At 34.4% G+C, this 72,089-nt stretch overlaps 3 protein-coding genes and 1 long non-coding RNA gene across 9 annotated transcripts in view; 3 read left to right on the top strand and 1 right to left on the bottom strand.

Annotated features, from left to right (window-relative positions):
* The window catches only part of LOC128867014 (photoreceptor-specific nuclear receptor), a 36,442-nt gene extending 14,862 nt beyond the window's left edge, over positions 1-21,580 (top strand). The window contains exons 3-11 of the mRNA XM_054108106.1: positions 1,461-1,564; positions 8,356-8,470; positions 8,609-8,664; positions 8,729-8,965; positions 12,964-13,041; positions 15,985-16,190; positions 18,400-18,561; positions 20,030-20,194; positions 21,295-21,580. Coding sequence (XP_053964081.1) covers positions 1,461-1,564; positions 8,356-8,470; positions 8,609-8,664; positions 8,729-8,965; positions 12,964-13,041; positions 15,985-16,190; positions 18,400-18,561; positions 20,030-20,194; positions 21,295-21,477 — 1,306 coding nt within the window. The 3' untranslated portion in view covers positions 21,478-21,580. The remainder of the gene's footprint in view (positions 1-1,460; positions 1,565-8,355; positions 8,471-8,608; positions 8,665-8,728; positions 8,966-12,963; positions 13,042-15,984; positions 16,191-18,399; positions 18,562-20,029; positions 20,195-21,294) is intronic.
* A 15,736-nt stretch (positions 21,581-37,316) lies between these two features.
* On the top strand, positions 37,317-58,957 carry LOC128866938 (netrin receptor unc-5). 6 transcript variants are annotated; one of them, XM_054107994.1, is made up of 13 exons: positions 37,317-37,508; positions 37,672-37,935; positions 42,046-42,698; positions 42,765-42,981; positions 48,489-48,697; positions 48,776-48,854; positions 48,934-49,104; positions 49,166-49,219; positions 50,752-51,006; positions 51,075-51,203; positions 51,255-51,423; positions 51,483-51,556; positions 55,032-58,957. In XM_054107994.1, the coding sequence occupies exons 3-13, from the start codon at positions 42,114-42,116 to the stop codon at positions 56,366-56,368; spliced, it is 3,279 nt and encodes a 1,092-aa protein (XP_053963969.1). In that variant the 5' UTR covers positions 37,317-37,508; positions 37,672-37,935; positions 42,046-42,113; the 3' UTR covers positions 56,369-58,957. The 6 variants fall into 6 exon arrangements, with proteins under 6 accessions (XP_053963969.1, XP_053963967.1, XP_053963971.1 ...); XM_054107992.1 differs by having other exon boundaries at positions 37,317-37,601; XM_054107996.1 differs by lacking the exon at positions 37,672-37,935.
* An 830-nt stretch (positions 58,958-59,787) lies between these two features.
* On the top strand, positions 59,788-62,226 carry LOC128866937 (E3 SUMO-protein ligase ZBED1-like). The gene is made up of 4 exons (XM_054107991.1): positions 59,788-59,900; positions 59,994-60,056; positions 60,251-61,848; positions 61,903-62,226. The coding sequence occupies exons 1-4, from the start codon at positions 59,840-59,842 to the stop codon at positions 62,089-62,091; spliced, it is 1,911 nt and encodes a 636-aa protein (XP_053963966.1). The 5' UTR covers positions 59,788-59,839; the 3' UTR covers positions 62,092-62,226.
* Positions 62,227-63,366: 1,140 nt separating this feature from the next.
* LOC128866936 (uncharacterized) lies at positions 63,367-65,217 on the bottom strand. The gene is made up of 3 exons (XR_008454972.1): positions 64,952-65,217; positions 64,592-64,892; positions 63,367-63,983 (listed from the first exon to the last, which is right to left on the bottom strand). It is a non-coding gene; the product is annotated as an uncharacterized LOC128866936 (long non-coding RNA).
* Between the last annotated feature and the right edge of the window lie 6,872 nt (positions 65,218-72,089).

Raw genomic sequence — 72,089 nt, 5'->3', positions numbered from 1 at the left:
TATTTTCGTTTCATCACTGAATAAAATATAACGCCACTGATTTTGAGTCAAGGATATGTGCTCTGGAACAAACTCCATTCGGCGTTGTCATTGGGATGATGTTACCAATGTCTCTTTCCGTTGAGCGTGAAGACTTCCTTCTGAAAATCGCAGCGCTGTTCTTTTGGCTATTGGCTTTTCCAAGTGAACAAAAATTTCTAGATGAATGTCAGCAGCACTCTTCTTGGATAATATGGCTAGTAGTCTTTCGCGCTTTATTTTTTCTGGGAACGTTTTTTGCTGTTTTATGGTATACTTAAAAAATTATTTCAAACCTTGAAAAACCATCGTTTTTGAAACGTTTAGTTGGGTTGAAATAGTGCTGTATGATAATCCGGTGTTTTGCAACTCTATGATTGCTTTTCAAACCTGGGGTGCAATTTTCCCCTTTCGAAATTATTGAATTGCGTCTTTATGGTGTTCTACTAATAGACCTATAGTTTTATGCCTTCGAAAGGCAGACGGTTTTTAATGAAGAGTTTTTTCATGACAGAAATACATTCGGAGGTTTGCCATTGCCATGGAAAGTTAAAAGAAAATTATTTACTTGCACTTTGATATTAATAGATAAACCAATTAAACCAACTTGTATATGTCTCAGTTAGTATGCAAATTTTGATGAGTAAGCAACTTCCTTGCTATACTTTGTGAAATCTGCTCCATATCTCATAAGAAATCCTTGGATTTACGGGCTTATATTCTGAAAAATCAGCGAATTCAAAATAAAATGTTTTACAGTATCAGTGTCGTTATTTAATACGAGCAGTTCGAGCACATAAGTAAAAAAAAACTATAAGTGTTCCTATAAGGACGATTAGAGATGGTACTTGTTTGAGAGGCCCATATATGCAATTACATGTGTACGAGAATAGAATATGATGTCATTCCAGTTACATTTTTTAATGATTCTGCTGCCTTCGAGCATTGGCCTGGCCTATGCGAACCCATCGATGGATACATTCAACCTCTGCGATAGAGGTGGCTTCAATCGTTCATATTAAAGTTTTATCATTTCCTCAATCGTGTAATTTGTCATAACGACCCCATGACCTTCACAGCCTGTCAATATCAGCAATTGTGAACGTTATACCTATATGTATATGTATGAAGTATGTTTATATAATATACTGAATTGTGATACATATTTTTTTGGGATCTAAGTAATTAATTGCAGTTTACAAAAATCAGTTTCCTTTTATACCACAAACAATTTTTTTTAATTTAACATTTTTTGTTTTTAAATGTTAAAATTTTTAATTTTTTTTTTAAATTGTTAAAATTTTAAAATTTTTTTAAAAATTGTTAGTTTTACAATTTTTTTTTTAATTTGGAAATTTTTTAAACATTGTTTGATATTCGCCATACATTTCCCGTTATCGCGGCCATAGTAATAATTTAACCATCAACTCTTTGTATTTTAGATGCCAAGCCGGGACTGGCCGTTGCATTGTTGACAAAGCACACAGGAATCAATGTCAGGCGTGCCGTCTTAAAAAGTGCCTTCAGATGGGAATGAATAAGGATGGTGAGTATAAAGTGAAATTATCTGATATATATTAATTTATGGATATAGTTTAAATGGGAAACGATATTAAGGGGTTATACACACGTAAGGCTGAAAAATCACGTTTCTTTGCGATTTTTTTACAAAGAACGATTTTATTAAACAAATACAATACAATACTTTAAAGTTAATTATATCACGTAAAATTAGTGAAAACACGGCTCCTGCAGATGATCTCCCAAGCGTCCTCCAAAAGAAAGCGTTCGGCGGTGGCCAAAATATCTCCGGTTTGGATTATCTGAAATCGAAAAAGCAATGAGGTTCTTTTTGTGGATAGATAAAGCTAGATATTAATCAAAGGAATAGTAAACATTTTAATTTTTGATAAAATGGCGGCTATAGGAAAAAATCGAATTTTCTACAAAAATTTTCTCGAAAAATTGCCTAAAAAGAATAGAAAAAATCATCAGAATTCTTATTCCTTCGATTAATACCTGGAGAAAATATCTGAGAAAGTTGTGTTAAAATCTCAAGACGTTTCTGAGAAATCGTGTCCACCGACTTCAAAAACACGGTTTTGAGAAAAACGCGTTTAAAGTTTGACAATCACTTTAGATAGGGTAAAAATTCTCTGAAACACCTTTTCAAATTTGCGTGTAACGTCGAAAATATTCACTGGAATGATATTAAATTTTCTGTGTGCATTCTTAAATATATGTACATTAAGAAAATAAAATAAAAACAAAATCGATTTTTTGAAAATTCTAACTGTATTTAACCCCTCAACGATATTAAATACCATATAAAATGTAGACGTTTAGTGTGACATGTGCACATAACATACATGTTTATTTGTATGTACAATATATATTGCTCTCAATTTTTTTAAATTTATTTTCTGTATATTATTCTGAATGTTTCAACTCAAATATTATTTCGCAATTTCCACAGTACATATGTATGTACTCGTATAAGCACTTACCCTAAGTATAGGGTTATTCAATAGGAGCGCTTCAACTTTTTTCCGATAGGGAGGGCGAACGACGCAATATTTTTTATTTTTCGCTTGTAATTTGTAAACTTCATTAGTATACATTTCATCATGGAACGCTACACACTTGAGCAACGATTGCAAATCGTGAAAATTTTTTATGAAAATAATCGTTCTGTTGCTGCTACTTTAAGAGCATTACGGCCATTTTACGGTCCATTTAACAAGCCGTCCCGTTTTGGGGTTATGTGAAGTCATTGGTCTACAGTAACAAGCCGGCGACGATTTGTGAGCTCAGAGCCAATATTGAACGCGAAATTGCTGGAATTTCGGCCGATTTATGCAAAAGAGTGGTCGGTAATTGGGTTCAACGATTGGACTTCGTAAAACGTGCACGCGGTGGTCATGCAAAAGAAATCGAATTTCATACTTAAATGTATATGTTCAAACTCGAAAATAAAAGAAAATTAGTTAAAAAAGTCAAATCGTTTGTATTTTATTCAAAAAAGTTCAAAAGTTGAAGCGCTCTTACTGAAAAACCCTATACTACTGATTCGTACCCCACCGATTTCTTCTCCTAGTATTATATAAGTATATGAGTTGTTCAATAATTTTTGCGATAAGAGAGGGCATTGCTACATTGCCAAATTTTTTTGTTATGTTATGTTGGTACACTCTTCATGTGAACGGATGTGAAGTTTCATTTCAATCTGTCAATTCATTCTTTATTTACAAGCCATTTAGTATCGTCGTGTCACAGTATTTTTTACTATGCAAAAAATCAAGTATCGTGCAGTGATTGAATTTTATTTTGGAAGGTTTAAAAGCAACGGAAATTTATGAACGAATGTTGAAAGTTTATTAGGATTTTTCGCCATCAATTAGTACAGTAGAAAGATGGGTTGCTGAATTTAAAAGTAGTCGTACAAGTCTTCAAGGCGATCCACGTCACTACGTCAAGGGAGTCCGAAAATAGCAAAAGCACCAGAAATCGTAGAAAATATACAGAGTAAAAGAGATTTAGTAGAAGGCCTCGGCATCTCATTGGGCAGTGTAAGCAATGTTTTGATGAAGTATTGGGTCTCAGAAAGCTGTGTACGAAATGGGTGCCACATTCGCTAACAATGGAAGAAAAACACATTCGAATGCGACTTTCTTAGCAACTTTTATAGCGTTTTCGAAAGGATAGAGTGGATTTTGTGTGTCGATTCATCACTATGGATGAGACTTGGGTCTATTACCATGATCCAAAATCATGAGAGATGTGAATTTTGTTTCTTTTGCTCCAAAACGGCCTCCGCGTTCGTGCCCAGAAATCGCCAAATCGGCCAAGAAGGTGTTAGCATCACTTTTTGGGATGCAAAAGGAATTTTGTATGTGGATTACTTGCAAGCTGGTACAACAATAAATTCTGAATATTTTTGTAATCTTTTAGACCAGCTGTAGGAAAAAAATCGTGAAAAAATACCAGTTTGGAAAAGAAAACAGATCTTTTTCATCAGGACAATGCTCCGTGTCACAAGAACATTTTAATAATGGCTAATTAAAGTTTGAATTTTTGGAGCACCCACCATATTCACCAGATTTGGCCCCAGCGACTTCCATCTGTTTCCAGACCAGAAAAAAAATGCATGCGTGCAAAGCGTTTTTTAACAAATGATGAATTCTCATAACAGCTATGGAAACGTATTTTAGCCCTTCCAGATTCTCACTTCAGGGATGGAATTCCTAAATTTGAATCTCGTTGGAACAAGTGAATTGATGCTTAGGGAGACTATACTGAATAATAAAGTGTATTTCAAACCATGAAATTGAGTTTTTCTTATCGAACCGCAAAACTTATTGAAAAACTTAGTACAGCCCGTTGCAAAACTATAAACACACCCTTTTATATTGTAGAAATGTATTTTGTACTATAACGAAAACCAAATAACACAAAGTTTCAAACTTTGTTAAAAAAATTTTACAAAATTTCATGAAAGCTTTCAACTTTTTAACAAGCAACGAAGCCACACGAAGAAACACACATTTTTTACAAGCAAAAGGTCTTTCAAAAGTGACGCCTTGATATCAGTAGAGAATAATTTCTAGACGGCACACTTTTTTTTCCGCTTTTTTTGGCATTTGTCAAGTAGACAGATGTAGAATTTTACAGGACAGAACAACGCGTCAAAATTATTAAAACTTATTATGAAAATGGTCTATCTTTAAGAAAAACATATCGTAGAACTCTTGATTTTTCTTATGGAAAAAATAATTCGAATGAGTCAACAATTCAGAGGTGGGTGTAACATACATGTATATGCTCCACATTCGTGTTCGATAATATAAAAGCGTTTAATAGTTATTTTAAATTTTTGGAATTATCCAGAACTCAAAAAATGGCACTCAAATTGACAGATCTTCGCAATCAGTGAAAGTGGTAGATCCACGTAAAAGACGTCCATTTTGGACTGGAAAAATTTTAGCCAGCAAAAATTATCCATCACGAAAACATGAAATGACCTAACTTTTTGCAAATAAACATATTAAGTTTTTGTGCAATCTGGGCTTTTGTGTACTTCTGCCTCTTGCGTCCGTTAGTGCAGTGCAGTGCTCGCAGTTTACAGTCAGATACGTAAAATAGATAATTTAACAATAAAAAGCGAGAATTCATAAAGTACATATTTATAGGCATGATACAATTTTTGGAAATATTGGACGGTTTTTGCAAATGATGGGCAAATTTAGCGTTCGGTATCTTTTTTGCGTTTTCTGCCGCTTGGGAGATAATTTTCACTTAGGCTCTTGATTTGGACTGATTAGTATTGTTGGTTGCGTTATAAGATGTCGTAAACATAAACATTTTTTATGTGAAAATTTTAGTTAAACTTACTGTGTACTCAGTGAGCCATCAATAGTTGTCATGGCGACATGGCGTCAAGCTTATTTGACAATTTATATTTGAAGTGATTGATATGTGTTAGTAGTATGCTTTCATTAGCCCAAAGGAAGCAAATGGCGTAAAAGTACCTAAGTATATCATTTTCGATATTTCAATTAAATAGTTTTAAAAAATATATGAGAAAAACGATTGAAATAAAACTCACTAGCTTATGTAACTATTTTATAAAGTTTATGTATAGTAGTCCTTTTTTTCAAAACTTGTTTTAAATATTTGATTCGAAAACGAATCCTGCTTTTGAAAAATAACCTCTTTACATTTATGTCACTTGTACTTGACTGCAATTACTGCTTTTTTTCAATAATAAATCACATACATTTTTTACTGCTAATTGTGCTTCCGTTAATTTCTAAAAATACATTTTCCAAAAGTTGTATATCATTTAAGAAATTTGCCTTTAGTTTGATCAAATTTCCCCTCCTTTTAGTCTATCCATAATAATCCAATCTCGTCCGAAATTTGGCGTATTAAATTCAGTTTCTTGAAAATATAACCTGAGATGTACTCCAATACGTCTTCGTAAAATTCATCGACCTCAATACCGTCTTAACTTTTATTATTGTTTACATGCGTGACTATTTCATCTTACTCATTGAATTCTACAGAGGATTCTACGTTGTCGAACTCAATGCCAAGCCACTTTGCCTTCTACACTTCAACATTTAGCGTTGCACTCAGTTTTCGGTAATATTTGCTAAAATAACAAATTATTCATAACGTACATGATAAATGCATTTATACATAAGCAAGTGAGATTTACGAATTGCTAAAAGACTTCATATTTCGAGAATGTTTGTTTACCGCACGATCAATCGTTTTTCCAAATGTCTAAAATGGCATTCAGAAATAGAAGTGGTCGTCCTCGCGTGGTTCGAACCGGTGCAGCCATAAAAGCTGTTGGAGAAAGAATTTACGGAAATCCCTTCAGAAGACAAAAAATCATGTCCAGGGAAATGAATGTATCCACCAAATCCATGTCAAGACTAATTAGAGATGATCTCCACATGAAAGACTTCCGTCGCTTGAAGAAAATTAGACTCCACAGATGCAAGCAGCTTCTTTGGTGAGACGCGGTGAACGGCCATGAAGATATTCTTTTCACAGATGAGGAAATTTTTACTTTTGAAGAAGTTTTTACGAAGCAAAACAAAAAAATCTATGATAAACGCAAGAAATGTTGTTCCAAGGCTTTAGCGAGGCCACCATATAGCCTCCGTAATGGTTTAGTGGCGAGTGTTTTTAAAGACGTTACATCTCTTCCTTCCTGCGAAAAAGGGGTTAAGACCGGGACAAAAGTGTACCAGGAGGATGTCTTAGAAGGCGTGGTGAAGCAGTTGAGCAGTAATTTCTTCAATGCAGTGCGTTGGATCTTCCAGCAAGATTTCGCTCCAGTCGCCGCCAGGAAGTCCAGATCTGAATCCATTGTACTACAGTTTGTGGTCAGAATTGGAAAACATGGCCTGTCGAAGACCTCACAGAAATTTGGAGATTCTGAAACAATCTTTGGCTCAAGCAGTGACGTCCATATCGATGGAAACCGTGCGTGCTGCAACAGCTGAATGGCCTAATCGTTTGAAGGCTTTTGTAAAAGTTAATGATGACTTTTTGAATGAAAATAAATTTTTTTTTTAATATTTACATGATTAAAAAAATAACTTCATTAAAAGAATATTATAATTTCATATCTACAAGTAACTTAACTTGTAACAGAACTTATGGCAGGACTAAGTACACTGTGCACCAATGTTTTTATCATTCTTATGTATGTATTTTTGACTTCATTTCTTGTTTTGTTTTTTTGAAAACTTAACTTGTGTTAACAATGTCTTTGAAATAAATGAATACACGAAATAAGCTGTGAGCCACTGTGAGTAACACCAACGAATTATTCTTGAAGAGCCACGCGAATAAAAACAACATTTTTTTGCAGTAAGTTTTGCAATATAATATAACTTCCACCTCACACAGGAAAAAGTTCATAATGCAAAACAATAAATACAATACACGAAGAATTTTTAGTGTGAGCAGCACTTCCCAGTTACCGAAAAATGTAAACAAAATGTAAAAATTCACTTAGGCTGTAATTGTTTTCGCTTTCACTTTGTAACGGTACTTCTTGGGTTATGATATTTGGTGAGATTGTTTAAATTGATTCAATTTTGCACTTAATTCGCACTTATCCACCATTTGTGCGCCAAATGTTGGCCTCCATGTAACCAATTGTAGCTGATTTATCAGGAAGGACAGCCTCCAAAATGAGTCTAAATGAGTCATATATGTATGCACATAAAATTCTTCTAATTATACCAAATCTGTTGCATTTTGTTTGGAGTTGAAAAGGATTTTTCTGTGGTAGCTGAATGCTCACTACAGCTCTTTACTGAATGCCGAGAGGCCTAAACAAAGTAATGTACAGTTATATAATTGTCAGTAAATTTAGAATGATAATTTTCGCAGCCGAATACATTAAAGGAATTACATACATACATGTGTACCAGCGTGCATCCATGGGTGTTCATGTATTTACATATAAATGGCCAGTGGCGTTGGCACGTGACCTCAAAACAATTACGCACCTCCACATGCAAACTCGTCCAAAATCAGCATGCCTATTTAGACACCTTCAAATGTTTCTATAAAAATTTCAGCTTACATTCATGCGTACTTATACAAATCCTGGATACATATGTATATGGTTTGTTGGTGCATGTGTATATTTTTCACACCTTCAAGGCTTAATGCTTATGAAGATTTTTTTGTCCTGCCGCGCATGCAGATCATGGGGTGTGTTCACTTGGAATTCTGTTGACACATCATTATAAGTGTTGTGTGCGGTTAACACATTCCGTTCTCATTTCATTTATTTTACAATTTTAGCGGTACAAAATGAGCGACAGCCGCGAAACACAGCCACTATTCGTCCTGAGACGCTGCGGGAGATGGAGCACGGGCGAGCCTTGCGGGAAGCAGCCGTGGCCGTTGGAGTGTTTGGGTAAGAAGTTCACGCTCGCAACATGTGTATGTGTGTACATTTATATGCATACAAATGTATATGTAAATGAAAACGCATGAGCATCGTAGAAAATGTCACTTGCAATTGCCCAATTAAACTATCTTCCCTCTATTTTAGACCACCAGTCTTATTGTCTCCGCCATGCTATGGCCCTGGACTGTTGCCACCTCCTAGTAAATTGATTTTTTGTTAGCAAATCCGTTGAGAGTGTTTTTAATTTAGCATGGGGTTTTTCAGCAATTTCGGGTATTCCTACAAATCGCCGGTTACATCACAATCACCTTTCAAAGGCCATACAACTGTCGTCAAATGTATCGCATGCGGGCAGTTTTTCCGTATTTAACAATAGTCTACAATTTTCTAAGGATAATTCTTATACGACGTCTATGGATCTCTCGAATGGTACAGTCTCTGTTTCTACGAATTCAAGTAGTACGAATTCCATAGATCCAAATTCTCCCGTATCTGATACAGGTAAATACATACACACTGGCATATGTTTACACTCTGCATGCATATGTAGAAAATAGCGCAGTCAACTTATACAGCAAGGTGGCGCAAAATTAATCATCCAATTTTGCTTTTGAATCACTTTTTTAACTTTAATAAATAAAAAAATTAGATATTGGAAAACTTGATATTGGAAAAAAATATTTTATACTATAGGCGTTCCTTTGCTTGTCTCTTTCTATGCTGCAGCTGTCTAGTTCACAAGTGTTAAATAAGATTGATATACAACACCATTCGCAAAAATTATTAATTTTGTGCCACCTTGTACAACACGTGACAAACAATAGAACATCAACATTTTGACCACTGCTGACAATTTTTTGTTTGTTTTTGAATTTGTATTATTTTTTATAAAAATTTGGCTCATTGCCTGACAAAGACAATATAAATCCAATTCTGAAATTTTATACACAAGCAAAAGTTAGAAAAAGGTCTCTAATTAGGATTTAAAAATTTTTCAAAATTTTGTATCCAGTTTTATAGCTTATTAAATTTTAGTGCAATAATGTGCAAATTTGAAGTCGCCTAAAATTCCCGTTAATTTAATATGATTTTTCCTTGCCGGTGTTGCCTATTTCTCCCTAAACAAAAAAAAAATTGTCTTTATATTCATTATATGGAGTAAATTTGTAACACCGTCAAAGAAAAACTTTTTAAAAATCCAACGGCACTTTATTATACCAAAATTTAATAAGCTATAGAACTGCATACCGAAATATTTCTAGAAGTTCTAATTAAAAGCTTCCAATTCCAATTTGTGGAATTTTAATACTTTTTGTAATTTTTTATAAAATTTTTAAATTGTTAGACAATGACCTATACTTTTGTAAAATGTTGTAAATAATGCGCATTCAAAAATAAGAAAGAAAAAATAGTCAAACTTGGTTAAAATGGTGATGTGGCATCGTTTTGTCGCGGAGTGTACATCTTCATTTATGGTACAATATGTTAACTAGTTGATCACATTAAGCGCTTACAGAAGCATTTAGTCGCAACTTGACGTAAAAAAAGGAAGAGGAATCGTGCGCCATCAATCTTCTGTGATTGATACCACAAACGGTATTCATGCTATGTCACCAGATTCGCCACTTCCGAGAGAAAAAAATGCAGACAAGCCTACAGTAAAAATGCAGATTTGTATGAAGTCCTTTAAAAAAAATTGGCATAGGATGTTCAATATCCCTGTACCATTCGTCACAATGTATCAAACAGTTTGGAAATGTGGTCAAATTACTGGATACATTACAGGAAAAGCAGCAAGATCAAGTCATGACCTCTACTTTGAAAAGGAAATTTGAACTACAAAAACCAGGTACAGGCGGTTCTAAATCAATTGTTGTTTTGAACCCTCAATTCAGTTTACAGCTAAATAATTAGATAATTGCCGAGCGACCGCTCACGTATCATCAAACCTCATGGAAAAGATTACCAAATTCATCAGAAGTGTAGCAAAAAATAATAACAAATATTATATATTTTCGGGGCTTTTACAAACATGCGCTTAGAATTTCAAACTAAACTGATTTCACATACATACTATATATGACTAGCCAGTAACGAATTCCCGTTGGCCATTTTGTATGAAATTTTTGTCAAACCGTGCATTGCCTGCCTAAGGGCGAGAGCTATTAGTTGGAGTTTAATGCTCATAGTGGGTTTCGAACGAGAATTGTGCAAATAACAAAATTTATAATTTCTTACGAGAGAATATTAGTATCCAAAATAGTGGTAAAACCTACTACATATACAGTGTCTCACAAAAGTTTTCGGAAATCTAACTTTCCTAGTAAAAAGTTCAAAAAATTTTTATTTTATCTCGGATCACATCCACAAACTAATTTTTGAATCAATATAAACACTTGATTTTCTATTGAAAGAAATAATTCAAAATCTCAAAAAAAAAACATTATTAGTGTAAAAGGCAGCGTAATAAAATATGCCAGGCGAATCTATTGAAGGTGGTGTTGGTAAATCAGCTGATTTGTTTTTTTATTTCGCTGTGTTCTTGTGACTGTCAGCACAGAATAAAACAAGACGAATCAATTTTTTATTTTCTACTTTTCCAATACTTTGCGTGACAATCAAACGTACAAAACATTGTTGTTAGTCTAGTGCCACCACCTTTAATAAATGCGCCTTGAAAATACAACAGTTGTTTAAAATATGGGTAGAAAGTCAAAATACTCTCTTGGAGAAAAAAAATTATAATATTTAATTTTCTAAATGAAGGAAAAACATTAAAAGACAACAAATTCTACAAAAAACAGTATTTCAACCATCCACGGCATTTTGCAGAAGTATGCGTTAAACTTAGGGCGGCGATCAGTAAGGCATGAAAGATTCAAGTCACGCGATAAGGCCGTTATTATTAAAAAATCAAGCGAGAGCCACGCACTTCTGCCCCATAAATTAATGGAAATCTCGCTGAGATTAGTGATGTGATGAAACTGTGCGAAGAACGCTTAGAACTGCTGGGGATAATGTGCGAACTTCACGTTTATAAGTGAAAAAACCCGAATTTGGAATTTGCAAAAAAGTACATTGGTCATAGCAACGAGTTTTGGCCAAAGTAATATTTAGTGTTGAGACTAAATTTAACATTTTTGGGCCAGATTGTGGTAACAACGAGTGGCGAAAAGTTAATTCCGAAATGCACCATAGTAGTACAATTTGTCCAGTTAAGTGCGGTGGTGGTAATGTAATGCTGCGGGGATATATCAATGCAGATAGTGCCGGTAACGGCGCAATTTATTATTGATAAAATGGACCATCGGCTTTAGATTCAAATATTTAAAGGAAAATATGAGTGCTAGCGCCAATAAACTTGGGCCTTCGGGTCATTATATGGAAATACCACCTAAGTCGCTGGATCTAAATCCGATCGAGCACTTGTGGGCAGATTTGGAGCGAGCCATTAGGGGACACGAAATTACGTCAAGAGATAGCCTTAAAGCAGCGATACTCAAGGAATGTACAGAGATATCAGCTATGGGAAAGTTGATTTTCTCAATAGAGAATAGATTAAGAAAAGTTATTAAAATGAAAAAGCATAAATTATATTTATTTTTGGAATTATTCTTCCGCATATTTTTGTGACATGATGCATATACTTTTTAAGTTAGTACATTATTTATTTACGCTTTTGCTTGAAAAAACGTATTTTGATATTTAAATTAAAGCTTGCACCACAATTAAATGACTAAATTAGTTTCCGAGCAATAAATAAAAACTGAGGTTCTGATACGAGTATTTCATAACCGAAAAAATTATTTCCGAATATTTTTGTGGGCCACTGTATATCACCAGCGATACTGTAAAGCGCCATATATAAGTTTTTATTTTTAGGTAAAAATGATCGAATACCTGTATTTGAAAGCACCTGCAATGCGCTCCTCTCCCAGTCAATTATAAACAATTTTCTGATTGGCTAATAACTCGGAACGGTTCACAGTTTAGCACAACTCCACTTACCTAATGGAGTTTATTGCAGTATCATAGACAATATGTGGTTTTCTTAAAGTACAATAACTTGTGTAAGGCGAAACCCTTGTAAGGGGCACAAAAGACTATGAGGTTGAAGTGCAAAACTCGAAGTAGTCTAAGGTGAAACTCCACAAAGTGATTTCGCTATGTCATCTGATTTATTTTTTTCTTGCGATTTACTGGTTGGAATGTTAAAGTGCGCTGCATCTTTGTTGTTGCCTTATTTGATCGTTTACATTCTCACTGAAATTTAACATTTAACATTTGAACGGCTATATTGCAAAAACAGAATACATGTAAATGTTGTTTAGCTCTAGCGAACTCACCTACTATGAGTCCCCCTTGAATTTCACGCTTTTAAATGTGTTCAAATAGTTACATAGTACTGTAAGTAAATACATACATATATAAGTATAGTACATCAAATATAAAAAACATGAAAGTACTCATTACTTATCCAATAAATTCATTTGTTTAAGTTATAGATAAAAATCCTGTGGGTGGAAGTGTTTCGTCCATAAGCTCGAGCAGTTCAGTCCATGATAACGATAATGATGGTAAATGTATAATGACTGTGTAGACTTATAAATATTGCACGCTGAAATTAAAACACTTTTTATGCATGCGCTCATAAAACCTTAAAAATGTCTTTTTGCTTTAATGTTTATTTTTTGAGTTGAACAATTTCGACGTCAGCGTACAATACATATCCATATACAGTTGCTTGAAGTATAGATCGAATTTTGTGCTGAATTTAAGATCTGAATTTTTATAGAGAGTGCCACAATCGTGCCTCACGCTTTGCCGGAACAGACGAAAGTTGACGAATCCAGTATAACGACAATGGAGGGCAAGAATGATAGGGTTGCTCCTTCCGAATTCGATGTGTCGTCAGGCTCCACGAACGAAACAAAAAGCAAAAGGAAAGGAGAATTACTTGTTTGTGAAGAGAAAGAGTAGGCGAAAGCAATAGAAACTGCCAAGCACAAGAAATCATGCACACACACACGCACTTTCTTTTCACGGCGTCTTCCGCATATATAGTAAACGCAAAAAACTGCATTTGGAGGCTTTATATTCATTTGTGCTTTCACAATTTATCTCGCGGTATTTCGTTTTCATAAGCTTGTTCCGTTTAAATCTCAGAAATCACAATATTGCCAAGCCATTCACTGAATTTTCACAAACATGTAATTTCTCTTCCTTTTGCTCGTCTTCTATTGGTAGGGAGCCTAACCTCAGTCTTGTCAAAATCGCCAAAAATAAAGTAATTATTTTGGGAAGACGCCAAATTAGTAAATCGTTGAATAATATCCCGGAATTTCGATTGAGCAAATTTCGCATGCTCGACGTTAGAAACTTTATTATATATATACATTTTTTTTTTTTTTTTAAATTAAATTCACCATGAAAAAATCGGTAACTTAAGAGAAGTGAACAACGCAAACGTTAAGTTTTCTTTTTGTTTTTGTGTGTTAAATTTCTAAATCCTATCTCGACTTTAGCTATTATTCCATGTGGAAAGATTTTGCCTTGCTCAAGTGGACTTAAGATTTGAAACCATTACTCAACACTTTTGGAATACCGACTACATTCGACTTTGGTTGCTATTCCCAATTCAAAAAAATATCAATTCATCAAACGAAATAATGGCGAAATTCTAATTAGGCACAAATATCTCTTCTAAATGGACTAATAGCTAAGACACATTTTTGAGAAAAGTGTTCAAACAAATTGAGATAAGTTGTTTAGTGATATTATAGCCCTAAACTGGGGAGGGTACAAAGGACTGCATGCATTTGCATCACCAGAAGATGTTGAACTTGATCCAGTGCTGCCCTGAATGTCGTTTGACTCTTACTTGCCATCGACTTTGACGTTATTTTCATCACTGCTCAAAGGTTAATCAGGTTAAACGAGGTTGGCCTCTGGAGGCAATTTCTCAAGGGGCATGGTAGCATTTTCAGTTAGTTAACACCGTATTTTTCTTAAAATGTGGGAGCGAGCGAGATATTTACATTTTTTCCGATAATCAAGTCGCGATCAAAGCTCTAGCGATGCCATGGTGTAGATTCAAACTAGTCAACTCCTGTAAAGAGGAGACCTAATCTCTTGGGTGTCCAAGTAACATTTATCTGGTCTGTTGGTCTCAGATACCTCCTCACGGTCATCGGCATCCCCATGGCTGTTGTTAAAAGGGAATTGCACGACTCATTTCTCAAGAAAGTGCAGAAGAATTCCATATTATATTTCTGCAATAGCTATTTCGAAAGCCCTTTGGCCCCAGTACAATAGACGCAGGACTCAGAAAGTCCTGGAGAGTCCACGCGATTCAATTTCCAAGCTCGTCGCTGTGCTTGATGGTCATTGAACGATTGGCACACACGCGGAAAAGCTAGATTTACCATTAAACCCCGTAGCAGGAGCTGTGGGGACCTGTTTAGAGAAGGACACTGTTGATCACTTCTCTGTAAATGTCAGGCCTTTGCAGCTAAACGGTTAAGGTCGCTGGGTGCTCCTTTCTTCGCCAACCGAAACACATAAACCTTCTCCATTACATAAACTGTTCTGGCTGCCTGTAGCAATATGCCTGGTGGAGGTCTCATAATGTGGGAAGTGCCAGACTGATACTTCAAGCATTTCCCCTACCTACCTCCGTTATGATGTTATTCCAAAATCAAGAAAGCATAACATCGGCTTTAGTCTTCTAGATTTATAGGCATGAAATTATTATTTTTTTTTTGTTTGAGCCAAAATGATACAATTTTGAGTGGTGGTGCATTCGAATGCAAGGCAATGATAGTCATAACTCAACTTCGTCCAAACTTGACTTTAGCTGTTATACCTTGTTCGCCCATATTATGTGGAATCAAAAATAATAGTTGAATGTAGTAATTCGATAATTTTTTTAATCGAAGCTTAGTGCTTCGATCTTAGAGTTTAAATGGCGTACTGTTGACCAAGTTTTGGCAAGTTCCTAGTGTAATTTGATACTATTTCGCATCCACTAATTGTCACAGTTCGTCGGAAGTGCGTGGAATATTCTAGATTCTATTGAGACCCGAAGAGTGGGAAAGCTATGAGAAAAATGATATGCTCTTCTTGAAACTAGGTTTTTGCTACCCTGGCAATGTGCTTGGCTTTATTGTCCTCTTCAAAATTGGTATTTCTAATGGAAATATCTCAACTACTCAACCTCTCGAATACCCAGGGTAGTCTACGACTTGTGACTATACAGTGGAGTGTTGACACTTTTCTATTAAATTTACAGTTTATTTTGAAATGGGCCTCATGCATATTCATACGGTATATAATAATTAAATAATTAATAGTTGTCCCCAACGAACGAATTTATTCACGGATATGTATGAAAAAAATTAAGAAATTAAAAAAAAATTTAACGACTGCTTGCACAATCGATCAATACTTTGAATAACTGTAAATATATTTACTAACATATATCAATAATATTTGCATATAAATTTTTTACATGTTTTAAGATGACTCCATTGATGTGACCAATGATGAAGAACCCCTTCGAGGCGAAAAAGTGGACTGCCATTTCACAATACCAACATTTGTACCCCAAAACTTGTACGTTCAGCCGCACGAAACCGTTTATGAAACCAGTGCTCGCCTTCTTTTCATGGCGGTAAAGTGGGCAAAGAATTTACCAAGTTTTGCAAGCCTGTCATTCCGGGATCAGGTAAAGTAAAATTCTATGCATCCTCATTTGTACTGTTTAGCCTTATGCCATAAAAACCCATAGACTCGAACATAGTCACAAGATTCTCTTGAGAAAATAGTACTGTAATTTGTGTCAACTAAAGGGTGACACTCTCTAATCTAGAAGAATGTGATCCACTTCGCAAAAGTGGTGGTAAAAAGCTACGCAAAGTAGGCAATTAATTTGTAGCGATGAGTCCGATATTTTATCGCGAATAAAATCTACGACAAGCAGTTGCACATGAATAACTGGCTTTAAAATACGCTTAGATTGCGAACGGACGTTGTTCACCCATCCACGGGCTAAATAACCCGCACGAATAACTCCCTGCTTATACACTCGGCACTGGTTAGCTGTACGTATTTGAATATAACTCGAAAAGTTATGGGAATCCCACTATGAAACTATCAGGAATTACTGAGTACAGTCTCAGCTATTTAAGAAAATAAGAAAAAATCTGAGAGAGGTGTTTCTCAAAAAGTACAAAAGAAACAAAAATTAAGAAAAAAAATTAAATTCAAATAAAATTGCTTTCCTAAAAAATGAGGAAAAATTAATAAAATTGTTAAAAGAAGCCGAAGTTATTTTACTTTAAAAACTCTATACAAAAACTTTCAAAACTGAATAAGTCTCAAAATTATTAAGTTAAAAAAAAATTAAATTTAGTTTACTTCTTATTATACTCAAGAATACAAAAAAATTGACGACAATGTTCAAAACACGAGGTGTGTTCAAAAAGTATCGCGAATTTTGAGTTTTCGCAAGTTAGGTATATTCGAATTTCGATTTTTTGTGGCGATATGTTGGTACTCATGTCTCTCACTCATGCCGACGAGTTCGGCCATTTTGAATGTTCAGTTAATTGTTGACAGCTGCTTTACTTGCACGTGTTTCGGCTAGAGAAGTTGCTGAGGACCTAGACATATCGATTGGCTCGTGTCATTCGACTTTTTTCAATGATTTGGGCATGAGACGGGTCGCCCCAAGATTCGTACCAAAAGTGCTCAATTTCGACCAAAAGCAGCATCGCATGAACATTGCTAATGAGATGATGGACTTTGTTCGCGACGACCCAAATTTGCTTCAGAGGGTCATAACTGGTGACGAATCTTGGGATTATGGTTATGGAAACTAAAGCTCAATCATCTCAATGGAAGCTGCCGCACGAACCAAGACCGAAAAAAGCGCGCCAAGTTCGGTCGAATGTAAAAGTTTTGCTTACCGTTTTCCTCGCAGTGATAATTGCAGGGGCGTTGTGCATCATTAGTTCTTGCCACAGGGTAAAACGGTCAATAAGGAATATTACCTGCAAGTTATGCGCAATTTGCGCGAAGCAATCCGCCAGAAACACCCGGATTTGTGGAAGAACAAAAATTGACTCTTGCATCACCATAACGCCCCTGCTCACACATCGTTGCTTGTGCGCCATCGTTGACTTTTTAGCCAAAAACAACACACTAATGATGCCACAGCCACCGTATTCCCCAGATCTGGCCCCCTGTGACTTTTTCTTGTAGCCGAAACTGAAGAGGCCCATGAAAGGACGACGCTACATTACGATTGACGAGATAAACACGGCATCGAAGGAGGAGCTGAACAAGGTAAAAAAAAAAAATGAATTTTTGAAGTGTTTCGAAGATTGGAAAAAACGTTGGCACATGTGCATAATATCACATAGGGATTACTTTGAAGGGGACAAAATAGATATTAATGAATAAATAAATAATTTTTGAAAAAAACCCAAAATTCGCGATACTTTTTGAACACACCAGGTACATACTTAACATGGATCGCTTAACAGGGAATCTCTCTAAAAAAGCAAAAGCAAACTAATTTTGCTAATTTTATTTTAATTTCGAAATGATATCCATGTTTGGACCACCATTGTAGATGTACTTAATGTAGACTATTTGGAATTTAGAGAAGCTGCAGTAACGGATAGATATAGTCCATACAATTCTTTGGAAACTCTTTTGAGGGACACTTTAAATTAAACTATCTACATTTATATGTACCAAATGTACTTATATGTAGTTATATTTCAATTTTTTATGATAGAATCGACTAGTGTTACCCTGTGAGTTCGTGAAAAACTCTATTCTATGCGTTTATATAAAATAATATTTTCCCAGAATACTCAGGCATTCCAGACACCAAAAATTTATATTTCTTATTTGATTAACTTCAGGTCATTTTGTTGGAAGAATCGTGGTCGGACCTGTTTTTACTCAACGCTATTCAATGGTGTATTCCCTTAGACCCAACCGGCTGTACTTTATTCTCAGTTTCCGAACACTGCAACAACTATGATAGTAATCCGGATAGTGAGAACTGCGTTTCCAAGGAGGAGGTAAGTGCTGATATTTATTTAACTCCATACAAAAGTGAAAAAAAAAATTGTTTTTAATTAAAATAATTAAAAAAATGGCGCTGAAGTTGATCCACAAAAACCAAAAAAATTATAAATCCGTATGACTGTAGCTACATATGTATTTCCCGTACTAGAATTAAAAAGCAAAAGTTTACAAAATGGCGCGGTTTTGAATTTGACACTCTAAATTCGTTTTTTTTCAGTTTTTTAATCAAAAAATACGAAATAATAATATGATTCTAGTACGGGCGATAGCCATTGATGTTGTGAATAGTTTTGTTGAATATTTTTTGTGTTTAATAGTTTTTTTTTTTGACAACACCAGGCCGAAAAAAGTCGTTTCGAGAAAAATGAGTTTAAAGTTTGAGGTACAGGAGTGCGCGGTCCGCTCTCTACCTAGTTAATGGCCTGTAGAAGCTATAATATTGGGAATTTCCGAATGAAAATTTCACAGTATATTATTAAGATACTATACTTTCGAAATATTGGAAAAACAAAAAATCTTTATTTTGAAATTTCTAAACCACCTGGCCCCCTTATGTTGGTTTAGTAAGCCATCTTCTCGGGTGCGTTCGGTAATCAGCTGACTTATACACATACATACAATTTGTTAAATTTTTAGAATAGTCATTCAAAAGAAGATTATCAGTTTTAGTCGAAGGTCGTCCCTCACCGTTTCAATACTTTCACCACATCCACCTGGAAAATCTGTCATCCAATATATTACGCAACTGTGTTTTCATAAAACAGATGTTATAGCGAAGATCACTAAAGTATCGGCTAGCTTTGAAACCTAAATTAGCAATGAATATAATATTTTACTTATATAATACTGAATAAAAAGAAGTTCATTATTTTCGCGGTAGATGGCTGTAGTGAACGATATCTCGTAGAGTATCGATCAAACAATTTAAAGTTTATGCTCGTTGTCAAAGTGACATTTCACACTAAAAAAGCCTTTCGCTGTTTTTTTGTTTGTTTCATTCCCTTGTGATCTACAGGGTGTTAGCAATAGAAGTCAACAAAGTAGAAATTCGGTACATTTTACAGTTTTTCTTTGATAAAGGCGAAATTGTGTGTGGTGTTTATGGTGTCGATACTGTAATAGTTTCGCCGATTCCGTTCGGGCAGTTTTGATGGCAGAAAATATCCATAAAAACACAGAAATAATCAAATTTGACCGGCATGTTAGTAGTCGTAGCATCGCCCAGAAGCTAAAGATCGACCATAAAACAGTTTTAAACCATTTGCGCCAAATAATAAATAAAAATAATAGATTTCTTTTTCCCCAAACAATATTTTGTTTTCTTATAAGATTCTGCTAGCTTTAGTTTTTTATTTACTATTAGACAGGGAAAAATACCAATGCTTTTATTTTCTAAGAACACCGTTATAGATGTATACGTCATATAACCAGAAAACTAATATTGACGTGGAATATTTTCAGGTAGCTGCCAGTGTACGAACACTGCACGAAATTTTTTACAAATATAAGGCAGTTTTAGTCGATCCTGCGGAATTTGCTTGCATGAAGGCGATAGTTTTATTCCGACCCGAGACCAGAGGGCTTAAGGATCCCGTGCAAATAGAAAACCTTCAAGATCAAGCGCATGTAAGTACTTACGTTGTGGCTAAATACTTATGTATGTTTGTATGTTCATATGAAAATGAGGCTTCCATAGCTAAAAATCTTCATATGCAAGTGCTTGTAAAGGGTGATCAGATTGGAAATGCTTAGTGCTACAGGCCTTTTTTGACAGGTCACGTGTGACTACTGTCGAACTACATACATAATTTTGTTCGCTATTCATTGGCATTTCATCATGGAAAGACTTACTCAACAACGTTTAAAAATCGTACAACTGTTTTACGAAAATCGACGATCTGTGAAAAGTGTTCATCGCGCTCAGGCCAATTTATGATGTACAGCGATGAGGCCTATTTTTGGTTTAATGACTGGGCTTCGTCAATAAGCCAAATTGCCATATTTGAGGTGAAGAACAACCCGAAGTCATTCAAAAAGAGCCAAGAACCATTGAAAACAATCGCTTAGTGCGATCTATGTGCTGGCGAAATCATCGAACCATATTTCTTCAAGAAGCTAGCGCCAATGTAGCAGTGAATGGCGAACGTGATAAATGACTTTTTGATGTCGGAAATTGAAACCTGTGATCTCCACAACATTTGGTTCCAACGCTATTTCCCATATAGCCCATGAAACAATTAATTCAGTCCGTCGTCGTTTCGGTGAGCAATTTATCTGTCGTCTCGGACCATCGGATTGGCCACCAAGATCGTGTGATATCCCACCTTTAGACTTTTATTTGTGGAGATATGTAAAGTCGAAATGCTTTGTGGATAAACCCACTTCAATTGAGGCATTGGAAACCAACATTACTAAAGTTATTCATGAGATACCGACCGAGTCCCTCCAGCGAGTAATTCAAAATTGGTGTTTATGTATGGCCGATTTACGGCGAAGTTGTAGGCAACATTTTAAAGTAATTATCTTCAAAAAATAAATGTCATGAATGGTTCCACACAAAAATAATAAAGATTGCCCAATCAATTTGAGTCTTCGTTGTTTTATTTCAATTTAAAATCTGATACTTCTAAATTGCTCACCCTTTATAAAATATAAAAGTATGAAGTATGTGCGCCGAATGCTTTTTGTTGTAGTATAATCTATAACTTTTCTTTTATACTTTACAGGTGATGCTGTCTCAACATACCAAATCACAGTTTCTTACCCAAATCGCCCGATTCGGTCGTCTCCTTCTGATGCTGCCCCTTCTACGAACTGTGAACTCGCATAAAATCGAATTAATCTATTTTCAACGTACAATTGGAAATACACCAATGGAGAAAGTGCTTTGCGATATGTATAAGAACTGAACATTTGGTTAAATTAATTCGTTAATGCCCTTGAATTATTTGTATGCCTATAGAATGAACACCTATACATATGTACACGTATTACATGTATGTGTAGCCGAGTCTGCAGTAAAAATTGAGATATTCTAATTGAGTTATCAAATGAACTACATAGAGTAAAACCTGCCAGAGCCAGAACTGCAGATGACAGAATTTTTGCTGCCTTAATTAGACAAGTTTCCTGCTGTTCAGCCCTTTGGGCAAAATAAATAAAATTAGTACAAAGCTATGTTTTACTACAAATGTTTTAAAACTAAGATTAAAAACTATGTACTCGTGTACTTACATATATAATATTTAGGTATGTGCTTTTTCGATAATTCTCGACGACTGCCGAATTTCAATATTCGTAACAGCTAAAATGTTATTGGAGTAACCTCTGACTATACACAGATACTATGTATGGTACATATGTATGTGTATAAAATTAAAAGTTACATCAAAGCGAGTCCCCATAAGGCGACTTCGCTATAGCAGCAGATTTGCTGTTGCTGTTGTAGCAGCAGAAACATTCCCCATATGATATATCTTCGGGTCATTCCGTTAACGTAGAATCGACTGTCGGGCGGAATGTAGCTAATTTGTATTTTTCTTGGTATTTGTTCATTGGGATGTCAAAGTGTCCTGCATCTTAGTTGTTGCCTTATTTGTTTGTTACATTTTCATTGAAATTTCGGCATTCGAATTACCGAATTGCAAAGACAAAATACACGTAAATTAGCTTGTTGCTCTAGCGAAGTCACCTTTTATGAACATACGCAACCTGGCAATATCTAATTATATAAGTAAATATGTATGTATATACTCATGGCATAATTAAAAGGTGGCTTCAGCAGTACGGACTAAAAGTGTATTCCTCTGTTTTTTTTTGTTGTGGTGAACGGGGCAGAATTTCAAAGTGATGTTTCTCAGTTTGAGTGCAAGAGGTAGAATAATTTTAATTTTATTTAGAATATCGCCACTATGAAATCGAAATGAAATAAATTAAATTAATTGTATGAGTAAATATTTTTGAAGTGGATCGACATTTTTTAGAAGGTGTAGCAATTTTTGTGCAGTCAATTGTTTCTTGTTCACAATGAAAAAATACAAATTTGAGAATTTATTGAAATTCGAATTCTTTTGCAAGTTATAACTTTTGACCTATTTTTGAAATCGTTTAAATTTTATTCAATTTCTCGCGATTGGTAATACCAATTTTGATAAGTTTTAAACAGTTGAAAATTATAATGTTTTCCCCCATTTATATTTCTTACTTTGCCATAAATTTTGTTTTTAGCGAAAAATGTTGGCCCACTTCACAAATTTTTACTCATATGAAATTCTTCATTGTGTTGTATTATTTTTTATTTCTTAAAATAAACCAATTTAATGAAGAATACCGGTATTTTTGAAAACAAAGCAACATTAAATAGCTAAATAATGAAACAAAGACTGCACTCCATCACAAACAGCCAATTCACCACAATTCGATGCCTTGAAGCTGTCAATATAAAGTTTTAAAATGTTTTCAAATTAATGCAAATAGTTTCATTAGGACTTACAGAATTTTTAATAAGTGCATTGATCATCGAAAAAGCAACACAGCTCACTAAAATATGAATCAATATCATTTCAATAAGCTAAATTATTTCTATAAAGCTGCCGAAGAAAAAGGAAGCTACCTATTTATTACGCCATGACAGCGGTCAATTACATATATGTATGTAAGTACATCTACACTATCCGCGAAAAATATAGCACCTCAACATTTCGAACTCTTTTAACTTATTTTTCTTTTTTTTAATGTTCAATATTTAACATAAAATTAAAGGGTGGTTAAGTTTCAAGGGTTTTTAGGAAATTATTGTCATTTCTCTTTATTATGATAATATTGGTATGGCTCAATTACGTATAAAACAAAATATCGGGCAAATGGCCTCGGCGGCACACCTCCATCCGATGGTCCAAATTTTCGATGACGGTGAGGCATAATTTAGGTTCTATGCCGTTAATGTGCCGAATTATCTCATCCTCTAGCTCTCGAATTGTTGCTGGCTTATCGACGTACACCTTTTCTTTCAAATAACCCCAAAGAAAGAAGTCCAACGTTGTCGTTGACGTTTAGGTGTGGTTCACATTCAACATCGGCTCTTGAAATTTAACCACTCTTTATAAAAATCCAAATTTCAAACGTAGCTAGAAAATCCCTTTGTTGAGCATTTTCCTCATATACTTAACAATCCACGAAACTTTTTTATATGAAAAAAATGGGTTGGTGTCGAAATTCTGTATGTACAAAATTCTAAAAACAAAATTCTGCTTTTTAAAATTCTTCTTTTTAAAATTCTGCTTTCAAAATTCTGTATTACAAAATTCTGTATTAAAATATAATGTTAACAATGTTAAAGAGGTAATGTAATTATTTAATTTATTATTATTATTATTTTTTATTATTATTCGAGATATTAAATAAAAAATAATAATAATAATAATTTTTTCTTCAGTTTCGATAGAATCCACAGTATTTTTGCGTAGAATTCATTTTGCGCTTCAAAAAAATAACCCTCATCAGTCCAACTCCGGCTACGCAATCCACCGTATTTTTGCGTAGAACTTTAAAAAAAAAAACGAACAGCTGCGAAGAATTATTAAGAAAAGAAATGAATTAAGTCACACTACATATTTAAAAAGAATTCCAAAAAATATTGTAATTGGCTAAACTAAAATATTGTTATCGCTTAAACATATACATATGTATATTTATGGAATAAATGTTTATTTTATTACTTCTTGTATGACGAAAATCACAAAACTTGAATAAAGCAGAATTTTTCGCATTGAACATGCAGAATTTTAAAAAGCAGAATTTTAAAAAAGCAGAATTTTAAAAAGCAGAATTTTTTTGCAATTTACAGAATTTTGTCACCCAGAATTTTGTAATACAGAATAAAGACACGCTCCCGAAAAAAAGTATATAAAATCAACGAGAACTTTGAGCAAATTTAAACTTGCACTTTACTAACATTTAACGGGCTATAAAATTGCGTATCCACATTTTTTTTAGTTTCTGATAAAAAATTTTGAAATTTTGTCGAATTTTTATACATCTTTTACAAAGTATGAAACTTGGATTAATATGGGCTTTACTAAAAGATGGCGCAAAATTAATCGTCTTATTTTGTTTTTGAATAACTTTTTACTGAACACAAAAAATGATCTAGAGTGATCCTTATATTTCAGCTGTATAGTTCACACGTGTCAAATATGATTGACGTACGACGCCATTTGCAAAAATATTTTACAATGGGGTGATTAATGTTGCGCCATCCTGTATGTAATAAACTTTATTCTTGTAAAAAATAATTTAAATAAAAAAAGAATGTTGAGGTACTATATTTTTTTCGCATACATAATTGAGAGGTTAAATTGTTCGTTTTAAACAACGTATCAAATGTCAAGATAAAAGTTAATGAGACAAACTGAAAACAACTAAAAAAAGATATTCTGGTATTGCCAAGTTAGACTTGTATATAAAAAACCACTTCTCTGAATTTTTTGTACGTGATTTGAGAGGAAATATTGAAAGAAAGAACTGCAAAATCTGCTCCGACTATCGCAGGTTTGCGCTCTGACCGGTTTTACTGTAATTTGATATCATTTTCTTTACTGTTAAATCTGAGGCAATCCGATATTCTGCAGGCAAGTAGAGGGATCTATTCATGTGCATATATCCTTATTATTAATGAGGAATAAGTATAGATGGGGTTTCAGTGTATTGAGTTAAAGAACTTCAAAAAACTCCAAAACTGTACATACATACGTGTGTTATTTCCATTTTATATAAATAATTAACAATTACAACATCATTTCAGAGAAGTAATTAGTTAACCAACGCCTTACCAAAGATTTTATTATATTTACATACTTGTACTATAAGCCACTTGGCGGTTGAAAAAATTGCATATTTAGTTGTTTTGTCATATTTTAAGTTTTCAAATACATAAATAAAGTAATTTCTCTTTTACGATGTACATACTATCAATACACGTTTTTCTGATATGGAATGAGTTCTCTTAGGCCCGGAAAATTTAGTCGGTTGAACACAATTGCGAGGACTGGTTTTTAGCTGAAATTTTGTGGTTACAATAAAATAAATGTTGTAGTGAAATATTTTCGTTTGTTATATTTTTGTGAAGCAACTTTCCAAAAAAAAAAATTCTTTCTAAATTATTGATAATTTTCTGGGTTTCTTGTGCAAATCGGGTATTATTTGCTTGTTATTTGCCTGCTGTTGCTTGTAAGCAAATAAATTGTCATTAAGTAATCAGAAACGCAACCCTGTGTCTTCAGCACGTCGAAGAAAATAGTAATGAATCTAATGAATCAATTATTTTGCCACCGTAAAAATAACCGACAGGAAAAAATCTGTCCCCGACGGAATTCTGTGCTATTTTATGCTAATAAATGTGTTCTAATTTTGACAGCGGGTACCCGTCAACCCGTTACCCGCTGTCCGCAGCAATTCTGAATCAGCTGCTGATTTGTTTATTTCATAGTTTTGACAGTAAAATATGGGCCGCAGACAACAAATACGGGTATTAGCTGCCCTGATACTAAAAATGAATTAATTATTTAAAAAAATTTAATATGCTATTTCTCAAACTGCTCCGAAATAACAAAACAATTAATGAAATTCCGAACGTGTTGGCACAAACTAGCATCCCTAACATCTCAGGAAAAAGAACGAGAAATTTGGAAAATTGTAAGTTTGATATTAAATTTATAGGCTTGTAATTCATATTATAACACATGGGCTGAAAAGTCCTCAAAGAAAACACGTTTGTTTGTTCAAGATTAACTGTATTCATCAACGTAATTTCCATGAAGAATAACACAATCATTCCAGTACCGCTCTAACAACTCAATACCCCTCTGTAGAATGATTTATCTTTTGCCTCAAAATAGATCTCAGTTTCAGCGATAGCCTCTGCATTCGATTGACATTTTTTAAAGGTGAGCATTTTTTTAGGTCGTCATTACTTACACAAGCGATTTCATGTAGAAACAATTGCAAAAAAGTAGTTGAAAATTTTTTATTTTGCAAAAAACAAAAAGTGCGAAACAGGGTTTTTACTCAAAAATTCATTACTCAAAAACAACTCATTTTAGTTACTGGGCATTCAGCTCAATTGAAGTTTGAGGTGTCCTCTTGATTTGGAAAAAGGTAAAAAAAAAAAATAATCTTTTTGAAATATTGAATTTCGAAAAAATTTGGATTTTTTTTGTTTTTCAACTAATATATTTTTTTGCAATTGTTTCTACATGAAGTCGCTCGTGCAAGTAATGACGATCGTTTTAACCCAGAATCAGTAAAATCAGCATTTAAAAAAAAAATTTCTTATATAATTAAAAAAAATCGATTATGACCCGAGAAACAAGATTGCCGATAAATCTTGAAAAAAAAAATTTTCTGGCGAACAAAAAAATACGTGTCTCATTATTTTGACCAGAGAGCAACATATTTGAGTTACATCGAAATCGAAGAACATGGCCGGAATAGCCCGGTTGAATTGAAATGGAGAGCATCAGCTGTGTTTTTAACGTTGTACTAACTACGGCGGCCACCGTAGCCGAATAGTTTGTGCGTGATTACCATTCGGAATTCAAAGAGAACGTCGGTTCGAATCTCGATGAAAATGAAGAAAAAATTGTTTCTAATAGCGGTCGCCCCTCGGCAGGCAATGACAAACCTCCGAGTGTATTTCTGCCATGAAAAAGCTTCTCATAAAAAAATATCTGCCGTTCGGAGCCGGCTTGAACCTGTAGGAGGAGAATGAGAACTGAACTGGGAACTGAAAAGAGGTTAAGGCAATAAAACTAGTGCCATCTATGTGTTAGGTCCGAGACTTTTCAGCCAATGCATTATACATATATATACTATAAAATAAATGCTGTGCTCATCATATTGTTCGAGAATTTGAATGATGCAATGATTGTTTTGAGTCTTTCTAGTTCTTCAATTTGAAAGTTTGCTTGCTTTCCATTCACAATAAATATTAACTGTACTTTTTCGGCAGTGTTGCCATCGGAAATTCCCCTTATTTGCTTAAATTACGGGGATACAGTCTATTAGTTGATCCGCATTAGTTGCACTTAATTCCTGAGATAATTCCGCATTATGTCGTTAATCCCGAAAAACGCCATCGTCTGTCTATGCTATTAGTGTAATCACTTGCCGAATGTCTGTTTGTACTTATCCATATATTGCAGCTGTCTAGTTCACAAGTGTCAAATATCATTGACGTACGATGCCATTTGTAAAAATTATAACATCTTCGGATAGGTTTATTAATTTTGTGCTACCTATTCAACCAAAGTTCCAAATGTTGTACCAAATTCATAAAAATTTAAGGATGATCAAAAAGTTAGCATACAAATTTTTAATCTTTTTGATCAAAATCTTTAGAAAATGTCTCGGTGTGTAGTTTTATAGTCCATTAAATTTTGGTAAAGTATGTACACGAATGAAGTTGAAAATATGTTTTTACCTACTATTTAGAGGAGTTTCTTCCATATAAAAGACTTCCGAACATGTGCTGTAGTATCAAATCAATCAGTAATAGTTAAGTTCGCGGTGCCACGCACAAGAATATATATATGTATATATGCATGATTATATCATATACTATGTAATAGATTTTAATTATAAAAAACTTGGAACTATTAGTTAAACTGTTGTTTTCGTTTGAAATGTCGGCGAACATAAAATTCATTTATTGTAAATATTATATATGTACGTGTAAGTATATATAGAAGGGCTAGAGGTATTATTTTGTTTGTATGTAATTATAAGTACATAAATAAAGATCCACACATTTGTGATTGTCCAGTGCACATAGATCATTTCTTAATTGATGATTTTCTACAAAAGCCTCAATAATTTAAAATTTCATACTCAGAGTACAGCATTCAAATATTTAACAAAACAACCAGCTGATAAAACACCAAGAACGTAGCAAATGTTAAAATTAATAAATCGAAATTTTTAATAATCGTTATTAAGCTTGTTTGTATGTTTTTATTACATCCTGTAGTCACGAGCCATTTAAAAATGTACAATTTTAAATCCGACCGAAATTTCTCATTATATTTTTTTCCCGTCTATCTCGTGTCAGAGTTCATGAGTGGTTTACACGTTTCTGAGATGGTTGTGAGGTCATAAATGACAATGAACATACAGGCCGCCCAAAACTCCTTGGAAATTCCGTAAATTTATCAAAAATGAACCGAAATTGTCGTTGAGATTCATGGAATCGGAGTTAAATATCTCAAAAATATCGATTTATCGCCTTTTAACAGATCATTTGGGTTACGAAAGGTCTGTGCACGTTTCATTCCGCACAAGTTAACTGAGGACCAAAAATTGCTCAGAATTTAGCATTCGAAAGACCGCATTAAAGAGGCGAAAAAAGACGAGAACTTCCTTTACAACATTGTAACTGGTGAGGAAACGTTGTCTTTCCAACATGAACCTAAAACTAAGCGTCAAAGTGCCGAATGGAAGGCCCCAGACGAGCCACCACCAAAAAAAAACGTGTTTGGAGAAGTCAAAAATCAAGTCGATGCTGATTTGCTTTTACGATTCCAAGGGAATCATCCACAAGGAGTTCGTGCCAACGGGCCAAACCGTCAATGCAATTTTCTATCTAGGCATTTTAAGCGTTTGTTGCATCACATTCGAATTCGCCCTGAATACCGCGAAGGAAGAATCTGGCGCTTATTGCATGATAATGCACCGACGAGGGGTGACTTCATCCACTCCACTCTTGTGACTGATTTTTTAACTAATATAGAAATCGCATTTTCACCATCAATCACTGTGACTTCTACCTATTCGGAAAATTGCATTTGGCCATAAAAGGAAAATGTTTTGCGTCCGTAGGGGCCATCCAAAAGGCTTGTACCGACACCCTGAAGGACATCCCGGTCAATGACCTGAAACACTCTTTCGAAAAGCTTTCATTTGAATGATAACCGTTAAAAAGAAAATAAGGACTCAATTAGCATTTCAACCTGGAAATAATAATAGGGACAAATAAATAATAATCACATATTTTTCTCGAAGCAAATTTCAAATGTTTAAATTTGCATTTATCAAATTTAGTGTTCAGTTGAAGATCCTTTTTTTATAAATTCCTGACATCTTCGAGACATGGAGTTGACTAGGTTGGCACATATTTTCTAAAGAGTGCCATGCTTCCTGAATGTTCGTGCATAGCTCGTGTTTTTTCCACTCCTGTCCACCATTTGATTTCTTTAGGCATTCTAAGTGGACTGCAAAATAAAGTTCCGCTTATTTACTATTTTCAACGAATGTTTTGGGTCGTAAAAGTTGTATGTAAAAGTTCCTATTTAAGAGGCTCCTCTTTACTGAGCAACATTACCGTAAAAAGTATATTGAGATAATCTGTAAAACACATTTTGCCCTGTAACAAATAATTTGGCCCAACCTCTGCCACCGGAAAGCAGTCCCATACCATTATTGATACGTTTTCCTCTTCTTTCGCTCCCTTTATGCCTGATTTAAAAGTAGGTATTACGAAATATTTTTTTAAGCATTCCATTTTATTCGCTATTCCATTAATCGTTTTTATCCAATTTTCTAAATTTTTCAATGGCTTTCTTTTCAACTTCAGAGCAATGTCTTGAGTGTCCCATTTTGTATAAATATTTATATTAATTCCAAATTTATGTAATATACAATCGCAATAAACGTCACATGAAAAATCTTCGATTTAATTTTTAATTGTTTATACCGCATAACTAAAAAACTGATTTTGTACATATCATTTTTTCCACTGAAAACTGGGTACAACACCTCAAAGCACGCTTTTTAAAAAATGCGCGGATAACTGCGTTTTGAAAATGATTGAAATAAAGTATGTACTGTTCGATAATACAGGTTCATAGTTGTTTTCCATAAAACAGGACTTAGGCAGACATAATTATCCTACCAGCAAAAGAAATTAAAGGAATGCCCCTATTATTTTTTCGTATTTAAATACATACATACATAACTAATTTTTCAATAGACAAACCTTAAGACGTTTCATTGCAGAAATCTATTCCAGCCAATTTGTGAAAAATGCTGCACATCGTTTTGAAGGCATGAAAACTAACTAACTCACAGATGCCTGGACCGGTGTTGCCTCAAAGAAACTGAAAAAAAACAAGGAAAGCTCAAAATCGAATTGGATTTCACACGGAAGGTGCTCGATTTAAATGTCCAAGAAATAGAGTTTGATATAATATAAAGACGCTGAAATTACAAATTCAGGTTAAGAAAAAGGAATTATTAGTTTTTGTATAAAATAAATCTAAATTAAATTAGGCATAGAACATTTCTTGGAAGATTATTATTTTTTTTTTTCTAATTTTGTGATGAAGAAAAAGCCCATTAAGTAAATGAGTTGTCGTCATGAAATGTGCGTCGTTTTTGAGTTCACCAATATGTGAGTGAAAAAAGAAGATATGCATCTGTTTGTATGTATGTGAATTATCAAACGAAAATAGTAAATTAAAAATTAAATAAATTTATTCAATGAAGGAGTTATATACATTTAGAGTTTTCAAAAAATCTATTTTTTTTTCTTAATGTATGTACATATATTTAACCCTTATTTTGACAGACATATGAATTGTCATATAGAGTACCAATGGGTCTGGCTGGACCCAATGGGTCTGGGTGGGAGTAAATCTATCATAATTTTGTGGAAACTTCAGCTTATCTTTATTGTAACATTTTAAAAACTTAAATAGAGTATTCTATAAATCAAAATAAATATTGAAATTAAAATTACTTGTTTTTTATGCAATTAAAACATATGTAATAACATTTGGAATGTTGCTGGCAAACAGTTTCTTCACACTTCTGGCAGAAGAATCTGGTTTTACGGCGATGTTTGTCTTGAGCATGGCATAAACTGCAATCCCATTTTTTTTCTAAGGTATTACTTTTGGTTTCTGTGAGGGTTTTGGGCAGCTTCTGTAAAATGTGCTTGTTATATATACAATTGTCTACGTACAAGTTCTTGAATACATACCTTAGATTCTCCCAAAATAGCTTCAATTCCAGATCGACAAGCGGAATGCTTCATAACATGTATGTTGTTACGTCTGCACTCGATTTGCGGAAGTGCTAACATTTCCGATAAATCGCATAAAAAAATTCTGCGTGCGTCTAGTTTAGTGTAATTGTTATTTTCTTTGCATATAACAAAACTTCCTAACGCCATCACATCTACAATATTGTAAAAAAACGCAAGAGTCCATCTCTTTGTCTTCCTTTTAGTAGTGTATCGAGGTAGCATTGGGTCCATGGCATCAACACACACTTTATTTTTGTTGTAATACATTATTGCTGCTGGTTTTTGCTTGGCGCCTTCAACTTCCTTGTCATAATGAACCGTTGATAGTAATATCACTGCTTTGTTCATCTTAGGAACGTATGAACAAATGGCTACATTGTCTTTGTGGAATCCAAACTCAGAGAAAAGAACTGTCCTATTCTTGTGCTTTTTCATTTCGGGTGGGATGCATGCTTTATTGCTTCGAAGGGCTCCAACGTATGACAGCCCCAAGCCAATTAGACGCTTACATAAATTAAAACTGGAAAAGAAGCTATCAGCAACGTATTAGCTCATTTTCTCCTTGATTTTTTGCTCTCTCCTCATTGGGTTCTTTTTCGGTATAAATATTTCCAATCAAAGGATAATGGGTTTTTGCATCACATGTCCACCATACTTTTATACCGTACTTAGCCGGTTTTGAAGGTATATATTGTGTAAATTTTGTTCTTCCTCGATAAGGAAAGAGTTGTTCGTCAACAGTTATCTCACTATACGGTCGAAAATTCTTTTGAAGATTTTCATTTAGAACGTTCCAAATGTCTCGAATTGGCGCTGCTTTATCAGTTTCAGAGCGAAAAGATCTAGTACGCCCGTCATAACGTGATATTGTCAAAAAACGACGGTAAGACATCGTTGCTCTGAAAATTGGCATCTGGTTCGTTTTCCACAAAACTGACGCTGCCTGATTATTGTTATTGCTGACCCCTGCTGCAATAAGAATACCAAGAAAACCTCTCAGCTCTGCTTCGTTAAGATCTTGCCATTCTTTTAGATTAGTAGGATGTTTCAAGTTCCATTTATTTGTTTTTGCCGTACCGTACTTTTTTGTTTCGCTTATAATAATATATGATATATAATATATATTTGGTGTAAAAAATGCATCAAACACTTCAACAGGCGAGTTCGATTTGATAGTTGGTCCACCGGAAGAACGCAGTATATTATGGGAGCGAATGCGACCACTCTGAGGCACTGTCTTACTCCAAACTGTCCCATCTTTGCCAATAAAGTTGTTACTTACATCAGTATTGAAATCGTCATCGCTTTCTGAACTACTATGATCTTCCGCGACTTCAATTTCATATTCAGCTTCAATATCTGAAGCTTCAAGTGGCGACTCATTTTCATCATCTAAGGCACCAAAATTAGAATCATTATCGCCATTTTCGCTCTCATTCTCAATCTCTTCGGCCAACGCATTTGCGACCAACTCATAAAAATTTGGATCACTACGTGGCACATTATCATAAATAAAATCTATTTTTCTACTATTCTTCACTTGAATGCAAACAACAATTTATGACTTCAAATGACACATTCATTATGAAAAAATAAAAATATTTTGTATTACGGGATTTCAAATTCAAATTAGCAAAGAGAGCCATGCACAAACCAAAAATAAAGTAGGCCGGTGCATACAAAAGTATATTGCCAGTACGTTATACGCGTAAGGGTCTAGACCCATTAGTACTTAATGTGACTTTTTCACTGGAAAAGTTAATTTATTATATATCTATAAAATTTTATAATTAACTGCATGAAAAAAACTATACTAAAATACCAAACCAAGGATATCAAGAAGCAGTAAAACATAAAAGAGCCTCCTGTCATATAAAATAGTGAAACAAAGTTTAAAAAGGTCTGGCTGGACCCATTGGTACAAATGAGGGTTAAGCATACACACAGAAAATTTAATATCGTTCCGGTGAATATTTTCGAAGTTGCACGCAAATTTGAAAAGGCTTTTCAGAGTGATTGTAAAGTGCTTTTCAAATTTTAAACGCGTTTTTCTCAAAATGGTGTTTTCAAAGTCGGTGACCGACATTACTCGAAAACAGCTAAACCAATTAGTCTCAAATTTTAACATGAGCTTCTTAAATATATTTTTTAGTAATTAATCGAAGATTTTTTCTCACCGATAAATATTTTTTTATGAACAATTCAAGGCCGATATTTTGAACAAAAATTGTTTTTTTTTCAGTAACCGCCATTTAAAAAAAAAATATTTTGCTTGTTCCTTCGATTAATTACTATATTTCCCTCGATTTGTGGAACAACATTAAGACGCACGCAACAAATATGAGGAGGTGCTCGGCCAAACACGCAAAAGGGGTGCGCCGAGCCACTTATATATATATATATGTATACATATATATAATTACTAGATTCAACATTACTTTAACGAAATCTGTTTGGTTTTCTAATTTCAGAGGATCCAGTTCAGAGATATAGTGGTCACCGCAAAACGTCTTTTTTGAGAGGACTCCGGGAGCTCAGCTGTAGCTCCTTTCCAAATAAATATTTTTACTAATACTAAGTCTTAAAATTCATATAAAAGATAACACAATAAGTTTTCTCAGAAAAAATTCTTTTTTTCGGCCTTTCGGCCCCTGCAATTAACTTTTCTGTGCCTTGTGACTGGCACCGCAAAGTCCACAGCAGCACCTCTCAGTCAAATTCGTTGCCATTGTGACAGGGCTTTAAGTTAGCGAAAGTTGGAAAATAAAAATTTGTGTGACTGCTAACTTAGCTGGTAGAAACTGTTTAAAAATATGCAAGCTTTTTTACTTTTTTATTAAATTTTAAATTATAAAGTAATATAGTGCCATCCTCAATTAAAGCGATGGCTATAGGGGTTTTTTAATTTTCCTCCATAAAAATTTCTGCTAACCATTTTACGTTTTTCTTTTCGAAATTTATATAAATTTAAATAATCGGTTGTTTAAAAATGTTCCCTCATGCAGTATTTTTCTTTTGGCCGGCGTTGATAAATGCAGGCATATTAATATCTAAATGAGAACAATTACTACCTAAATTTTATATAAAACTTACGTTTAACGCAACTTTATTATGTTCAGGTCAAAGAATATTTCATGCCAACCATTTAAATCTTGCTTGTCTGTTTGACGTGGCAGTTATCTACACTAATGACTTCAAGAAGTATTGTTAATCGGTCAAAGAGCGTGCAAGTCTTTATTTCTAGGCGGTTTTTGTAGTCGTACAATAAATTTTGCTTTAAATAAATATGTTCAATGTACGTATGTATGTACATATGTTTGTAATTTAGTGTATATAGTAGTAGTAGTGTAGTATAATTCATTTAAATAAAGCAAAACCTCTTCCGGATAAAAATTAAATTAAATCAGTGCAGTGGCAATACTTACATTTTTTGTTTCAGATGAGTAATTCATTTTTAGCTGTCTCAATTGTACTGCTGGAGCACCACTATTTGAGAAATCTTGCAGCATATATTTACCAAAAGCTGCACTCTTATACTCCTAACATCAGGGAGGAAGATATAGGTGAGTATCAGGAATTTTAATGGATATATCACCTCACCGAAGATGCTTTATCAAAATCCACTATTGCAATGAAGAGCCTTCGACGAATTGCAAATGTAAACAACTCTTATAAGCGAAAAAAAGTATTTTAATTAAAATGAAAAACACTGAAATACATGTATTTAACAAGCTTTCTTGATTCAATCGATTTATAAATCATACTTCAAAATACTTGTTAGTTTGTATGTTTGAAATTTTTCACGGAGACGGCACTCACTTAAATGGAGGGAAAGATTTAGTATAAAGTAACACGCTTTGAAAAAAAAAGGCTGTAAAGGGTGGATAGAGGGGTGTATCCCTACCTTAAAACTGAAAACCGCACCTTCCGGAGGGTTATAGTTTAATTTAATTTATTAAATATTATTAAAGCTGTGTAATTTAACGAAAAGTTGATGGTGACAGACACCTCAAATAAGAACGATGTTCGCATGGAGAGACATTCACTGAACGGTTGTTTGTAAATCTATAGTATTTTTTGCTTTAGTTTGGAATTGAGAAACATTTGCGAAAATATAAATATACAAAATTTAATTTTAGAGGAAAGTCGACTAGAAGGGTTTTGCAAATTTGTAGAATTTTTGCTTAGAACATTTCAGACCCGACCCATTAGATTTCTTAACTACATATGTACGTATTTTTTTACAATTTTTCCATGGAATACAAAAATTTGTTGCACGAATTTCGTAGCAGCAATCAATTCTTCGCTCGTTTCCTTTTTCGGTTTGCATCTATATGAATCGAATACACTATTTTTGAGCTAACATAACAACAAGTCATCCTCAACTGCCATCCTCACCTTCTTCAAATATATCCCTTTCCTTTCATTTTACTTTCATGCTAATTCTTCCAATGCTTTGTTTAGCGGGTTCGCAATAAACTGCTATGACAATTGTCAGATATTGTACTGTCGTGCACTCATCGAACACGGCTACTAGAATAAAGGTGCATTCAAATAGATGCGGTAAAAAAAATAACGCAGGAATTACAATGGGCGCCACGGTACGAGTGACTTTTCCATTATAAAGTTTCATCTGTTCAGAAGGAATTTTATCAAAACGACTAAATTAAAATAAATACGACTTTACAGGATTATTTGAACTTGTACGAGTTAAGGTTTTTCGGCACATTCAAAAAAATTATTTTCTAAATTTTTAATTACCAGACAGACGTGCAACATAAATAAATCGAAATAGTCAAATGTCCCTTTTGGACTGATCCGATGTGGTTAACTCCCAGTCCGTAAATAAAAACCGAGATTTTCCATACAATTAATTTTAAACCCAAAATATGAAATTATAATATAATCCTAGATAATACCCATACGTTTTAGCATACAACTCTGTGTTTTCTGTGTAATAGATCGTTAATTTTTACGCAAGCAAAGATAACCGTAAAAGTAAAAATTAAATAAAATGGATGCCGGCAAAGAAAACTGGTTTGTAGACATAATTATAATCAAATTTTTTTAGGTATTATTAACTATGCATTCATATAACAAAAAAAGCGTGTGTCCATAAACGAGTGTTCTCTTATTACTTATTATAAAATGTAATATCGAATTTCGAATGCGTATTGTTGCCATAAGTTTTCGAAACCTCAGTAAACGTCGTTTACGGATTTCCTCCAACTATTTGTTATTAGCAGCCGATTTCGCCATTAAATTAGCTATATCTTATCCTTGTATTTTCTTCTTACTACTTTGATGCAAACTCAACGCGAAAGTTACATGTATACGGGCCTTTACATTTTCATGTGTTTGTATTGTTAATTCTATCGATAGTATATGTTTCTTACATTAATCGGAAGGCATACTTATATGTACATTGGAAATATTCAGACAACAAATATAATATTAGTTTTACGTGCATATTTAATATTGCTTTTAACTTTAATATTTAAAAGTTTATACTATTGCAGAAAATAAAATTTCCCTCCATATAATGTTTATTTATATATTTGATATATCAAAAACTCTCCAAAACTATCGATAATAGCGTAGACTACTTCGACTCCGCTTCGTAAGAAACGTATTAAAGTTACGTTTGTGTTTTGTTTGTTGTTGTTCCTCACAATAGCAAACGTTACGTCAGTCAGATGGAACTCCTGTTCTCCCTGTCACAAATTTGTGTACATCTAATTGGTGCTGATGGTCAAATTAATACTTCTAATTAAAATTGACTTACTTCTCAAAATGTAGATCGTTTTTAATACTGATAAATAAGTGGAGACAAAAGTGCTGCGAAACTGATGTAAAAGCAAAGTTAGTGTTTGGTTTAAAGATATTGGTTAAAGACATATGTATGTATGTATATTTTCCTCTTCTCACGAATACTGCAAAGGAAAACCCATATACGTATACATATACAGATGCCTATATATATTGCGTTTGACATATGAATGGAATCCTGAATGCTTAATTTAAGGATCAGTTTTTGTTGATGGCGAGCTACATTTTGAACAAAAAATATATAATGTGTGGAAGTGCGGGTCATAATATGTAAAGGTGACGTCCTGCAATTTTCCGAGACAGTCAATAGTGTCATGTGGAATTTTAATACGTATATAGTGTTGTGTATATGCCGATAGCACGAACGAGACCGAACACAATGCGGACTGCACCCTTAATTTATGGATAATAAACATTTCCTAAGGCGCGCTACTGTTGCTTAGTGTGGGACGTGTTTTCCGTAAGTTTGGAATGTAGTATAATGGTACAACACAGAAAATCGCAGATTTGTTATTAAACTAAGCCTTGCAAAAAGGTGAAAACCATTTACATATGTATGTATGTACGTATATTGTAACGTATATTTGTAAATAAATAACTTAATTGTAAATGTTTTACTAATGAAAGACAAATCTCGCTACTAACAGGGATAAAATACTTCGAAAAGGCAGATGTCCATATGCATAGATTTTAAAAGGAATTGTTAGTGCATGCATTTCTTTGATATTTTTTTATACTCATTTATGTGCATGCATCTGCACTTGTATGTAAAAGCACGATTAAACTTTATTAGTAGAAGTATGTACATATGTATGTATGTATTTTGGTATGACTTGGTAAACGCTGATACAGTTATGGGGAAATGTTTAGTATAATGCAACACGCTTTGAAAAAAGGATGTAGAGGGGTGCATCCCCATCTTCAAACTGAAAACCGCACCCTCTGATGGCTTATAGTTTTTAAGTATTTTATTTTAAAGTTGTGTAATTTTGCCAAAAGTTGGTGTTCCCAGATTCCGCAAATAATAATGCAGTTCGACTACTGAAAGATGTTTGTAAATCTGCAGAACTTTTTGCTTTGGTTCAGAATTGAGAAACATTTTTGAAAATATAAACAATGTTTTAGGGAAAAAAACGTCGAAGGAAAAAATTTTGAATGAAACCGCGCGATTATCTTGAAAAGTATGATATAAAAAGTATCACAAAAAATAATAAAGTAATTAAAAAACAAAGAAAACGGTTTATAAGTGTAATGTATGGTTTCGATAAGCTTTACAAAGAGGCCCTCGCTGTTTTTTTGTAAAGAACTCAAAGAAAGAACCCTCATCGGCCAAATTACGGCTACTCCTCCACAGTATTTGAAGGCAAATAATCGCAAAAATCTTATTTCTGGAATATTTGGATTTATAAAGGTTGTTCCCGTACTTTGTCTAAAATTTGCCATGTCGCATTATACTGAACCCGACAGCAGTTATGTTCAAATTATTAGCAATGAAAATAACGGTATTTTATAAAAAATATTTGACTAAATTTTAAAGTTTGTTCAAATGGAGATGCAAAAATAACATTAAAATGATCTAAAAGGCAATACAAATATAAAGTAATATTTAATAATATTAAATTAAAATTAATATTTAAATATATAAGTAATTTTCAATAATTTAATAATAAATGAAACTAAAATTATAAATAATATTGCAGCTTGTCTAACCGAAAGAATAAAGATATTGCCCTAAAAAAAGAAATCTGAGATTTGTAACCTACAAGCTTACCCAATTTTCAGCAATTCCGTCAGCAGTCCCTAATAACTGTTAGAGACCACTATAATTAGGTATATGTATGTACATATGTACATATATGCAAAGACCAAAATATTTTTCAAAACAAAAAAAAAAACTTATATCCTCAAAAAGAAAAAAATGATGTGTTCTAATTAGATATTATTGGATTAGTAATTATCTACTTTGTGGTCCAAAACAAAAAAATGGTAAAAAAAATCGATGAATGTACCATGGGCCAGTATTAAACTGAGCAAAATAAACTGCAATCATCTGGTTAATTTGTCGTCCGGCACTCAAACTTTGGTAAATACATATATTCCGAATTTTGTTGGAACTTTTGATCGGCTAATAAAATCATCGCTTTGCTTTTTCGCATTAATACAACTTATGCCAATGATTGGAACCCCTATCGACAAATTTTTCTATTTGCCAATGAAATAGATAAGTAATAAGTTTAATTATTTCTCATAAGTTTAGATTTGTTAATTTAAAAATATTTCCTAATCCTTTTCACAAATTTGTATGATTAAAAATAGAAATTTACACAAGATTCCATTTAGCAGTTCGGTTAGGTTCCGATAGTGTCTAGTAACAGCGAGTAAAAAGTCGGTGAAGGTTTATCTCTGCTTTGCAGTTAAACTAAGTTTCATCATCATACATGTTTGCGTGCCTGTCCTGGTTGAAGCTTGGCTTGGCTTCGACTAAGAATCGCGATCCCTTGCAGACACCCTCTAGTTTTCCAGTCCAAAGGTGTTGCCATCGTCATTAACTTTATCAATCCAGGTTTTCCTTGGACGTTGCCTATTATAAGGCACATACAGCTTACTATTGTAGATTTTGTTTTGCAATTTCGTTTGGGTTCATCCTCTGAACATGTCTAGCCCACTTAAGATGCTGAAGCTTGATGTATCATAGTTGGCGCTTTGGAAGTTCTTTAGCTGAGCTAATCATTCATAGACGATAGTTGGCGTGATCTATTCGCACCGACTCAAGATGTGCTGTAAAATTTTTTGCTCAAATATATTAAGATTTTCTTAATCCGCCATTCGCATCTCGAAGAGATGATAGATCCAAGATATTTGAACGATTCCAGCTGCTCAAAAGTGTCGATTATCGTGGCAGGTTTACATTCATTTGGAACTTTACCAGTGCATAAACATTTTTTTTTCGATTCGTTTATGCGGAGGCTGAGGCTTCTGGCTGCGTTCTCAAGCTTTAGAAAATCCTTTTTCAAAGCTGCAGTACTCCAGCATATTAGAACGATGCCATCCGCGAATGTTAGAATTTGCGATGATTTCACCATTTTAGTGCCGTTCAGGCATTTACCACACATCCACGTAATCTCCTCCAGGGCAAATAAGAATAAAGTTGAGGCAAGTGGATCACTTACGCGGCTTTCGCTTTTTCAAAGTGTCATTTCAACCAATCTTACACTTAAGCAGTCTTAACTAAGTTTAAACGCCCAATTTTGGTGGCTTGAAGTCAGTTTAAAAATTAACCATAGTTAAACTAGCGCTGAAAACCTGGGCCTAATAGTGGCCGGCGATTGCTGGCGTTTAATAGATGAACATCTTTAGTCGAAAGGTTCATTTAAGCTGAGCCTCTACTACTGCTTTCACAAAGCATTTGCATTGGGAGGGTTTCTTTTTGCATTTTTTATAAGCAATTAGTAGTTTTAAAAGTGCCTTTTAGTTTTTACATTCGAAGTTTACATTCAAGCCGCGATCATAGCCGCTGAATGCATGAATGTGTATCCTACATGTAAGAAAGGCCACACTCGCATCGGCTCCTATATGTTTCTGTATAAACCTACATGCATACATACATACCTATGTATATAAATATAGTATGCTTGAATACTTGTATTTCTACGTACACTTATTAACTTATCTGGAAAGGCTTGTGTATGACTTGAATAAATTATTTGTGACTAGGTATTTATATGCGTATGTATGAATATGTATCTGTAATTGTTGTTTTATTAATTGCAATATTTCCTGCACAATTGAAAATAACTTATACACATCTACATACATACATACATACATATGTACATATATGTATTAGGAAAGAAGATGGGCGTCTGCTTATTCATGATACAAAATGAGTGAGCGTTGAATGATTTTGAACGCAATATAAGTGTTCTTGCATGCGATAGTTTGTACCAATTGTTACTAACTATCACGCATTAGTGTTTTTTTATCCAAAAAAACTGGCAAGAAAGGAGAAATTGAGAGCACAAAGTAGCATTTCATTTTGAGGAGAAATTGTAAGTTTACTGCATAATTTTTTGCTTGTAAGAATTTACCAGTAAGAAAAACGGCTGTTTAAAAACAATAAAATTAGAATTTTTAAATATCTGTAGGGAAAGGTTTAAATGAAAACAAAGTAGCATAAGAAAGTGTTTATTTACGCTCAGATCGCGGTATATTTAGGATGTTTTACAAGTTTTGCGTTCATGTAATTTTTGGGATATTTATGTACCTCTCTTAGAGCAACAAGTTTTTATGGCGCGCATTTCAAAAAAGGTGAAAAAAGATAATTACAAATTTTACTGTGATCTAACCTGTGCACTTACGTATGTTACTTTCTTTTCTTTTACATTTTTCTACTACAGATTTTTCAAATTTCAGGTTTTTATTTGTTTATTGCATGAGCAGGACGTCGCCACCTTCTGTATTCTCTCCACACTACTATAAAACACTCTACCAATCTACTATTCTATTAAACGTAGTTTTTCATATACAGTTTTTCATGTACATGCATTCATATGAACGTTTATAATTCCAGATTTTGAAATTTATTTACTTTGCGGAAAAAATTGGCGTTTGAAGAAGTGGATCTGAATCAAATTAATAATGATAAAACTCAGAAAGTGTGATATACTCATCGCTTTCTTATTGGGTTTTAAGATTGTGGTAGTGGCAAATCTACAACACGCCACTGACTTAATCCCCGAGCAGCGCAATCACAACTTGCCTCTAACAGAAAAGTTTAATAAATATTTAAGAAACCAGGAAAATGGCTCTTTAAATAATTCAGAGGTAGTGCTGCCCAAATCATCACGCGTTTTCGACAGTGGTTTCGATCGGGAAAATGTAGAGTTTTCAATAGAATCTGATATAACATTCCAAGGCAACGAGAGGCCAACACATGTTACGGAGCCTATACATCGAAAAGAAAAAGTAGTTATAGAGTCTACTAGCCAAGCACAGAGTGAGATACGCGCTTATGAAGATATTAATACGACCAATAACAACGATGAATTACCCAAATACGAAAATGTGGAATATGAAGAGCGGTCATCTGGTACCATATTGTCGAAACTTAATACAGCTGAATCTGGCAACGCTTTGCCAATATTTTTAACCGAACCAGAAAATGTTTATGTCATAAAGAATCGACCGGCGGTTCTCAAGTGCAAAGCGGCGCATGCACTCCAGGTAGTCTCCCATGATATTTCTCAACAAATTAACGCATAATTAATGAAAAATATTTATTTAATTTAGTTACTCTTCAAATGCAGTGGTAGTTCTCAGCCTCCGCCGTCAACGCATGACAAGCATGTCGACCCTCATACTGGTGTTCACGTGGAAGAAGTAACTGCTACCATACACCGCGATTTGGTAGATGAATATTTTGGCAAGGGTCCTTTCAAGTGTGAATGTCAAGCTTGGTCGTCACGTGGTGTTGCTAAAAGTCAAGCAGCTACTATAAGTATTGCATGTAAGTTCTTTTTGTTTTTGCATTAAGTATGTAGAAGCAGTGTCGTTCCCATAACATTCGGTACTACGTTACCGGAACGACCCGGATTTGTATCCGGCCAATGACTGTCACTCCAGCAGCATTCGCCAAACCATTTTCGGATCTTTATGCTGGCGCCATTAAGATATTGTGCGATCCACATACTGCACCAGCAGACTTGTATTGTATTAATTGTTTACCAAAAGTGCGCGGAGAAAATCGGCAGCTCTCACTACTATTACCTTGAAGAGAAACGATCACCTTATATAAGGTATTCTTCTGCAATCCCAAATCGGCAAACAGTTTTGTCACTAATAATGACATCTTAAAAATGAAGCTAAAGCCTTTCATTCCCAGAACGGCTTTTGAAACATATGGCGTAATTCGAGGAGTTGCTCTTTACCTCTCCAATGAGGAAATCATGAGAGATATAAAGTCTGCTAGCAAGGTAAACTTCGTTCAACGTTTTCTTAGACGTGATCCGGAGGATTCAAGCAAATTTCTCCCAACCTTCTCAGTTAAGCTGGGATTTTTGGGCAACAGCCTACCTAAGGAAGTCAAGCTTGAGTATACAAATTTTCAAGTAGAACATTACTTTCCATCTGTTAGACAATGCTACAACTGTGGAAGATTAGGACACACACAAAAAGGCTGTAAAAGTACTAAACGCTGCTTGCTCTGTGGTAATACGGAAGTTTGTATATCGCCCTGCAAAATAAGTCAATGCATTCTATGCAAAGGTAACGACCATAAATATTCAGATAGGGAGAAGTGTCCAGTATGGAAGAAGGAAAATGAAATCAATAAATTGAAAACCGTAAAAAAGTTATCTCGTAAAGAGGTGCTAAATACTTTCTTTCCCAAAAGCAACAACCGCTTCGATGTCTTAGATGTTGAAGATACGGATTTTCCGGTACTGGTTGAGAACGACAACATGATCGACTCTAATGAAGTCATAAATCGTTCCTTGACAAAAAAGAAATATAGCTCAGTTGTCAAGAAGGGTGCAATTCCCAAACAGCCTTCTGTCAAGCCTGATAAGGTCTTGAACAAAAATACCAAACCTCGTGTGGTTCCAGTCTTTGAAAGACAAGACTATCAAATTACTACCCAGCTAGAAAAGGTGTTATGGGAGCTAGTGAAGATAGCTAAAGCTACTTGTGTAAGACTTAATGATACTGAGACCCTTGCCCAGGTCACCAAACTGAGCGGTATGAGGGATCAGATTTTGGCTAATCGAGACGTAGCACTTTTTAAGTGCGGTTCGGCATCAGTAGATTCATTAGATGAAATGTCTGCAATATAATTGCCAATCATTGAAGACAAATATAGACAATATTGATTATTATATTAATAATAATCGTGTTGATGTGGTTTGTCTTAGTGAAATATTTGAGTACAATGAAAATAAATGTAGAAAATTTATCAATTTTAATATGATTAGAAAAAACAGACCAGATGGCTATGGGGGTGTTGCCATAGCCCTGAAAAAACTGATTCAATTCAGGAGCATAACGTTCGCTTCTAATCTGGATATAATTGTTGCAAAGACGGTTAATTTAAACCCAAACTTTGTAATTTGTGCGGTCTACTTCCCTCCAAGTCTACACTTAAATGAATTTGCGACCGAAGTCAAAAGGTTGTTTCAGTTTCTAAACGGTTTTAGAAATGTGTTAATTTGTGGGGATTTCAATGCCAGATCGACTGTATGGGGTGACAGTTTAAATTCACCCAGAGGTAAGAAATTGGTTGAACTTGTAAATTCATCCGATTTCTGGTGTCTGAACAATTCTTGTTTTACTTTTAAAAGAGATCTAAACAGGACCAATGGGTCGGTTTTGGATCTAACCTTCACAAATGCTCCTACCAACTGTACTTGGAATCTTCTGCCTTTTCAGCTTGGTGGTAGCCACCATTTCCCGATTCTAATAGAGTTCTCCAAAGTTAGTATTAACAATCCCAAATTTCTGGCCAAAAAGAAGCTTCTAAATGCCTTAGGGGATATTTCCTTTGATCCATCTTTTGAAATGATTGAAAATAAACTTCAAGAAGAAATATCTGCTGCCACCTTCCGTTGGTCTGAGAAATGCAAACCAAAGGCTTGGTGGAATGAGGGAATAGCCAAGTCCTATCGTCTACTTGTTGCTGCTTACAAAAAAGCTAAACACTACCCATCTCCGGAAAATTTGGAAGTAGCTTTGCAACGCAAGAAGGTGTGGCAAGCTGAAGTGAAAGAGGGCAAAAAAGAAAATTTTGAGGAAAAAATAACGGAGCTAAATTGTAATTCAAATTCGAGAGAGGCGTGGAATTTTGTTAAATGCCTTAGAGGAGTAAATGGATACTCTGCAGACTCTAAGTGGAACTCAGACAATAATGATGTGTACCTTAAGCATTTGAAATCACAGGTACCACCCAACTCTGCTGTCTGGCAGGAACTACCCAATACAACTCCTGTATCCAGGCTAGCCTTTCAGTATGATGAAGTGGTCACGGTGCTTAATGCCAAAAAACGGCGCTCAGCAGGAGGCTGTGATGGAATAACATACGACATGATTCGCGCTCTCTCTGACAAAAGCTTATGCAACCTTTTAACAACGCTAAATGATGCTTTTCTTGCAAATAATATTAGAGAATCGTGGAGATATATTAAGATTGTTCTCATTCCAAAAAAAGATAAAGACCTCACAGACTTCAAAAATTTTAGACCTATTTCCCTGATTTCAGTCATGTTAAAGTTAATTAACCAAATGCTCAAGCTAAGAATAACCGATGCCTTTGATGGGAGTCGCGCCCTCCCCAGAAACTCTTTTGCGTACAGGAAGGATAGATCGGCTGCTATGTGCATCAATCAATTACAACATGAAATTGCTGTATGGAAAAATAGAGGTCTTAAGGTTATACTCCTTACCTTGGATATAGAATATGCCTATAACTGTGTAAGGGGTAATCTGTTAGTTGATATACTCAGAAAAAAAGGCATAGAGAGTCATTATACGTCCTGGATTGCGAATTTCCTATCCAATAGAATCCTAAAAATTGGTACGGATTCGATTGTTGTAAATGACGGCTTACCCCAAGGTAGCTGTTTATCGCCTATACTTTTTAATGTCTATACGGCTAAGTTGCACGATATTCAGGATAATTGTACCTCCATCTATCAATTTGCGGATGATTTTATTATTGCCTCATATCATAGAGATTTTGATTTGGCTGAGGCCAATCTCCACAGTAAAGTTCGAGAGTTTAATCTTGTGGCAAATACGTTAAATCTGTCATTCAACCTTGTGAAATGCAACCTGATGTATGTTGCAAAGGGAAACCGTAAAACTCTGAACAATAATTTTGGCAGTGTGATGATTAAACAGACAAAAAGTATTAAGTTCCTTGGCCGTGTAATAAGCTCATCACTGACCCTAGGAACGCACTATGATCAGATAATCAAGGAATCGGCCTTCAATTTAAATTTTTTCAAGATGCTGACTTCTGTCAGGGCTGGGTTACACCCTCAGACTGCTATGAAGTTCTATAGAAGCTTTATAAGATCAAAAATTGAGTATTGTAGGACCACTACCGGTCATGCAAATAAGACTGTGATCAGAAAGATTACTACCTTTCAAAATTGCTTCCTTAGGAGAAGTTTAGGGGTTCCTCCAGCTACACCAGTTCCCTTGCTGTATGCTGTTGCCCATGAGTTACCACCCACTGAAAGATCTCTTTGGCTTACTGCCAAAGAAATCGTAAAATTAAAACAAACAAACTCTAGCATTTACAAAATGATTGAAAACTCTGCAGAGGCTAAATCCAGTTATAGCTTTGTTTTCAAAAAATTTGAAGAGATTTTTGTGAATACCAATGTAAATTTAATGACTGTAAACTGTGAAAACTTGGTGGTGATAGATGACTCCTTGTCTAGAGCGAAAAGCAAATTTTCCAATCATGAAATTAAAGCTATTTTTGCTGAAAAAATCGATGAACTCAAGCGTGATGGTGTCGATCTTCTGGCAACTGATGCGTCTGTTGAGCTTAATGCCGTTGGGTGTGGCATTTTTAATGTTACAAACAACACGGAGCATTTGTTTAAAATAGAAATGCGAACCTCCTCCACTTTTGGTGAATTGTGGGCCTTGCTTAAGGCCTTAGATATTGCGAAAGAATGCAAAATGAGTAAGATCTGTATCTTTACTGATAGTCTGAGTTCATGTCTGCTGCTCAAGAAAGCGAGCTCCAACAACTGCTGTGTTACTCTTTTTAAACAAAACGTAAATGAATACGGTTTTGATAGTGTTCGGGTGATTTGGACGCCTGGACATGTTGGTATTCCAATAAATGAAAGAGCCGATGCTATTGCAAAAAAAGCTGTTTGCTACGGCTCAATATTGAGCGTAGAATTCACTTTTGAAGAGGCACTCAGAATTATAAGAAATTTAATACTCAGGGATTGGTATGACGGCTTTCGTTCATTCTCAGAAGAAAAACCAAACCTTTTTGCCAAACTGCATGATTGCTTGCCGACAAAACCTTGGTTTCATAAAGCTTCCTTTGATGTCAAAATTATCAAAATGGTAAATAGAATACTAGTAGGATGTACTTATGACAGCGTATATTTGCACAAAATAGGGGCCGATAACACTGATCTTTGTATGTGCGGTGAAATTAACTCGTACGTTCACAGAATCTTTAACTGTCCACTCCTTAATCACATCAGAACAAATTACAGCTTTTTTGATTCATACACAGACCTCGTTTCCATATTTAAAAACAATGAAGTCTTTAAGTCTTTTATTTCATTTCTTAGTGCTGCCAACCTTTCTTTTTAAATAATTTCACTCTCAAAACTTTGATGCACCAGAGCACTTAGTTTTACATACCGAAAATAGGTATTTTTCAATACCAAACGTTGAACACCCTGGCTTTTTGTGGATGTAAAATCCCGCCAAACACATCTCAAATTCCAAAAAAAAAAAGAAGAGAAACGAAGAAGGCTAGGAAAAGGAAACCATTCCCATGGCAGCCGGTTCTACGTTACCGGAATGACTCGTGTTTTCCCCGACTTAGGGCTGCCGCCCCATTAAACTAGCCTTGTCTAGTGAACCGTTTTTCATCATCAGGAAAAGGAAAAAGCTTGTTTGAGTGCAGAAATTAATAAAAAAACCAGTAGCGAAATTTGTTTCTTTAGAAATCATATCGAGCGATGTTAATTACTTGAAAAATTTTTCTTCAGTGAGCTAAATTCACAATTGTGCATCGTATGCTAGCACAATCATAAAAATATCAAACTCGTTTTGACATTACACCAGCAGATGGTAAAATTACACAGCCAGCGCATACACTATCAATCGGCTGGCTCAATCACTTGATGGCGTCATGCTGGTGTGGTGTATGTAACGTACTATTTATATGATTTATAATTTAGACTTTGTTTTTGCAGTGAGGTTATACGAAACATCAACTATTCAATGTATTCATTAGCACTATTTTTGAACTTTCAGATATTAGGAAGCATTTTACTACGTCACCCACCTCCCTAAAGGTTGAACTTGGTTCCAAAGCTGAATTACATTGTGATCCTCCTGGTGCATTTCCCGAACCAAAAATAACATGGTTCAAAAACAATAATCCGTTGACAGTTTCTAACGATCACGGAATTGCTATATCTATCGATGGTACTACCATCACTTTCGATATTGTATCTTTACAGGTACCAAAAACTTTATATACTCCAAATGAATGTTATTACGCTTAACAAATTACTAACGTTTGCGTTTCTAATATGCAGGATATGGCAAACTACACTTGCAGTGCCGAAAATGTTGCTGGTAAACGGATATCAGACTCAGCAGTTCTAATCGTCTACGGTAAATTTGCGCTTGAAATTAAATTACACAAATTTTTAGTTAAATCCTTTATACCTAATACCCATTTGATTTTTATTAGTAAACGGAGGATGGAGCTCCTGGAGTCCTTGGAGGGAATGCAAATGTTCCGGAAAATTAAGCCAGGGTCGAAAAAGAGTTCGTTTTTGTAATAACCCGATTCCCTTGAACGGCGGCTCTCTTTGCTCTGGTGCACAAGTCCAAAAATCTGCTGATTGCATATCATGTCCAGGTACTATTTTCACTTAGTTTTTTCTTACAATTTTGCTTATCACTTTTTCTGAAATAAATAGAAGAGACGCAAATTGTAACAGCCGACGGATATGATCCTTTATCAAGTAAGAAACGTAAGTATTCTGCTAAAAATTTTAAATGTTATTAATTATATGGTACTGGATGAGATACTGAGATGAGCAGAGGACACAAAAGACCACGAGGTCGGTGCACTAGACCGGGTTAGTTTACAAAGCTCCAGACATAGCAAAACACTGATATTAGGAAAGTAATGGGATACCTTCTGATGCCCCCCTACAACACCTACATAATGAGGCACAGATGCTCCCTGTCAAGGAGCAAAACAAACTGCTCAGCAAACAGTTTCTACTCGGGTGCTACCGTAGGTATTACTCATTTAGACACCTGCTTGAACCAGAGCCGCCTCCCCCAGGCACGTGAGGAGGCATCTCCTCCGAGATCTAGGACAAAACTAACCGACAACTACTGGACCGGACAGTGTTTAGCCATACGAGTACACTCAACGACATCCATCGGAAAACACTAACCACCTAAACTCCCCACCTCTGAATGCCGTAATCTGAATCCAACCACCACCCACAGCAGATGAAGAGGTCCGGCTACCCCGAGAGACCCGCGCTACCTTGGCACAATTACGTTCTGGATACTGTAGCAGACTAAACTCCTACCTATCCAGAATTGACTCCGACATACAAAACATATGTTAGCATGCGAAGACACTGCGTACGATACTAACCACCTTTTTACATGCCCCATCAAGCCCACTCACCTAATACGTGTGAGTAAGCCCACTCACCTCGTGTTTAGTAAGCTGCTATAACAACAACAACAACCATGAGGTCGAAGTGCAAGCTTCGAAGTAATCTATCTATCCACTATACTATATATATATAACGAGCTCCTCCTATTTGTGGTGTGCGTCTGATGTTATTCCACAAATGGAGGGACCTACAGTTTAAAACCGACTCCGAACAGCAGATGGAGGAGCATTTTCGAGACAGAATACGCTCAGAGGTTTGCCGCTATTAGAAAAAACGATCTACCACACACACTTCTGAATGGTAGTTACGCACCAACACAATCGGCTACGGCAGCCGCATTAATTAGGAACGAATTATTTATCCCTTGCAAGCGAATAAATTCCGAAGTTTATGATTTTACTAATTTATAATTTATAGAGTTGCTGAAGTCTGCCGATATTTAGATACATGCCACAAATTTCGCACTGACTACTCTTGGGGTACATAACTCTATATTATCGATTAAGAAATTTGCACTTGCACTAAAATAATGAGGAATATAGATATGTATAAAAACGGATGTCTGTCCTGGTTTTGAAGGAAAATATCCCTAATTAAGGGAATATCTCTAATTTCCGGCAGTGTTCATGCAACAACCCATATACATTTGTATTCTGCTATTTTGGTAAAACATTAGCTTTTCTTTTAACTCTCTTGTCTACGAATGCCGAGCAAACTGAAATATCTTGAGCTTCGCGAATCTTAGATTTCTTACAGTTCTATGTTCATTTGAGTACTCACCTATGTTCGGTAGTCGATCGTGTTTTTGGACCTTATGCATTTGCCTTTTCAAAATAAATACTAAGAAATATATTTACTTTCAGTAGGCAGATGGACGCCGTGGAGTGAGTGGAGTTCGTGTTCTTCCGACTGCATCCAACTTCGCCGACGAAGATGCGTTTTTCCTGCTTCGGACGATATGAGTGTTGAAAGCATTGAAGATTCAGTGCTATCAGTAAACATAGCGAATACTAACAATAACGGCGTTGGTGGACTGGGGTTCGGAAAGATTCAATGTTCTGGCAAAGATATTCAAACAGCCGAATGTCGTGGAGAGCATTGCCTAATTGGCAAGGATGGTAAGACTGTCGAAAACCTATTTATTATTAAACAAAAAACATTTTCTATTTCTAATTCCCATCTCAAGGCTTCGATTGGACTCTTTATCTTGGCTTAGCGTTCGTTATTACTGTCTGTATTGCATTTGGAGCCGCTCTGATTTACTATGCACGGCGAAATTTATCTATTAATTCCCATTATAATATGACCAGAACCAGTAAGCAATGATTATTTGCTGCTATTTTCTTGTTTTAATATTTTATTGCAGATATGAACTCTGATTATGTCCAAGGAATAAATAAGAAGGGAATCAATGTTGAAACCACAAATGCCAATTACGATTACCCCAGTTCGGATCACAGATTTATGTCCAATGATCACATCATAAGTTGTGGAGTTTCTGAACATCACTATGACGTACCGAATTTATCTGCCAAGTAAATTGATGACTTAAACCAAGTTCATACAGCAAATAAATAATTGTATTATTTTACAGTTATACCAACCCAATAGACGAAATAAGTGCGGAGTATGTCACTGATACACCAGATACCTCCACAGCAGATACTTGTAAGTATTTTTACATTCATGCGAACTAAAGGAAGATGTAAAGAATATACAGAATATTCCAGTTTTATATAAAATTTCAAACAAATTAAAAATATAAATTTGATTTATAGTATAAGTAGTAAATTTAGCTTTTAGCTCGATCTCTGCCCTTAAGCCTTTTGGTTTTACGTCACTTTTCAATAAAAAGGCGTTTAAGTCTCTTTACAGTTCCCACGACTGTCGGTTGTTCGTTACCGGCACAAGCTGGATTTAAAGGACTGCCAAGGACTGTCACTTCAACAACATTCCCTAAAAAATGATTAACATTTTTTTTTTGCTGTTATAACAACAACAGCAACGGATCTCGTAATTGTGTTAAGTATTTTGCTCTGCTGCTTTTTACTTCAGCCTTGCCAATAGGTATTTATAGATTTCTGAATATGAAACCTCTGTATTAGATGTTGAATGTTGACAGCATTTGCTGTATTATATACGAGTATCACCACTGCTCCAAAAACAACAACAAACAATCAGTTATCTCAGGTCAGCGCTGATTTCTTGTTTACTTGCCAGTTCAAGCTAACGAACTTTAGTTTCATGTACAATATTTTTGCTGAAACAAGGGCATGAGCTTGTGAAAATATGTCATTCCGTTTGCCACGCAAGCTGGTTCTACTATAATACATAGAATGATTCGGATTTTATACGAAAGCTGCTATTTCAGTGGTCTTAGGTGCGATTTCTTCAATGCTTGCCACTGGCACTGTATTTGTTTTGTATTTCTCGTTGATATTGGACAGCTATTAAAAATATGCTTCAAGAAACTAAGCTGAACGTTAAAAATCCGACAAAAAGTCAAAATATCATTTTAGCAGGAACCTTCGTTAGTTGTTTAGCCGAGCTCATTCTCCTATTTCTGGTGTGCGTCTTATTATTTCTCTACAAATGGAGGGACCTACGGTTTTATGCCGCCTCCGGACGGCAGACGGTTTTTTTATGAGTAGCATTTTCATGGTACAAATACACAATACACAAATAAAAAATATCTGTCATTTCCTATGGAGGGGCGGCCGATATTGCAAAACCTTTTCTATCATTTGATGTTTCATGCCCATAGTGGGTTTGGAAGCCGACTACAATAATAAAAGCTGTCGCGTGGGAATAATATGGTCGAATGTACAGTGCAAATGCGATGAGCTAATTATCTTTAGATGTCCAATGCCTTGAATTTCAATGATAAATTTGGATGAAATTCTAGACATTACAGTTACATTACCGGTTGGCCAATAAGCACCAGATTGTTGTCTGCAATTACGATTGTTTTTTAAACCGTGTGTAACACTTATAAATTCATAAAATAATGAAAAAGTTTCATATTTTGGTTCTTTTCTTTACGGAACCATACATAAAAATTATCTGTAATGTATAGAAAACAGTTCAAAAGCGGAAAAAGTATTATGCTTCGAAAAAAATTAGTACATCGGCTCCATGAAATTATTTTTTTTGTCAAAAAGTACTTACGTTTTACTTTGTTACCGTTTTTTCAAAATGAATCACTCGCACTTTATTCTGTTTTTCACCCACTTGCAAAAAAGTGGGGTTATTTCGAAATGTCATAAAATCATAGACATTATTTTGCGTTTTATTATTGCTAAATATATTTGTTAATGGATCAAAATAGTTTGAATTATTTAATAATATTTAATCTGAAAATAAAATAAAATCAAAACTCCAATACCATATATGCGCCCGTTTGCGGTAAAGGGTTAAAAAAAGTGTGAAATATTAGATCACCTCGAAACGAGCAGATCAATAAGATGCGTTGCAGATGGAATGTTCTTGAAACGTTGAAAGCAGTTAAATCTCGATACTTACATATTTGACTAAAAAATAAATGAAGAGTTAAATTTTTTGAGCATACACACGTATCTTTTAAGAAAAATCTGTAAATAACTTAATTTTGGTCAGTTTTACTAGTTTTTTGTTATTAATAATTTTTTTATAATAAGTTTTTTATACAATCTTATGAAAGCCGAATTTAAAAATAAAATAAATGAATAAAATTGTAAGTGAATTAATTTTTTTATAAAATTTTATTAATGTTTTGTTTTTAATAATTCGTTCTTTTATATAAAATTGATATACAATTTTATGAGAACTTAATTTTTAAAACAAAATAAATAAAGTAAATTAGTTAGTTTTGCTCTTTATTTTTTTTTTTTTATAAAATTTCATTAATTTTTTTAAATAGTTTTTTTATATAACATTTTATGTTTGTTTTTTTATTATATTTATGAAAGCTAAATTTCCAAAATAAAATAAATAAATAAAGTTGTAAATGAATTGATTTTGTTCCTTATTGTTGCATATAAAATTTTATTAAATTTTTGTTTTTAATATTTTTTATAAAATTAAATTATTGTTTTTTTTTTTATACAATTTTCTAAAATTAAACAAATAAGTAAAGCTTTAAATGAATGATTTGCTCCCTATTTTTTATACAATTTTATTAATTTTTTGTTTTGTAATAATTTTTTTTTTTTAATTTTATTTTTGTTTTTTATACAATTTTGAGAAAGCCTAATTTTTTAAATAAAATAAATAAATAAAGTTGTAAATGAATTGATTTGCTCCTTATTGTTTCATATAAAATTTTATTAATTTTTTGTTTTTAATATTTTTTTATATAATTTATTTTTTTTATACAATTTTATTAAGTTAAGTTTCTAAAATAAAACAAATAAATAAAGCTTTAAATTAATAATTTTGTTCTTATTTTTTTATAAAAAAAAAATATTTTATGAAAGCTAAAGTTTCTAAAATGAAATAAATATATAAATGAAACTGTAAATGAATAAAGTTTGCTCTTTACTTTAGTAATTAATTAAAATAAATAAATACATTTTTTTCTATAAAAATTTTTGGTTTTTTATACAATTTTATGAAAGCTAAATTTCTAGAATAAAATAAATAAATAAAGTTGTAAACGAATTAATTTTGCTCCTAATTTTTTATCACCTTTAATTAATTTTTTGTTTATAGTATTTTTTTTGTCTATATAAAATTTTATTTTTGTTTCTTGATACAATTTTATGAAGGCTAAATTTCTAAAATAAAATAAAAAAATATAAATAAAATAAAACAAAGTTATTAATTAAAATAAAATAAATAAATAAAAGTATATTTGTCACAAATTGTTTACCAAGTACACGCCAAGCTTGAAGTCTACTATATTTTGCAATAAGATACGTTATAAACTGTCAAATGATTCCACAAAGTCCAAGCTCCAAAACACGAATAGAGTCAAATGTGAGTGAGAAACAATTTTTCATCTCGGTTAGCAAAGCGCACTCAATTTTTTAGATGAAAAAACGGTCCTTGGAAATATGGATAAACAACAATAGATACTAGATTTTTGAAAATTTAGTTCATAACTGTATTTAAAATCGAATTACATTTCTACATATAATTACTAAAATAAATTCTTTCATTACAGCAAATTCTACTTACGATATAACCGGCAAAATTTCAATACCTTCCGTCTCCAAAAATGTTGCAACTGAAATTTTTAATAATTGTGGAGGTAGTTTGAGCCTTTATAAAGGAGAAATAATGCTGCATGTTCCAGAGTTTGCCATCGGCAAAAATCAAAAGAAGCATATGTCCTTGATTCTACTGAGCGACGAAAGCGCTCGAATATCCATACCCTGCGCTGAGCCTTTGTTTGTATGCAGCACAATCATCTACTGCTCACCGCGAAACTATAGCTTCCAGAAACCAGTTATAGTAAAACTGCCGCACTGTCTGGTGGATCCCCGGCAATGGAATGTGAACATATACCACGCCGATAACGATCATTATGACATCAATTCAAATTGGCGGAAAATAATCGCGGTTGGAGAAGAAACTATAAATACCCCAGTTTTCGTACACTTGGAAGATAGCCATTTGTTCATCATGACCGAACAATTGGGACGTTTCGCAGTCGTCGCTGAGCCGAAAGTGCACAACAATCACCAAGCTTCTATTAAAATGCGGCTTATTGCTTTTAGTCAGCTAACGCCAAGCAACTCAAACTGTAGCCTTCGAATATATGTCGTAAAGGACTTTCCTAATAGTAAAGACATTTGCACGAATATTGAAACTAAACTTGGCGGTACAATTATGGGTGAAAGTGAATCTTTTGATTTTCACTTAAATACTTGCGATTTAGTTATTCGTGTTCGTAATACAGGGTCCAGTTCGTGGGACATCAAAGAGCACAATGACTATGAACAGATGATACCCTACAATCACATACTTAATAATAATTCAATTTTGCACTGCGAGTTTAGTATAAAACGATCGCTAAACTCTCCGCTGATATTTGAGGTGGATTTCGAGCAGAGTGGTTTGGAGAGTAGCGAAAGGCAAGTGCATGCGTTCGTTATTTCAAATGAACGTTTTCCGCAAACCGATGTAACAACGCACACATTCGACCATCAGCAAGCAATTGTCTCGATTGATCGTGATAGCAGTTATGTGAATGAGACGAATAGCTTGAGTAGTGTCTATCTGCCACGAACGTGCAAGCGACTTATTTGCGCTGCTCTGGACCCACCGCGTCAAGATGAAAAAGATTGGCGTTTGTTGGCGAAAAAGCTCGGCACTGATCATTACATAGCATATTTTGCTACAAAGCCTTCGCCGACCGAGCAGATTCTCAATTTGTGGGAATGTCGTGCAAGTAACTCCTCGCGTACAATTGTTGAATTATTAATAGTGTTCAGTGACATGGACAGAGAAGATATAAAGCAAATTATAACAGATACTATTGGCCCACTTTGGGTGTGAACAAAGCTTTGGAAAGCGGAAAGCGATTATTATTGATATGTTGAGATGCCTTTTATTTGGAAAACTAAGAGATTATAGTAATAGACATTAATAATTAATAAGATAAGTATATGTATTGCTACATACTCATTGACTAATAAGTAGTTGGGGCTCCCAAAGTGTTTCTTACACAGTCGCGGTCACAACCCGGTTAATTGCTTCATAAGAAAGTGTAACAAATTACATGATATATTCACCTATTTCACCTAGGTATGTTTTAGCTACTCTTTTTGCAGATGTATATACTTTGAAATTTTATTGAAAATAAGTTGCAAGTGAAATTCAACCGAATATACATATACAGTGTACGCTCTCCTAACGGACAGCTCTCTTAAGCTGCGATTAGTGATATTGCACTTTAGCCAAAATCAGACATATAGGCATCACTGTAAACGATTATAGGTGGCGCACCATAACGCCGTAACCATAACCGTTGCTGTAGGTATCTATTTAATTTAGATTTTTCGCGTAAGCAGCTTTACTTTACATTTGTTTTGGTATTTCCGATAAAAATTTGAGTATTAGAATTTAACGACGAAAAATTAAATGACTTAGTGGAAAAGTAGCCGAATGAGGCGGCCGCCGTAGCCGAATGGGTTGGTGCGTGATTACCATTCGGAATTCACAGAGAGGTCGTTGGTTCGAATCTCGGTGAAAGCAAAATTAATAAAAACATTTTTCTAATAGCGGTCGCCCCTCGGCAGGCAATGGCAAACCTCCGAGTATATTTCTGCCATGAAAAAGCTCCTCAGTGGGCTTGAAACTGTAGGTCCCTCCATTTGTGGAACAACATCAAGACGCACACCACAAATAGGAGGAGGAGCTCGGCCAAACACCTAACAGAAGTGTACGCGCCAATTATTTATTTTAGTGGAAAATTATCCTTGTTTTTGTTTTGACAAAATTTAAATGTTGCCATTAACTCTACTTCAATATCGGCTGTTTATAGTTGCGGCATGACTAATCGTCAAATGGTGTAATGTTGGCTATGGCGTTATGGCTACAGCACCACTAATTGTAGCTCTAAGCGAACATTTTTTTCAGTACATACCACAAATCCTTGAGTTTTTTTTACACTTTTCTCATAAGCGGACACCTCCCATAAGTGGAAAAAATTTTCAGTTCCTTAAGTGTCCTTTTAAGAGAGAGTACACTGTAATACGCCTTTACATTTGCATCTCGTATTAGGTCAAAATTCAAAACATTAAAAGACATTCATAGCAAAAAAAAATAAAATAAAAAATAAAAAAAATATAAATTGCAAAAAAGTTATTTGCATAAAAACTGTGATCAATAATCTTAACAATTACCAAATGTACACCTTTACCATTTTCGTTTACTCATCATTTTTCGAATCATTTCATTATTAAAGCAATATCAATACTCGTAAGCCTACAAAACGCATTTTCAAAACATTTACTTGCATCAAAAGCATTATCGAAAAATTCAATGAAGATAAAAAATCAAACGGAATGAAATCTCTTGCACAACAAACCCAGGCTAAAATAAATTAACAACTTTAAATTCAGCTTTATTTTATTATTTCTTTCAAAGACTATACCACCAAACCTTCTGCTTGCAATGCGACTCAATCATAATAACTTTGCGATTTCTTTCATTTAGAGTCTAAAATTAAAGATATTACCTAGAAGTTAAACGAAAAATCTTTAAACGCATAAGAAAATCAAACTGCTCATTGCTTTCGCTTTCATTTACAAATACGCAGCACCTGACATACCTACACGCACTAAAATATGGCAAAAGCTTTATATTCGAATTTATTTCCAAAGACAATTTGTAAGCAACTTTGAATCTCTTTTAATTAATTTCTAAATATTACTTAGCATAAGAATTTTGTTTTTATTTAAAATTAAAAAATGTTATGTCCTAATGTTCAGGGTAAATATAGTTATTCATCTAAAGTTGCATAGTTTCAAAAACAATAATTATTCAAAAGTGCCGAAGCCTACGAAAAATATTCATTTTCATTGAAACGTTATTGGTTAGTTATAGACTAAAAATTTACTTAAGTTTATTGTGGCCATACGCTTCACTACGGAGCGTCAGGAATAAATATTTATGTATTGTTGCACGCGTGCATTTGTGTTTTTAAAATCTAACAAATATATTTTCGATTTAGATAGCAACTCAACACAACTACTGTGGAATGTAATTTCCATGACCGCGATTGTGTATGTGTATGCATAAGCTAACTAAATTCTCGTATACATACATACCTACATGTGTAGCCAAATATTAAAAGCATGTGAAAAACAATTAGTGTCCAAATTTTGAAAGTGGAAAACTGAAAAAAACAAAAAAAAAACTAAAAAATGCGGTGCCAAATTCTTCGGTTATTTATTATCCATTTGAGGAGGCATATGTATATGTATTTTATAAAGTTTAAAACGACTGCTCAACGAATTCTACTATGTGAAAATGTGTCTATTTGAAACGAATGTAAATTAACACGAAACATAAGCATAAACGTATGCCTGCACACAGGTAATTAGTTAAGTGGATTGGACTGTAAAACAAAAAACAAAACATTGTTCACGGTTAGATTTAAGTGATATGCTCAAAATACAATAGCTCTTACTTGTAAACTAAACATTAATTATGTAATAATACTGTAATAGTAGTTGTAAGGTAATTCTACATTTTTTAGAATGTTCTTTAAAGGAATGCATAAGAAGAATGTTAAGTATAATTTTTATAAATAAACATCATTACATTAAAAATACTTTCTTGTGTGGCTTATGTGAATCTAAGCATTCAAATATGGTTACTTGTACACCTTAATGCTGAAGTCCTACGTCCGACTCTGCTACGAGTTGCAGAGTCGATGTGTTCAATCCGCGTTGCCGTAGCCTTCTCTCGGAACTCGTAACGTTGTTATGCCTGAATCCGACGCAGCTGGTTGGTACAAGTGTCGGAGCTGAAAGAGTTTTTTCAAAAGTAATAATAAAATAAAATACTAGTTTGGAGATAAAGAACTCCATTATTTTTATTTCTTATTTTGCGCAAGTGATTTAAAACTGTTTTATAGTCGATCTATAGCTCCTGGGCGGTGCTACGGCTACTAATAAGCCGGCCAATTTTGATTATTTCTGTAATTTTATCAACATTTTCGACGACAGATCTGCCTGTGCAAGATACATCTTTAATATTAAAAATGTCTGAACGGAATTGACAAAACCAAAATTGCTCGTAATTAGCATTTACAGTATCGACACCATAAACATCGTTCCCAATTTCGGCGGTCTGGTTTGCATTTTCGCCTTTATCAAAGAAAAACTGTAAAATTATCCGAATTTTCTCTCTGTTGACTTCCATGCTTAGCACCCTGCAATAGAGCTGGGCGGAATATCGATGTTATATCGATGTATCGATGTTTCAATTTGAAAATGAAACATCGATGTTCGTAAACCGATGTTCGATGTTTTCGCAAATTTTGTACCATCACTTAGTAATTGCACGTGGAACGAAAGTGGTAAGTAAGAAACTTTTATGCATTAAAAAACTTTTCTACATTAAAAAAACTGATTAAGTATACCATTTTAATATGAAAATTATTAAATTTTAGGCTTTTGGTGTTGGCAGGCAGTGATTGAAATGGAGCGGTTTGTAGAAAGTTCTAGTGGCAAAGGTAAGATTATCGTTTTATGTATGTAGCTGAGTGCGTATTGTTAATACAAAATATCTACACCTAGACGTCGCTTTGAGTCGTACTTTTTGGGAACGTATACCCAACGCAAAGTGATGACTAGGTGTATAAGAGTACTTGTACATACATACATATATATAATACTACAAATTATTTTTTGTTTTTTTTTTTTGCAGTTTCAAAGACGAGCTCAAAGGAGGTGGAAGAAGAAAACCCAGCAAAAAGAACAAGGTACGGTCAGTCAGCTGTATGGCAATTTTTTAACAAATCAAAGGATGGCAGTTCAGCTAAATGCATTCAGTGTGGAAAAACATATATAACATGTGGCAATACCACTAATTTGGCTGGACACCTGAAACGGATGCATGCAGGATTAACTGTTAGCGAGCTTCCGAAATCTTCAGGGTCTATTTTGTCCTTCATTGAAAAAAAATACGAAGCATCTTCCGCTAGGAAAAAGAGTCTTGATAGCTCACTAATGCACTATATATGCTCCGACATGCGACCGTTCTCAGTTGTTGAAAACAAAGGATTTCGTAATTTTGTCAGTACATTGGATCCTCGCTACGAGCTGCCTTCTCGTAACAAATTGAGAAACACATGCATGCAAGACTTTTACACAAATATGAAAGACAAATTACACTGTATTCTGGACCGAGTGGACTATTGCGCTATAACAACAGATTGCTGGACGTCACGGGCTAACGAAAGTTATATGACAGTCACTTGCCATTTCATCAATGACAACTTTGAGCTAAAAGCAGCTGTTTTGTCAACCAAAAATCTCATTGACGAAACCAACCACACGTCGCAAAATATTGCAAATTCTTTGCGCGAAGTCCTTGTGGAATGGCAAGTTATTGACAAAGTCAGCGCAATTGTTACAGACAACGCGAGGAACGTTGTAAAAGCATGTGAGATTCTACAAAAGCGAAACGTGCCTTGCTTTGCTCATTGCATTAATTTAATTGTCCAAAGCTGTTTTTCCCTTGAAAATATTAAGACAATTATGGGAAAGTGCAAAAGCATAGTTTCGTTTTTCAAGAGCAGCTCAATAGCGTATGCAAAATTTAAGCAAGCCCAGGAACCAATGAAGCCATATAGTCTAAAACAGGAGTGCCCTACAAGGTGGAATAGTGCTTTCTACATGATTGAGCGCATTTTGGCCACAAAGTCAGCTATTGCTAAAGTCCTGTTAGATACTCCGAAAGCAATACTACCTCTATCAGTTGATGAGCTATCTGTTCTGGAAGATTTAAAGCAGGTTCTTTCACTATTCGAGGATGCGACGGTACAAACATCATCCAGCTCTAATGTAACAGTTTCGCTAATTATACCATTGGTTAGCGGACTTTTACATAATTTGAGTGAAATCAAAGATCGACTAGAAACTGATGATGGCCGTAACGTATGCAACTTGCTAATGGAAGGCATACGGCAAAGACTACTGCCATATGAAAAAAGAACTGTGACTCGTTTGTCGACATTACTGGATCCGCGTTTTAAAAAGGAGGGTTTTTTTTCAAATACAAACTCTATAGAAGCCGAAAAATTTTTAGAAAATGAACTTTCGCCACTTTACAAAGAAAATCACCCTCCAAATATATCTAGCCTGCCAACACCACTATGCGATAAAACTCCACTTCTTAATTTTTTGGAAAAAAACAAAACTCAAAAAATTCGTAATTCCCGAGTTGATTCGATTTTGACCCTTCGTCAATACTTCAACATGGAAAATATAAACTCTAGTTTAAACCCTTTAGACTACTGGAAGGTAATTCATGCTATATAAAATCTAGCATTATAATTAATACTAAACTTTTTTCAGATCTCGACTGATGAGCCATTGAAGATGAGCTCAAAAAAATATCTCTGCGTACCGGCTACGTCAACTGAAAGTGAGCGTATGTTCAGCAAAGCAGGTTTAATAGTGAGTGAAAAACGAAGTTCACTAAAGCCAAAAAATGTGGATATGCTGGTTTTCCTAAATAAAAATGAATGGATCTCAAACAACTGATAAGTTGAGTCATTATATTTTCATAATTTAATTTGTTTGAAAAACTCACAAAACTGTTATGTTAAGTTATCATTATATTTTGGATATTTCATTTGTTTTTAAAAGCTTTAAATAGTGTTAAGTTAAGTAATAATATTTTCGTAATCTAATTTGTTTTGAAAAAATCAAAATACTGTTAATTTAAGTTTGTTTGAAAAACATTATTTTGTTATTTTTTTATATATATGTTGAATAATGAAGTCAATATTAAATAAATGAAAAAAAAAAAAATTCTTTTACTAACTTCGATGTTTAATCGATTAATCGATGTTTTCAAATAAAAAACATCGAAACATCGATGTGGACAAACATCGATCTTTTGCCAGCTCTACCCTGCAACTCACAACTGAATGGAACAAACAAAAAATAGCAAACGATTTTTTTTAGTGTGAAATGTCACTTTGACAACGAGCACAAACTTCAAATTGTTTGATCGATACTTTACGAGGTATCGATCCCTACAACCATCTACCGAAAAGATAATGGATTTCTAATTTCCGAACTTAAAAATAAAGGGTGATCAGATCGGAGGTGCTTTTTCCAATAAGGAGTTTTGGACATTTCACGCCTGTCATACATACTTTTTTTCAGTATCCATTGTATCGCAAAAATCCACGCTCTGTGAAAAGTGTTCAACGCGCGCTCAAGCAAACAATGGTGTACAGCGATGAGACCCATTTTTAGCGAATGGCGTACGCTATCGCGCCATAATAAACGACCTTTTGATGCCGGTATTAAATTCCATGATCTTCACAACATTTGATTTTGACAAGACGGCGCTACTCCTCATAGAACCCGTGAAACAATGAATTTACGGCTGCATCGCTTCGGTGAGGAATTTATCTATGGTCTCGGGCCAGTGGATTGGCCACTAAGATCGTGTGATATCACACCTTTGGACTTTTATTCGGCCGTCGTAGCCGAATGGGTAGGTGCGTAGCTACCATTCGGAAGTGTGTAGGTCCGATTTTATGTGCACGAAACCACACAATTTTAGAAACAATTTTTCTAATAACGGGCGCTCCTCGGCAGGCAATTACAAACCTCCGAGTGTATTTCTGCCATTTTAAGCCGTTCGAAGTCGGCTTAAAATTGTGGGTCCCTCCATTTGGGAAACAGCATCTAGACGCACAGGGACGGCCGAAGTACGGCGCAGTTGTGGCCACAATTTGAAAGGGACTATCTATAAAAAAATAAATGTCATGAATTGTTCTACACAAAAATAATAAAGATCAATGCGAGTTTTCATTGTTTTATTTCAATAAAAAATCCGATACCTCTCAATTGATTAGTCTTTATTAATGATAGAGTAACTAAAGTGAATATCAATAACCGGAGTCTAAGGTTTAAGAAAAAACTTAATTTACATACATACATATATTTTTGGTTACATTATTTAAGCACATTTTATAGAGAAGTAGTCTTTTCTTACATTTTATTATACTGAAATTTAATGGGCTATAAAACTGTATACGTAGGTATTTTTAAAAAATGCTAATTGACTAGAAAATTTTGGTGCCAAGTTTTAGACTTTAGAATTTCAATTTAAAAGGTTTTTACATATTATATAATGAACTATATTAGCACGAAACATATTACGAATATTGGAAGCATATAGTGACTTAATTATGACTAAATTAATTATATAGTGACTCAATTATGTGACTTAAAACTAGTATTTTTAAGAAAGGATCTGAATTTATCTTAAAATTTTAACATTTTAAATTTCATTTAGGTTTCGGCCCAGAAGATAATTCATGTTACATCAAGCATACATTTTTTTTATATTATTTATATAATTATTAATATCAGTGGTGTGACTACCGGCGGCTGTGATGGGGATCCATAATCACCTATAAGAAAAAATAAGTTAGATGTTCCATATTTTCCAGTGAGTTCACTTAATATAGGGTTACTCAATAGGTGCGCTTCAACTTTTTTCCGATAGGGAGGGCGAACGACGCAATATTTTTTATTTTTCGCTTGTCATTTGTAAACTTCATTAGTATACATTTCATCATGGAACGCTACACACTTGAGCAACGATTGCAAATCGTGCAAATTTTTTATGAAAATAATCGTTCTGTTGCTGCTACTTTAAGAGCATTACGGCCATTTTACGGTCTATTTAACAAGCCGTCCCGTTTTGGGGTTATGTGAAGTCATTGGTCTACAGTAACAAGCCGGCGACGATTTGTGAGCTCAAAGCCAATATTGAACGCGAAATTGCTGGAATTTCGGCCGATTTATGCAAAAGAGTGGTCGAAAATTGGGTTCAACGATTGGACTTCGTAAAACGTGCACGCGGTGGTCATGCAAAAGAAATCGAATTTCATACTTAAATGTATATGTTCAAACTCAATAATAAAAAAAAAAATAGTTAAAAAAGTCAAACCCTTTGTGTTTTATTCAAAAAAAGTTCAAAAGTTGAAGCGCTCTTACTGAAAAACCCTATACTTACCTTTATATTATCTAGATAGTTTGCCTCCCTGCTAATATCTCTCCACAATGTAAACTTTAGCATCGCTTGCATTCCACACATGAGAGGCATGGCTATTTCCAGGATACCGAGCACCGACATATCTGCTTCTGGTGGTCGAAAAACTGTTTAACCCGCCCAACTCCGCGCACCTCTTTCAGTACGCCTTGATTCGCGGGGCGTCATAAGCATCATGAGCTAAAACACAAATTTTCTTAGACGAGCTTTTGAATGCGTCTTTCTTGAAAGTACACTGAGGTTGAGACGAACATTTTTCAAAAATCTTTGAACATCCAAACCATTAAACATTAATACGTCAGTAAAATTAATTAAACAACTTACATTTATCTTTTAATTGAATGGCGTAGAAGCTTCTCGTAAGTCTCATTGCATATTCCTACAATTGTTGGCTGAAGCATGTTCTTCCATCTGGCACAAAAGTGCAGCGGTTGCAGAACCGATCTTATTGTTATTAATTTCCAAAAAAATTCGTTACACATTTTTAATAAATGCTGGTTTTAATCTCGCTTCCCACTTGCAACATCACTTGTGTAGGCTTTAATTTCTGTCAAAACAGCTGATTAAGGACTTCGAACAGAGAACGTAATTTAACGTTCTCTGCTTCGAATTACTTGTTTGTGGTTGGCAACGCGGTAGAGAATTACGAACGGATTACAGCAAGGCGAATTGAACCAGGGAGACGAATTCGGTATGTCACAAAGTTAATAGAATACAAGCAAGGTGGATTTATTAAGGTGACAGCATTCACCCAGCCGAATTTTTCGCCGTAGGTATGGCTTACGTCAAAATGATATGCTTTGTTTGTATGTATTGGTATGTTTACATTCGTATGTTTACATTTGACTACTGATTTTGACGTGATGCTTGCACCAAACGCAACAACAAATACATGTAGGGTTTTACTTATATGTGTTTGCTTTCACCTGTAATAAATTCGCCTTGAATACAAGGCAGCGTCTTTCTAAAGCTCCGAGTATATACAAACAAAAACAAGGGAAATTACTGTTTTACGAAGAGGGAGAGCAAGCGAAAGCAATGGAAACAACCAAACACAAGAAACTATACGCACACGCAGATACATTCTAGCCACGGCATCTTCCGCATAAATACACAAAAAATTGCATTTGGAGGGTTTATATTCATTTGTGCTTTAACAATTTCACACGCGGCATTCGTTTGCATTAGTTTGTTTAGTTTTAATCTCACAAAACATAATATTACGAAACCATTCACTGAATTTTCACATACTTAACACAGAGTTGTCGAAAAGTAAAGTAGCTATTCTTTAATGGCGCCACCTTCAGTACCCAATTCGCCTTGAGTGAACTAGTGGCGAAGAGAGGAAACCTAAAGTAGACTTCTATCTGATGTTTAAAATTGTACTGTATTTATTGTTAAAAAAATAACGGGTTCTCAGTACCTGCTACTTTAAATTATTTATAACTGCACTCTTTTCTCACTGATTTAAGATTCTTTGACTATTCTATAAAGCGGAAGCTTTAAGATTTCGTATTTTCGATTGCACGCATTTAGTGTTTTCTTTAGTTAGTTTTGAGTTGCAATCGATGAAACTCTTAAATTTTACATCTTATACATTTTCCCAGCTTTGAAGACTATTTGATACTAATTTTCTTTAAAAAATATTGTAAAGGCTATAAAGTTAAAAGTTATAGGCTTAGGTAGTTGTATGTAGTAGGTATACATATGTATGTGTCGAAAATGTACGAGTATACACTCTGGAACTAGTATATGCTCGCTATATCTTGTAAATGTGATGAAATTTGTGGTAGTTCTCTGTTTAAAAAATTATAAAAAAATCCATAATTAACATTACTTAATGACTAGCCTAAGCGGTGCACCATGAATGTTGTCTGAGTTCCTGGATACAGAGGCATCCCTGGTAATTGCATCGCGGATGAGCTGGCTAGGAGGTAAACTGATTTTCAAGTCAGGCAATTCTGTCTTCAGCCAAGCTCTGGATCAGATCGGTCTAAATCACGCAAGAAAACAATAGATGAGTCAAGGAGCTCATGAGAAAAAACAAATATGTAAATTGTAGGTCGCAGCGACTGATTTGAGGAGTTGAATGGTCTGGTTCTTGGGTAAAAAAGTCATTAATTATACAATGCAACAAAATGAAGAAAATTTTTATTCCCGGGGTTTCATGAAATGTTTCTAATAGGTTATGGAAAATGATACGCCACGCGTTTTACCAAATAAAGGGTTTTCCAATAAGAGAAATGGGTTTTCCAATCAAAGAAAAATGCAATTTTTTAATATAAATGATCGGATGTTTATTTCATTATAAAGAGGACGGTAGGCCGTTAATAGTGGAAAACAACATCAGGCAAATGACCTCCACGACCACGTTTACAGGACAACATCCTTTTCATGAAATTTTCCATAACCCATTGCAAAGTGGCTGCCCTATGTCCTCGATAACCTCACGAACTCCATCTTTGAGGTCTTGAATCGACCTTGGGCTGTTGGCGTAGACCTTCTCTTTCACATGGCCCCAAAGAAAAAAGTCACAAGATGTTAAATCATAAGATCTCGGTGGCCAATTGTGATCACCAATTCGAGAGAAAACACGGTCCGGAAACTTTTCCCATAAAAGATCAATGGTTTCGTTGCTTGTGTGGCACGTAGCGCCGCCTTGTTGAAAATAAACGTTGTCCAGATCAATACCAACCAATTCCGGCCATAAAAAATCGTTATTCATCTCTTCATAGCGCAATCCATTCATTCATAACACCTATATTCTATTAGTAATTCTTTTCATTTTATGGTACTTTAAAGTTTACAATTCTCATTTTATATGGAATTTTTAAATATTATGGCAAAAAGCATATATTATGTATATCATCTAAGACTATTTAAATATTTGTAAGTCTTATTTTGCAATGTTGATACCATGCGAATATATTCGATAAATCTTTACCTAAGGTGACTTGTACCCAGTGAGGAGGAACTCGGTGCAGATAGACGTTTACTCTAGTCATTAACTTGCTCTAGACAGAGCAAATACCACAAATACTCTACCACAAATTTCTAAAAAGACAACACAAAAATCTTTAACTGTTATGTTACCAAAACATAAAGCTATTTACAGTCGTGCATATGTACCTACATATACACATACACATGCACCTAACTAAATTTAATTTAGGGAGCTGCTTCTGTTATTGTATTAACTGTGTGTGTCTGAGCACGTCACGTGTGTATGTGTGCATAGGTATGTGGACAAAGTTAAGAAGCGCTGGTGCCGAAAAATGTTTTAGTCGGAATTTTCAGCCAATTAAAGAATTATTTCGAACTTACCTTGAAAACTTTTGCTGAATTACACGCATTTTATACTCAATATACATACATACATACATACATACACGAATTGAGATTGCTTTGAAATTTTTTATTTGAGAATAATTTGAAACAAAAGCCCTTTTTGCTAAATTCGCTAGTTTAGAAACCATTTGATACTTCAAAGATTATTTTATAAATTTACATAAATATTTCACAAACTGCATTTATACAATACATACATACATACATATGTATATATTCTACATTCAACATTATGCATAGAAAGCACGATTGTTATTTGGGCTATAATAATTGCGGTATTGTTACTTTTTATAAAATGGCGTCATATTCTGTCACAAAAATTCTGCAACACCACAAATAGGAGGAGGAGCTCGGGTGTGTGCGCCAATTATATGTATTTTACAGTAGAAACTCGATTCTTGCACACGTCGATACTTGCGACACAATTTTGTTTTTCATTGCGTACTCAGTACTTGCGACATTAGAAAATGTTTAGCTCGATACTTGCAACATTTTTTGTTTTGTCTTTCTCTTTCACGTTGTATTTTTGAGATTAAAGCTAGGAGATGTACTGTCGATGTCATTCTGGTAATCACATTTATTTAATAGAATCAACTGAAATGAATTTAGGGGAAGTACCGTCTAATTCATTTGCTTAAGGCATTAGCAACAATATTTCGTATTAAAAAAAAAAAATAAACAGTCCATAAAGAAGATTTGAATTTGGTTTAAATGAAAGGAAAAAGATTTCTGAGTTTCCGAAAATGGAAAACGACTTGTTCAATTGGGATGCGGACCAAAAACGTATAAGTGATTTGCTAAAAGAGAAATCACAATTATTACATTCCATCCTAGCCCTGGTTGGGTTGCAAACCTTAAAAAGAGGTGAAAAATGCAATTTGCTGTTTAGGTCATCGTTTCAAAACCTTTTTGAAAAAGCGTCTAACAGAGATTGCGACGATAACATTCCTGTGTCGGAATTACGATTACGATATAACTTTGCTTCGGAAAGTATAAACATTACAGTAAGTCTCTTAATCTGAAATCGAGCAATAGATTGTTGAATCTCATACGGAGCCCACAGCTTTAAATGAAGAATACTGTGATGAAGACGACGAAACATTCGGTGATGGAACTAACGACGCGATGTTAAATACGAATAAAATTACATCGGAGGAGGCAATATGAGCTTTCAATATAAGCTTGGATTGAGCAGAGTGAAACAATGCTTGCTTGAATGATGTTATCGAAATGAAAATCGAAAATTTCTCAAATTTAAAATGAAACTTATCGCTTTAAAGTGTATTTAATCAATATAATAAGAACAAATAAACTTGGATTGCTAACAAAAAACTATTTTAATTTGTATGAATCGAAACTCTTGAAGACAGGCCAAATCAATCGATCACTGCGCCTTATGTATGCAAAACGTCTATAGATAAAAGACGGGGTCTAAACTTGTGCATAGTCCTCTAATATTCTCCGCGCAAATCCCATTTTACAATCACAAAATGGAAAAGCTACAGAGAGCAGTATCTAAGCGCGGCCTTTTACTCCAATCCTGTCTCCTTAGACTCTATTAGATCTTCTCCCCATAGACATCTATGACGAATTTCAAGCTATTGCAACGCAGTTAGTCTAAATGCATGCCTGCTCTAGAAAGATTTCAGATTTGGGCATTCGAAAATTCGCGGAACCTTTTCGGGAACAGATAGGGAGCTGTATTAAACTGCTTCACAATTCTGTTTTGAAAAAGAAAGATGTGAAAGGGATAACGTTAAGGACCTGGGACTAGGTTCAGTGGCTATTTTCACTAACGACTTAAGACTGGATAATAAAGTCGGGAGTGACATCCACTCAAAAGTGCGCCAGCTGAAATTACGTCTACGGCTACTTGACTACTGCGGCGTTTTGCAAGCTGTGTTAACAAATATAAAGAAGTTGCTTTGGGGGTCAGGAACTTCTCTGTTGCAATACAATCGATCTCTACCTACTTTGACAATCAAGCTGCCATAAAATTTCTACTGTGCAATAATACTTCCTCCAAAGTAGTATTTGAATGCAGAGCTATTCCTAATGCTCAACATAAAGAGAGACATTCTTAATGCCCAGACAACATTCACTGACTAAGCGATGCACCAAGAATGTTGTATGGATTCCTGGATACAAAGGCATTCCTGGTAACTGCAACGCGGATGAACTGGCTAGGAGGTGAACTGATTTGAAATCAGTCAATTCTGTCCAATATGTGGGCATCCCTTTATTTTAAAACAAGCTCTGGATCAGGCCGGTTGTTTACATCACGCATGCCAACAGTAGATGGACAACAGAGCCCACTTGAGAGATAACTAGACAGGTTTCGTCTAGAAGGAATAAACACAGAACTAGGAACTAGGTCCCTCATCAATCTAGGCCGGCCTTCCATTAATACGGTGGCTAGTATCATATAATCATCGGGCATTGCATATTGGGGAACACATGAGAAACGTACGGGCTTTCCTTCAAATCACTTCTGTCGCAGCTGCAGTAACGAGGAGGAGGTGAAGAGTGTTGAACGCTTCTTTTGCCACTGCCTCGCTCTTGCGAGGTCGCGACATCGGTGTCTAAACTTTTACTTCTTCCAATGTCTGACAGACTTAGAATCCACAGACATCCGATATATTTTAACTTTATTTTGCCGTAACGAAAATTGGAGGGGAGTACTTGAGCCCAATCAAGTGATATCAAAAGAGGCCTCCAGACCTCTACATCCTTAAAGAGAATGGCAACCACCTAACCTAACTTAATCTATTACATATTGATTTATGTAGGTTTAAATGGATTTATTGTTATTATTTTTATTCTTCTTGAATGCAACTTAGTTTTAAAATGTTTTAAAATGTTAAAATGTTTTAAAACTAAGTTGCATTCAAGAAGAATATTTACAAATCGACCAATACGAAATAATTCAGTTACGGACACATATAAGTACGCTGCGTTAAATAACTCTAGCACTAGGACTTGTTAGGAAGATTTGACAATTTATTTTTTTCTACTTTAATTTCAATAATTTTTTGATGAAAATATAGTTGATACTCCTAAATGCAAATCCATATTTCGAACTTTGTTCAAATTTCGAATTTTGTTCAGAAAAATTAGAAAAAAAAATTATAAACATTTCAAGTTTTTTAATCGAAATTTTTAGAAAAATAATGAAGGTCAAGTTTCAAGTTGCTTACAAATCGCGCTGTTTTTTGAAATTTAGTTTTTTATGGAGTTCTTGTCCATTTTTACCATGCAACGAATGCTCAAAAGTTTTTTATATGGAAGAAAAGACCTAATACCGTCAGCAAAAAGAATTATAAAAAGCCTCATGGAACCTGCATGGGCTATAAAACTCGAAATTCTTCTTAAAAGTCTGATTAAAAAGTATAAGATTTTTAAGAAATTTTCTTGACTTTTTGAAAGTTTTGAAATTTGCACAAAGTTTAGAACTTGGATTTATATGGTTTTTGAATGAGAATTAGCAGTATTTTTGTAAAAAAAAAAATAAGAATTAAAAAAAATTTACCAAATTTGCCCATAAGTCTTTGAGCTATAATTATTTAACGCAGTGTATATGAAAAGAGGTCGGATGTCGTAGCCGAATGGTTTGGTGCGTGACTACTATTCGGGAGTGCGTATCTCCGATTATAAACAGTAAATAATAGAAGAAGTTCTTTCGAATAGCGATTGTCCCTCGGCAGGCAATGACAAACCTCCTCAACCATGAAAAAGCTCCTCATAAATACCATTTGCCGCTTGGAGTCGGCTTAAAACTGTAGGTTCGTCCATTTGTGGAACAACATCAAGACGCACACCACAAATAGGAGGAGGAGCTCGACCAAACACCTAACAGAAGTGTATGCGCCAATTATTTATTTACATATTTATTATATAAATCGAGGCTCTGGTATTGTTGGATTGACTCCCTTATCTAAACATTCATTTACACACAAATCTGCTTAATAATTGATAATCCCTTTATAGCTTGTTCTTTTTTGTTCGGGTTGTTACAAAAATATGTGAAGAGGGCTGTGACGAAGCACGTGCGTTTTGAGTGTAGCTGATTATTCTCATTACTAAGTCGGTTGCGCGTTTTTTATTTCAATTGCAG

This window comes from Anastrepha ludens, chromosome 6, assembly GCF_028408465.1.
Source record: "Anastrepha ludens isolate Willacy chromosome 6, idAnaLude1.1, whole genome shotgun sequence".
Taxonomy (NCBI): domain Eukaryota; kingdom Metazoa; phylum Arthropoda; class Insecta; order Diptera; family Tephritidae; genus Anastrepha; species Anastrepha ludens.
The sequence above is the reverse complement of the archived record's forward strand: the minus strand, read 5'-3'. Positions and strand labels throughout refer to the sequence as shown.

Bases quoted from the DNA above. Each gene is read 5' to 3' on its own strand.
- LOC128866937 (XM_054107991.1), top strand. From the start codon at position 59,840: ATGTTCGATGTTTTCGCAAATTTTGTACCATCACTTAGTAATTGCACG. The intron at 60,057-60,250 runs GTAAGATTATCG...TTTTTTTTGCAG, and splicing joins AGAAAGTTCTAGTGGCAAAG to TTTCAAAGACGAGCTCAAAG. The intron at 61,849-61,902 runs GTAATTCATGCT...AACTTTTTTCAG, and splicing joins ACCCTTTAGACTACTGGAAG to ATCTCGACTGATGAGCCATT.
- LOC128866938 (XM_054107996.1), top strand. From the start codon at position 42,114: ATGATAAAACTCAGAAAGTGTGATATACTCATCGCTTTCTTATTGGGT. The intron at 42,982-48,488 runs GTAAGTTCTTTT...TTGAACTTTCAG, and splicing joins AGCTACTATAAGTATTGCAT to ATATTAGGAAGCATTTTACT. The intron at 48,698-48,775 runs GTACCAAAAACT...TCTAATATGCAG, and splicing joins TCGATATTGTATCTTTACAG to GATATGGCAAACTACACTTG.